The sequence below is a fragment of the Balaenoptera physalus genome (assembly GCF_965194825.1).
Source record: "Balaenoptera physalus genome assembly, chromosome: 18".
Lineage (NCBI taxonomy): Eukaryota > Metazoa > Chordata > Mammalia > Artiodactyla > Balaenopteridae > Balaenoptera > Balaenoptera physalus.
Window position 1 is genome coordinate 53,974,247 of NC_138899.1, and position 72,089 is coordinate 54,046,335.

The following is a 72,089-nucleotide window of genomic DNA, read 5'->3' on the forward strand; positions in this document are numbered from 1 at the left end:
GGGAGCATTAAATCCATTTACATTTATGGTAATTATTGATATGTATGTTCCTATTCCCACTTTCTTAAATGTTTTGGGTTTGTTATTGTAGATGTTTTCCTTCTCTTGTGTTTCTTGCCTAGAGAAGTTCCTTTAGCATTTGTTGTAAAGCTGGTTTGTTGGTGCTGAACTCTCTCAGCTTTTGCTTGTCTGTAAAGGTTTTAATTTCTCCATCAAATCTGAATGAGATCCTTGCTGGGTAGAGTAATCTTGGTTGTAGGTTTTTCTCCTTCATCACTTTATGTATATCCTGCCACTCCCTTCTGGCTTGCAGAGTTTCTGCTGAAAGATCAGATGTTAACCTTATGGGGATTCCCTTGTGTGTTATTTGTTGTTTTTCCCTTGCTGCCTTTAATATGTTTTCCTTATATTTAATTTTTGACAGTTTGATTAATATGTGTCTTGGCGTGTTTCTCCTTGGGTTTATCCTGTATGGGACTCTCTGTGCTTCCAGGACTTGATTAACTATTTCCTTTCTCATATTAGGGAACTTTTCAACTATAATCTCCTCAACTATTTTCTCAATCCCTTTCTTTTTCTCTTCTTCTTCTGGGACCCCTATAATTCGAATGTTGGTGCATTTAATTTTGTCCCAGAGGTCTCTGAGACTGTCCTCATTTCTTTTCATTCTTTTTTCTTTATCCTGCTCTGCAGTAGTTATTTCCACCATTTTATCTTCCAGGTCACTTATCCGTTCTTCTGCCTCAGTTATTCTGTTATTGATCCCATCTAGAGTATTTTTAATTTCATTTATTGTGTTTTTCATCGTTGCTTGGTTCCTCTTTAGTTCTTCTATGTCCTTGTTAAATCTTTCTTGCATTTTGTCTATTCTATTTCCAAGATTTTGGATCATCCTTACTATCATTATTCTGAATTCTTTTTCAGGTAGACTACCTATTTCCTCTTCATTTGTTAGGTCTGGTGTGTTTTGACCCTGCTCCTTCATCTGCTGTGTGTTTTTCTGTCGTCTCATTTTGCTTATCTTACTGTGTTTGGGGTCTCCTTTTCACAGGCTGCAGGTTCGTAGTTCCCGTTGTTTTTGGTGTCTGCCCCTAGTGGCTAAGGTTGGGTCATTGGGTTGTGTAGGCTTCCTGGTGGAGGGGACTAGTGCCTGTGTTCTGGTGGATGAGGCTGGATCTCATCTTTCTGGTGGGCAGGTCCACGTCTGGTGGTGTGTTTTGGGGTGTCTGCGGCCTTATTATGATTTTAGGCAGCCTCTCTGCTAATGGATGGGGCTGTGTTCCTGTCTTGCTAGTTGTGTGGCATAGGGTGTCCAGCACTGTAGCTTGCTGGTCGTTGAGTGAAGCTGGGTCTTTATGTTGAGATGGAGATCTCTGAGAGATTTTCGCCGTTTGGTATTACGTTGAGCTAGGAGGTCTCTTGTGGACCAGTGTCCTGAAGTTGGCTCACCTCAGAGGCACAGCCCTGATGCCTGGCTGGAGCACCAAGAGCTTTCATCCACACGGCTCAGAGTAAAAGGGAGAAAAAATAGAAAGAAAGAAAGAAAGAGGATAAAATATAGTGAAGTAAAATAAAGCTATTATAAAGCAAAGCTATACAGACAAAATCTCACCCAGAAGCATATACATATACACTCATAAAAAAAGGAAAAGGGGAAACATTAATATATCCTGCTCCCAAAGTCCACCTTCTGAATTTGGGATGATTCCTTGTCTATTCAGATATTCAACAGATGCAGGCACATCAAGCTGTTTGTGGAGTTTTAATCCACTGCTTCTGAGGCTGCCTGGAGAGATTTCCCTTTCTCTTCTTTTTTCACACAGCTCCCAGGATTCAGCTTTGGATTTGGACCCGCCTCTGCTTATAGGTCACCTGAGGGCGTCTGTTCCCCGCCCAGACAGAACGGGGTTAAAGGAGCAGCTGCTTCGGGGGCTCTGGCTCACTCAGTCCGGTGGGAAGGAGGGATACAGATGCGGGGGGAGCCTGCGGCGGCAGAGGCTGGCATGCCGTTGCAGCAGCCTGAGGCGCGCCATGCGTTCTCCCGGGAAAGTTGTCCCCGGATCACGGGAGCCTTGCTGTGGCGGGCTGCACCAGCTCCCGGGAGGGGCAGTGTGGAGAGTGACCTGTGCTTGCACACAGGCTTTCTGGTGGCAGCAGCAGCAGCCTTAGCATCTCATGCCCGTCTCTGGGTTCTGCGCTGATCGCCGCGGCTCGCGCCAGTCTCTGGAGTTCGTTTAGGCGGCGCTCTGAATCCCCTCTCCTCGCGCACCAGGAAACAAAGAGGCAAGAAAAAGTCTCTTGCCTCTTCGGCAACTGCAGACTTATTCCCGGACTCCCTCCCATCTAGCTGTGGTGCGCTAACCCCTTCAGGCTGTGTTCACGTTGCCAACCCCAGTCCTCTCCCTGCGATCCGACCGAAGCCCGAGCCTTAGCTCCCGGCCCCCGCCCGCCCAGGCGGGTGAGCAGACAAGCCTCTTAGGCTGGTGAGTTCTGGTCAGCACCGCTCCTCTGTGCGGGAATCTCTCCGCTTTGCCCTCCACACCTCTGTGGCTGTGCTCTTCTCCGTGGCTCTGAAGCTTCCCCCCTCCGCCACCCACAATCTCTGCCCGTGAAGGGGCTTCCTAGTGTGTGGAGACCTTTCCTCCTTCACAGCTACCTCCCACTGGTGCAGGTCCCATCCCTATTCTTTTGTCTCTTTGTTTCTTTTTTCTTTTGCCCTACCCAGGTACGTGAGGAGTTTCTTCCCTTTTGGGAGGTCTGACGTCTTCTGCCAGCGTTCAGTGGGTGTTCTGTAGGAGCAGTTCCACGTGTAGATGTATTTCTAATGTATCTGTGGGAAGGAAGGTGATCTCTGCGTCTTACTCTTCCGCCATCTTCTTCTCCCCCATCAACACTTCTTTCTGAAATATAGTTTCTTAGTGTTACTTTTATTGCTTCCATTGTATATAGTACAATAGACAGATAGATAGATAAATAGATAGATAGTAGATGATAGGTATTTGGATAAATTGGTTGTGTATTGTGTTCTCTAGAGCAGGGATCCCCAACCCCTGGGCCACAGACCAGTACCAGTCCTGACCTATTAGGAAGCGGGCTGCACAGCAGGAGGTGAGCAGCGGGCCAGCGAGCGAGCGAAGCTTCATCTGTATTTACAGCTGCTCCCCATCCCTCACATAACCGCCTGAACTCCGCCTCCTGTCAGATCAATGGGAGCATTAGATTCTCATAGGAGCACGAACCCTACTGTGAACTGTGCATATGAGGGATCTAGGTTGCTTTCTCTTTATGAGAATCTAATGCTGATGATCTGAGGTGGAGCTGAGGCGGTGATCCTAGGGCTGCGGAGTGGCTACAAATACAGATTATCAATAGCAGAGAGGTTTGACTGCACAGAGACCATAATAAATCAATTGGTAAACAAGTTCAGGGCTCCCATTGATTCTGCCTTATGATGGTATAATTATTTCATTATATATTACAATGTAATAATAATAGAAATAAAGTATACAATAAATGTAATGTGCTTGACTCATCCCAAAACCATCCCCCCTGCCCCAGTCTGTGGAAAAATTGTCTTCCATGAAACTGGTCCCTGGTGTCAAAAAGGTTGGGGACCACTGCTCTAGAGTTACCTGATCCAATATGGTAGCCACTAACCACATGTATCAAGCCACTAACCACAGGTAGTATCAAGTATCTAACCAGATGTAGTATCAAGCACATCTGAATTACAAATGTAGTAAAGGATAAAAAATATATTGGATTTCAATGAGATAATATTAAAAAGTCGTATGACATCTCATTAATAGTTTTTATTGATTGCACACTTCATTGATAACATATTATTTCACCTAATTATTTTTACTTATAAAAAAGCTACTAGAAAATTTAAAATTATTTATGGCTCACTTTATATTTCTATTGGACTGTCTTGCTCTAGAGTGTTAAAATACCCTTTAAAATTTATTGAGCACATCCTACTTCCAAAATATTAGACCATACTTATTACATATATAGGTGGACATGTATGTAAAATACCTAAATACTTTAAAGAACACATTGTTTAAAAAGCACAATGATATTATTTGTAAACATTTTATATAATATCTTTGAGTAGAATTACTTCCTATTTTATCTGGGAAGAATTTTCTGTACACAGTAAGGTTTAAATACTTTCTGAAGGTTAATGTGAACTTCTATTTTCATATCAATCACAGACATGCATCCAAGTTAAGATTCCTGCTTTTATGCCAAATGTAACACATGAAACATAAGACTAACCCAATAAATGAAAAGCAAGCACTTACCCTTTGGAATAATTAGTGTAATTTCCCTAGTCTGCTTCTGGATACTACGGTACATTTTGTGTTTTCAGTTGATAATACAAAAAACGACGACATGTATATCATCCATATCTGTGGAATTAGCTTCAAATATCAGCAGTGTTAAAGTAAGAAAACATATGTTCTTAGAATCTGAGACAGAAAGCAATTTAAAAGTTTCTAATTGTGCCCCGGTCTTCTTAAATCTTTTAGTGATCTTTTTTATACTTTTTATTATAATCAGCCTTGTTGCAAGAACACAGATTTTTGCTGTGATTACAGTTTTGAAAAGTGAAACCAAAAGAATCTCTACATTAATTCAAGATATTATGACTGTGACTACTATCTTATTAGAATGTTAAAACTAAGGGAACTTGATGTTCATGAAGTAATGTAATCCTGATTTAAAGGATGAGAAAGTGGAGGTATCTTTTTTTATGCAAATATTAAGAATTAACTATGTGCTGGGTATTCCCTTGTGGTGACAAAATATCGTCCTTGACTTCAAGGAGATTACACTTTACTGGAGAAAAAAATATAAGTTTAGCAATATAGTGCATGGTAATAAATGCTGTTACATAGGGAAGTTTAGGTTGCTACAGAAGCACGTAATAAACACTTAATAAAGGAAGTTTAAAAATTGTATTAAAAAAATAAAAGAAAAAGAAAGAAAGAAAAAAAAAAAAAAAAGGCAGCTGACTCAAGCCAGGGAGGGATGGAAAAGGACTGGATAAGCTTTCTCCTGGATAGATTATCTTAAAAGGTAGGAGTTAGTAGATATGTGTATTTGTATGAACTCATGTCTATTAACCTGGCAGAGATGTGATTCCTGAAGAAATCAGTGTTTTTTTAAAAATTTTATTGAAATATAAAATTGATTGATTTACAATGTTGTGTTAATTTCTGCTGTACAACAAAGTGACTCAGTTATAAATATATATATATTCTTTTTCATATTCTTTTCCATTATGGTTTATCACAGTATATTGAATATAGTTCACTGTGCTATACAGTAGGAAGGAAATTAGTGTTTGAGCCCTATTGACCTTGGAGGAGCTATGAGATCCTTAAAATGTGATTAGAGTTTGGAGTTTCCTTATTGTCCCAAGGCTTCTTTTTAGTGGTCACCCCAGGGCCTATATCACATGACTTAGGTAGATAGTCACAATGCAGACATAGTGATTTACACAATGCCTCCTTGGCCTTTTGTTTATTTTCCTTTCTTCATTCTTGTCACTCGCACTAAAAAGTAGGATCTGTCCTAGTCTCTAGTGTTTGTGAGTCAAAACTTGAATATGCATCCTCCATGAATCTTCCCAGGACTAATCCAAGTAAATTTGTGTTATCTTTTAACCCAGATTCCTCTCATCTTAAATGTAGACTATGTATAATAATTATAATTGACAAAGAAGAGTTATTATGTTCAAATACTATACTAGATGCTTCTTATCCTATTTTATTTATTCCTCCCAGTCATTCTATGAAATAGATACTGACAGAATCCTTATTTTACAGAGGGGAAAATTTAACAATAGGGTAATGGTCTCATGTTCATTCAGCTAGAAAGTAGTGGAAGTAGGACTGAAATATGTTTTTCCTAATACAAGCATACCTTGGAGAGATTATGGGTTTGGTTCCAGACCACTGCAATAAAATGAATAGCGCAATAAAGCTAGTTATATGAGTTTTTTCTTTCCCAGTGCATATAAAACTTATGTTTACACTATACTGTATTCTATTAAGTGCGCAATAGCATTGTGTCTAAAAAATGTACATACCTTAATTAAAAATACTTTACAGCTAAAAAATCCTAACCATCATCTGAGCCTTCAGAGAGTCATAATCTTTTTGCAATAGTAACATCAAAGATCACTACTCAAAGATCACTATAACAAATTTAATAATAATGAAAAATTTGAAGTATTGCAAGAATTACCAAAATGTGACGCAGAGACCTGAAGTGAGCAAATACTGTTAGAAAAAAATGGTGCTAATAGACTTGCTCCATGTAGGGTTGCCACAAAATTTCAATTTGTAAAAAGTGCAATATCTGTGAAGGGCAATAAAGCAAAACAATAAAACGAGGTATGCCTGAACGTCTCTTTTGGCCAGTATATTTGTGATATTATTAAATCACAAGTGGGAGATCACACGTCATTGTACTTTTTGGAGGAGAACTAAAATAAATAAACAAATAAGTGAGTAAACAAATAAATATTGCTAAAGCAGTTGACTTTTACCTATAGAGATACAATCATACACTAAATCTCAAAACTTATATGTGAAAACTCATGGCCTACATCTTGTCACCAACATCCTGCCTATGCCCACCATTTACTTTCAGTCTGCTGGTGACCAAGACTTACAATTTAAGAATATTTATCAAACTTCTAGTATATTCTATGAATATATTCTCTATGGTCTTCACTGAGATTGCAGATGAAATGTAAAAGATGAATAGATTATGAGACCTACCTGCCACTTGTAGGTTGCTGAAGAAAGAACAAATCTGCAAGTGCTTTTAACTGAATCAAAGAGATTGTTGCTCTATAGGGTTGGGAAGAAATCGAGGATGTTGACATCCCCATCATTGAGATATACAACGGATACAAATGAATTCCAGTTGCCTATGGCATCTAGCCCATATTGTTAGAACTCTACTGGTTAATAACAAGAAGTTAGAAAGGTAGAAATCATTTGAAGACAAATAAAGTCAATGTTGACTGTTCCTACTGACAGCTCAAGAAAAATGTGTCGTTAGTGATTTTGGCATAGCTGCTGTTCATTTATAATGACTAGTAATTTCCATTTTTAATCTCTGGACATTATGCTAGAAACTGTGTTCAAGTACAAGAGGAGCTCTGCCTAGTAATTTCCGATGGCTTGTGCAGAAAATGAAGCAGTAATTCCTCCTGACCTGTAGAGTCACTTTAATTTGTTTTTCAACCTCCATCTCTTCTAAGGTCAAAATGTATGTGATTTATGACACTGGCATCTTCCCATCTGAGTGCTTAAAATGTGAAGCCTGGAACTATTTCATTTTATATGATAGTCATACTAAGCCTATCAAAACATGTTCCTGGAATGGACATCCCATTCCGGCTGTGTATACAAGATTTGGCTGTTTGTACTGAGTAACTTTTGTTTTCCAATGTGAACACAGGCAGGAACTAAATCCTTATCTAAATTCACTCTACCAGAAATGTAGTTTAGAGAGGAAATGGACCTCAGTTATAATCTAGTGTGATACATTCCACCTGCAGATGAGGTAAGCAAGGCCTGGAGGTGGTAAGTAATTTTAAAGTTCTATCATGAGGTAATAACGCCTAAGTACTAGAGCAGGTCTCCCGTTTTCCAGCATAAAGTTCTTCTGATTAATCATGTATTGTTATATAGACCACACCTATTGTCAAGGCATCTCCATTTGGTCACAGGTTACTGAAGGCTCAGCCAGTGCACAAACACTTTCTGGGCCTCCAAGGGTCTTTCCTCTTTGCACTGACCTGTAACACCTGCATCCTGGCCACACAATGAATCCAATACTTGCTGTGGGGCTGAATGCTATCTCCTTGGCCATATCTATAGCAACAATTAGTGCTCCAGATACAAGTGAAAGACCAGCTAGTTAGTTTACTACATCTGGGATTTTGGGATTCTAGAAAAAGCTCCTGTAAAACCTGACACCATCACTATCACTTCCCACTTAGCCTCTTTGTCACCAAAGAGCTTGGAATCCCTTAACTAGCACCTATGCATAGAATCAGCTTTGGATATGGGAGGACACATGGGCTATCAGGAATACAGTGAGGCATCAGACAAGTCTGTGGCCAATAACTATTCCAGTTCCCTTTGGGGGCCTCATTATTTTCTCTTAGCAAATGAGAATGACTCCCCACTCCAAACCTAGCCCTGCCCTTGTGTTCTAAGTATACTTTGCTGAGCTCATAGCCTTCTCCTGTCACTTACCTGGGAACCCTGACCCAGGATATCTCTGCCTGGAAATGCAGTGCAGAGTAATCTGTATATGAATATGTATGAATGATTACACTAGTGAAGGCAGCTGAAGTCAACCCAAAGAACGGTAATAGTGACAGTAATTGTTAATAGTAATCATCAAAAATCAGCGCAATAATCACCAATTGTTTGACAATTGGAAAGTCTGTATCTAAACTATCATATTCCTTATAAAGAGCTAAGGATTAACAAAAGGCAAAGTGATATGGTAACCTAGGGTACCAGTTAGGATTAGGTTCAGCTACACACTAGGGTAAACTCAAGTTAGCAATGGCCTTAACACATAAGATTTTATTATCTCACATTATATGGTCAGATGTCAGCAATCCAGGGCTTATATGAGTTTCTTAAAGCTGTAAGAGACCCAGCTCATTACATCTTTTCACCATTCCTGACACAGTCATTTTCTGGAAGGTACAAAATAGCTGCTGGGGCTCCAGCCACTACATCCATATTCTAGACAAGAGGAAGAATGAAGGACAGAGAATGATACACAATATTTCCACTTTCCTAGAAATTAGTTCTGTGGCTAAAATCTCTGTGAGAGCACAGGGGACAAAGAGTAGGAGAAAGAACAGAAGTCAGAAGAGGCGCAAATGTGTGGCTCCTATTTACACCCTGTTAACAATAGTGTGGGAGGGCCTGGGAACGACCTTCAGGAACCAGAAAGGGTGACAATGGACGCAGAGTCCCTAGAGGACTTGGAGAGCTGAGTCCCAGGCAGCCTGGAGGCCTGTTCATGGACTCACCACCCAGGATGCTCTCTGCTATGTTGGGGAGATGCTTTGCCATTCTTTTGTATTGGTCTTCCTTGGTTTTTTCTGCCTAATTTCTGTGATTTCCAACCCACAGGATATGACAATACAGGTTTTTTTAATGAAAAAAAAAAGTCTATTGAGAATTCAAACTGCCATATAATTGACTAATAGTTGAGGGATTTAATAGGATTATAGTAGCAGAATCTGCCCTACTATCTAAAACTTTTCTGATGACAGACAGACAGGAAGTATCACAAGGCCAGACTATGGAGGTTTCAGCAAAGAGAGGTGTAAACTCTTCTCTGAAGGGAAAAAAATTCTATCATAAAGGCAGAGACCCGCCAGCATAAAAGCTGCCGACTCTATTGCTTTATTGAAGGAGTTTGCCCTTGAATCATGCAGGCAAGAAGTAGTTAAATTTCAATGAGTAATTATAGAAATTTGAAATCAGTAAATAATTACATGTGTAAGTTTTATTTTCAAGGATTCTCCTTTGCCAATCTTGGATGTATATTCATGGTTGAGACGCAAAGCTTAGGGAGGGTATAATCTCTAAACGTGAAATGTCCTTCCTCACATACTTATATTGTTTCCCTCACAGCAAGGAAGTGCTCAAACGTAGTAATACTCCATCACTACAGACATCAGTCAGCCCCACATAGAACAAAGTATGCAGGGACGGAGACAGAGGTAAGAGGCATGCAGAAAAGAGCAACAGCTTAATTTTGACTTAACAAGGAAACCAAGACCCATTCTCACTTTTCTTGAGGGGTAAGTTCCCAGAATAATGCTGTAAGCTCTTTTGTACTACTTACTCACTCACCACATTATGATCTTAGGCAGTGTTTCCAAACACGTCCAGCCTGGCTGCATCAGAAATGCTGGTGGTGTTTTTTTTTTTTTTTTTTGAATATTTGAATTTTATTTTATTTATTTTTTTATACAGCAGGTTCTTATTAGTCATCAATTTTATACACATCAGTGTATACATGCCAATCCCAATCCCCCAATTCATCACAGCACCCCCTCCACCCCCCTGCCACTTTCCCCCCTTGGTGTCCATAAGTTTGTTCTCTACATCTGTGTCTCAATTTCTGCCCTGAAAACTGGTTCATCTGTACCATTTTTCTAGGTTCCACATAAATGCGTTAATACACAATATTTGTTTTTCTCTTTCTGACTAAAATCACTCTGTATGACAGTCTCTAGATCCATCCACGTCTCAACAAATGACCCAATTTCGTTCCTTTTTATGGCAGAGTAATATTCCATTGTATACATGTACCACAACTTCTTTATCCATTTGTCTGCTGATGGGCATTTAGGTTGCTTCCATGACCTGGCTATTGTAAATAGTGCTGCAATGAACATTGGGGTGCATGTGTCTTTTTGAATTTGGTTTTCTCTGGGTATATGCCAAGTAGTGGGAATGCTGGATCATATGGTAATTCTATTTGTAGTTTTTTAAGAAACCTCCATACTGTTCTCCATAGTGGCTGTATCAACTTACATTCCCACCAACAGTGCAAGAGGGTTCCCTTTTCTCAACACCCCCTCCAGCATTTGTTGTTTGTAGATTTTCTAATGATGCCCATTCTAACTAGTGTGAGGTGACACCTCATTGTAGTTTTGATTTGCATTTCTCTAATAATTAGTGATGTTGAGCATCTTTGCATGTGCTTCTTGGCCATCTGTATGTCTTCTTTGGAGAAATGTCTATTTAGGTCTTCTGCCCATTTTTGGATTGGGCTGTTTACTTTTTTAATATTGAGCTGCATGAGCTGTTTATATATTTTGGAGATTAATCCTTTGTCTCTTGATTCGTTTGCAAATATTTTCTCCTATTCTGAGGGTTGTCTTTTCATCTTGTTTATGGTTTCCTTTGCTCTGCAAAAGCTTTGAAGTTTCATTAGGTCCCATTTGTTTATTTTTGTTTTTATTTCCATTACTCTTGGAGGTGGATCAAAAATATCTTGCTGTGATTTGTGTCAAAGAGTGTTCTTCCTATGTTTTCCTCTAAGAGTTTTATAGTGTCTGGTTTTACATTTAGGTCTCTAATCCATTTTGAGTTTATTTTTGTGTATAGTGTTAGGGAGTGTTCTAATTTCACTTTTTACATGTAGCTGTCCAGTTTTCCCAGCACCACTTATTGAAGAGAGTGTCTTTTCTCCACTGTATATCCTTGCCTCCTTTGTCATAGATTAGCTGACCATAGGTGCGAGGGTTTATCTCTGGGCTTTCTGTCTTGTTCCATTGATCTATGTTTCTGTTTTTGTGCCAGTACCATATTGTCTTGATTACTGTAGCTTTGTAGTATAGTCTGAAGTCAGGGAATCTGATACCTCCAGCTCCGTTTTTTCCCTCAAGACTGCTTTGGCTATTCAGGGTCCTTTGTGTCTCCATAAAAATTTTAAGATTTTTTCTTCTACTTCTGCAAAAAATGTCAGTGGTAGTTTGATAGGGATTGCATTGAATCTGTAGCTTGCTTTGGGTACTATATTTATTTTAACAATATTGATTCTTCCAATCCAAGAACATGGTATATCTCTCCACCTGTTGGTATCATCTTTAATTTCTTTCATCAGTGTCTTATAGGTCTCTGCATACAGGTCTTTTGTCTCCCTAGGTATTTTATTCTTTTTGTTGCAGTGGTAAATGGGAGTGTTTCCTTAATTTCTCTTTCAGATTTTTCCTTATTAGTATATAGGAATACAAGAGATTTCTGTGCATTAATTTTGTATCCTGCAACTTTACCAAATTCATTGATTAGCTCTAATAGTTTTCTGGTGGCATCTTTAGGATTCTCTATGTATAGTATCATGTCATCTGCAAACAGTGACAGCTTTACTTCTTCCTTCCAATTTGTATTCCTTTTATTTCTTTTTCTTCTCTGATTGCTGTGTCTAACACTTCCAAAACTATGTTGAATAATAGTGGTGAGAGTGGACATCCTTGTGTTGTTCCTGATCTTAGAGGAAATGCTTTCAGTTTTTCACCATTGAGAATGATGTTTGCTGTGGGTTTGTTGTATATGGCCTTTATTATGTTGAGGTAAGTTCCCTCTATGCCCACTTTCTGGAGAGTTTTTATCATAAATGGGTGTTGAATTTTGTCGAAAGCTTTTTCTGCATCTATTGAGATGATCATATGGTGTTTATTATTCAATTTTTTTATACGGTGTATCATATTGATTGATTTCGCTATATTGAAGAATCCGTGCATCTGTGGGATACATCCCACTTGATCATGGTGTATGATCCTTTTAATGTGTTGTTGGATTCTGTTTGCTAGTATTTTGTTGATGACTTTTGCATTTATATTCATCAGTGATATTGGTCTGTAATTTGCTTTTTTTGTAGTACCTTGGTCTGGTTTTGGTATCAGGGTGACGGTGGCCTCATAGAATGAGTTTGGGAGTGTTCCTTCCTCCTCAATTTTTTGGAAGAGTTTGAGAAGGATGGGTGTTAGCTCTTCTCTAACTGTTTGATCTAATTCACCTGTGAAGCCATCTGGTCATGGACTTTTGGTTGTTGGAAGATTTTTATTCACAGTTTCAATGTCATTAGTTGTGATTGGCATGTTCATATTTTCTATTTCTTCCTGGTTCAGTCTTGGAAGGTTATACCTTTCTAAAAATTTCTCTGTTTCTTCCAGGTTGTCCATTTTATTGGCATAGAGTTGCTTGTAGTAGTCTCTTAGGATGCTTTGTGTTTTTGCAGTGTCTGTTGTAATTTCTCCTTTTTCATTTTTAATTTTATTGATTTGAGTCCTCTCCCTCTTTTTCTTGATGAGTCTGGCTAATGGTTTATCCATTTTGTTTATCTTCTCAAATAAGCAACTTTTAGTTTTATTGATCTTTGCTATTGTTTTCTTTGTTTCTAATTCATTTATTTTTGCTCTGATCTTCATGATTTCTTTCCTTCTGCTAACTTTGGGTTTTGTTTGTTCTTCTTTCTCTAGTTCCTTTAGGTATAAGGTTAGATTGTTTATTTGAGATTTTTCTTATTCCTTGAGGTAGGTTTGTATAGCTATAACCTTCCCTCTTAGAACTGCTCTTGCTGCATCCCATAGGTTTTGGATCATCGTGTTTTCATTGTCATTTGTCTCTAGTTATTTTTTGATTTCCTCTTTGACTTATTCAGTGATCTCTTGGTTATTTAGTAACGAACTGTTTAGCCTCCATGTATTTGTGCATTTTTGTGTTTTTTTTTTTTTCCCTGTAATTCATTTCTAATCTCATAGCACTGTGGTCAGAAAAGATGCTTGATATGATTCCAATTTTCTGAAATTTACTGAGGCTTGATTTGTGACCCAAGGTGTGATCTATCCTGGAGAATGTTCCTTGCACACTTGAGAAGAAAGCGTAATATGCGGTTTAGGATGGAATTTCCTATAAATATCAATTAAATCCATCTGGTCTATTGTGTCATTTACAGTTTCTGTTTCCTTATTTATTTTCATTTTGGATGATCTGCCCATTGCTGTAAGTGAGTTATTAAAGTCCCCCACTATTATTGTGTTACTGTCAATTTCCTCTTTTATAGCTGTTAGCAGTTGCCTTATGTAGTGAGGTGATATTATGTTGGGTGCATATATATTTATAATTGTTTTATCTTCTTCTTGGATTTATCCCTTGATCATTATGTAGTGTCCTTCCTTGTCTCTTGTAATCTTCTTTATTTTAAAGTCTATTTTATCTGATATGAGTATTGCTACCCCAGATTTCTTTTGATTTCCATTTGCATGGAATATCTTTTTCCGTCCCCTCACTTTCAGTCTGTATGTGTCCCTAGGTCTGAAGTGGGTCTCTTGTTGACAGCATATATATGGGTCTTGTTTTCGTATCCATTCAGCAAGCCTGTGTCTTTCAGTTGGAGCATTTAATATATTCATGTTTAAGGTAATTACTGATATGTATGTTCCTATGACCATTTTCTTAATTGTGTTGGGTTTGTTTTTGTAAGTCCTTTTCTTCTCTTGTGTTTCCCACTTAGAGAATTTCTTTTAGCATTTGTTGTAGAGCTAGTTTGGTGGTGCTGAATTCTCTTAGCTTTTGCTTGTCTGTAAAACTTTTGATTTCTCCATTGAATCTGAATGAGATCTTTGCTGGGTAGAGTAATCTTGGTTGTAGGTTCTTCCTGTCCATCACTTTAAGTATATCGCGCCACTCCCTTCTGGCTTGTAGAGTTTTTGCTGAGAAATCAGCTGTTAACCTTATGGGAGTTCCCTTGTATGTTATTTGTCATTATTCCCTTGCTGCTTTCAATAATTTTTCTTTGTCTTATTTTTTGCCAATTTGATTATTATGTGTCTAGGCGTGTTTCTCCTTGGGTTTATCCTGTATGGGGCTCTCTGCACTTCCTGGACTTGAGTGGCTATTTCCTTTCTCATGTTAGGGAAGTTTTCACCTATAATCTCTTCAAATATTTTCTCAGGTACTTTCTCTCTCTCTTCTCCTTCTGGGACCCCTATAATGTGAATGTTGGTGTGTATAATGTTGTCCCAGAGGTCTCTTAGGCTGTCTTCATTTCTTTGCATTCTTTTTTCTTTATTTTGTTCTGAGGCAGTGAATTCCACCATTCTGTCTTCCAGGTCACTTATCCATTCTTCTGCCTCAGTTATTCTGCTATTGATTCCTTCTAGTGTATTTTTCATTTCAGTTATTGTATTGTTCATCTCTGTTTGTTTGTTCTTCAATTCTTCTAGGTCTCTGTTAAACATTTCTTGCATCTCCTAGATCTTTGCTTCCATTCTGTTTCCGAGGTTCTGAATCATCTTCACTATCATTATTCTGAATTGTTTTTCTGGAAGGTTGCCTATCTCCACTTCATTTAGTTGTTTTTCTGGGGTTTTATCTTGTTCCTTCATCTGGTACATAGCCCTCTGCCTTTTCATCTTGTCTTTCTTTCTGTGAATGTGGTTTTTGTTCCACAGGCTGCAGGATTGTAGTTCTTCTTGCTTCTGCTCTCTGCCCTCTGGTGGATGAGGCTGTCTAAGAGGCTTGTGCAAGTTTCCTGATGGGAGGGACTGGTGGTGGGTAGAGCTCATTAAAACTTTAATCTGCTTGACTGCTGATGGGTGGGGCTGGCTTCCCTCTCTGTTATTTGTTTGGCCTGAGGTGACCCAACACTGAAGCCTGCAGGCTCTTTGGTGGGGCTAATGGTGGACTCTGGGACAGCTTATGCCAAAGAGTACTTCCCAGAACTTCTGCTGCCAGTGTCCTTGTCCTCATGGTGAGCCACAGCCACCCCCCGCCTTTGCAGGAGACTCTCCAACACTAGCAGGTAGGTCTGGTTCAGTCTCCCCTGGGGTCACTGCTACTTCCCCTGGGACCTGATGTGCACACTATTTTGTGTGTGCCTTCCAAGAGTGGAGTCTCTCTTTCCCCCAATCCTGTCAGAATCCTACAATCAAATCCTGCTAGCCTTCAAAGTCTGATTCTCTAAGAATTCCTCCTCCTGTTGCCGGACCCACAGGTTCAGAAGCCTGACGTGGGGCTCAGAACCTTCACTCCACTGAGTGCACTTCTCTGGTATAAGTGTTCTCCAGTTTGTGAGTCACCCACCCAGCAGTTATGGGATTTGATTTTATTGTGATTGAGCCCCTCCTACCATCTCATTGTGGCTTCTCCTTTGTCTTTGGATGCAGGTTATCTTTTTTGGTGAATTCCAGTGTCTTCCTGTCAACAATTGTTCAGCAGTTAGTTGTCATTCTGGTGTTCTCACAAGAGGGAGTGAGAGCACGTCCTTCTACTGCTCCATCTTCGTTGGTGGTGCTTTTGAAAACAGATTCTTAGATCCCAAAACAGACCTACTAAACACAAATAGGTGGTAGGAGATTGAGGATCAGGTGCTTCTATTTTTTAATCTGAAAATATTGGGAGAAAAATATAACTCAAAGAACAAAAGAATGTAACTAGCAAATATCTAGATATAGCCTATGGTTCAGGATACAGCTAAATACAAATGGTAACCTGAGTGATTTGATATGATTTTCTTAATGTTGCAGCAGTGAGTAGAGAGACTAGAATAATTGGCCAGGGCATATTTCTTACTTTTTTTTTTTTTTTTGGTGAACATTTCATCAGATATTCCCTCTCCCTTTATTTTGTCATGGTGCTGGTATATCATGCCCTTAAAAACCCCCAAAAACTGCTTTTATTTATCTTTCAACCAACATATTTCTACAATTCCTCCTTGATTGTTAATCTAATATTTTATGGTGTATAGTATGATACAACATGATAGTACATTTATATTTGAGCTGGAAACAGCTTTAATAAATCATAAGGCTATATTTTGTTGGTAGTTGTATAAATTATGGAAAGTTTCTCTATATCAGAAATAAAAGCAAAATATGGAAATAAGAGAAAAATTTTTAAAAGAAAACTTAAGTGACAAATTATAATTTTTTTTTATAGAAAAAGGGACATATATTTGAGTACTCTTTACCAATAAATTAATACTTTATAAAACAATTGAAACTTAAAGGAGTTTTTTTAAAAAAGTACTCATCTAACTTCAGTTGCCCCTTTTTATCCGAGCTATTCATGCTCCTGATCACAGAGGAGAGGCACAGTGCTTTGGACATATTATTCATCAACAAATTCATCAACTCAGTCAACAAATTTCACTGAGTTCCTTTAATGAGCTGGCATTGTTTTATATTCGAAATGCCCAATATAGTTGGACATGGTTTAGTTGAATAAAAAGAAAAAAATAACTAAATATATAATCATAAAACTATTCCTGGGGTTATAATTAAGTAATAAGTAAAGTGCTGTGTGGGCAGGAAAAAAAAAAAAAAAAAAAAGATTAAACGTGCCTGAGAGCATTTAGAAAAACTAATCAGAGAATTGGAGTGTGCTTTGGAAATTCAGTTGGTGTTGATCAGATAGAGAAGAGAGCAAGGATATATAAGAGGGAATGACAGGGGCCATGGGTATATGTGGGTATATATTTATATATATATGAACATGGCATACTTAAAAAATGGGCTAGGAGTTTGTTTTGACTAGACTCTAAGCTATAAAGGAGACCTATACTTCTGGGTGGATTTACAAGGATAGAAATTATCAGCCAGACTCAAAAAATCTAAAAGACAAAATATATGGGAAAAAAATAGTTCTTAAGGCACTAAACATAAAGCAACAAAGTACACTGATGCCTGAGAGACTTAAAACAAATGCATTGAGACCCATGGTTGCCCCAGTTTGCAATATGTAATCTCAGGTTGCGGTTCAGGAAATAACAACCCAAGCAGAGCCCCACTGACTCCATGAATAGAGGGTCTGGTGAGACCAAAGAAACTGGGATAATCAGAGCAGAACACTATAGAATAAAGAGCTTCAAACATAGAGAAATCCTGAGATTTTCAGAGTTCCCTTTGAGGAGTCAACACAGCACTGATCAACACACGCATGTGAGGAAACTGTCTGAGGCTGGGGGAAAAAAATACCTTCAAAGATTAGAGGTCACAATCTCTGGCACTCACACAGGACTGGGGAATAGTGCCTATTTCTCTAATCAGAGTGGAAAATCTCATAATTCTCAGGGCAATGTGTAATCAAAATGATATAGCTTAAGGAGCAGGGAAAAGTAGTCCTAGACCAAAGCTAACAAAGGTTAAAAGCAAGACTCAAAAAGATCAAACTGTTTCCAAGTAATCTGACTGCATCCCAGGACAAAGGAATACATATATTCCTATATATTAAGGATACAAAAATGTCCACTGCACAATAAAATAAAATCAAAATTACTAACATCCAATAAAAAATTAGAAGGGATGCAAAGAAAAAAACTATCATTTATAATGAAGAGAAAAAAAATCAATTGATACTGACCCAGAATTGACATAGATGATAGGATTAGAAGACAAGGACATTAACTCTGTTATTTTAACTATTTCACTTGTTCTAGAAGTTAGAGGAAAGATTAGACATGTTAAATTGCAACATAAAAGATAAAAAAGTTCCACATCACAGACTTAGAGAACGAATTTATGGTTACCAGGAGGGGAAGGTGGGGGAGAGGGATAGTTAGGGAGTTGGGGATTGACATGTACACACTGCTATATTTAAAGTGGATAACCAGCAAGGACCTACTGTATAGCACAGGGAACTCTGCTCAATATTCTGTAACAACCTAATTTGGAGAAGAATTTGAAAAAGAATAGATATATCTATTCAACATATGTAAAAATAAATAAATAAAAATTTAAAAATAAGAGAGAAAACTTTCTAAATCTGAATATAATATCTGGGATGAAAAATATCCTAGATGAAATTTACAATCAAATAGACATGGCAAAATGAAAGATGAGTGAACTTGAAAACATATCAATAGAGCTATCCAAAATAAAATACACAGAGGGATAAAAACGAATTAATAAATCAATAGAGGTTTTAGTGAGCTATGGGACAACTTCAAAGGAGTAGGGGGAAATAGAAAATATATTTGAATAAATAATAGCTGAAAAGTTTCCAAATTAATTAAAGAACCTGTAAAATCACCAATACAAGAAACTCCATGAATCTCAATGACAAGATACTTGAAGAAAATTACATAGTTACATCACAATCAGATGGTCTTAAACCAGCAAATATATATATTAAAAAAAACACAAAAACTTAAAAGCAGCCAGAAGGAAAAAAAAAAGGACACATTATGTACAAAAGGACAAAGATGAGGATGAGAACATATTTCATATTTCTCATTCAAACCAGTGTGAGCTGGAAGGCAGTGGAGCAACATCTTTAAAGTATGGAAAGGTTAAAAAAACAAACTAACAAACAAAAATTTTTAAATCTATCAATCTAAAGATATTTTTTTTTTTTTTTGCTCAGAAGAAAAATAAATAAATAAACTTTTTCAGACATTCAAAAGCTGAAAGAACTCATCACCAGCATGCTTGCACAACAAGCAATGTAAAACAAAGTCCTTCAAACAGGAGAAAAATTATAGCAGATGTAGTTCTAGATCTACACAGAGTGATAGAGAGCACTGGAAATTGCAACAGCATTCACATATAACATTTTTTTCTTATTACTGAAATATATTTAAGAGATAGTCAACTGCTTAAAGTAAAAATGATTAAAATGTATTGTGTACTTTATAATACACATTGGAATAAACCGTGTGACAACAAGGTCACAATGGCTGGGAGGGGAAAAATCGAAGTATACTTATGTAGATAGAGTTCTTATCCCATACACAAAGTGGCATAATGTCACTTGAAGTTACACTGTGATACAGTAGCGATATGTACTATAAACTCTAAAGTAACCACTAAAATAATATAGCAAAGAGCTATAAGTAATAGGCCAACAAAGACAATAAAATGGATAAAAATGTATCCAAAAGAAGACAGAAAAAGAGAACAAAATGAACAAAGAAAAGTTACAAAAAATAGAAAACACAATTCCATTATATGTTATTGTGTACAATGGAATATATTCAGCAATAAAAGAATAAAGTTTTGGTACATGGATGAAGCTTAAAATTGTTTGCTAAAAATCATAGGCAAAATTGAGTACATAGTGTCATTTATATAAAATTCTAACTTTTTTTTTGGCCACACAACTCGGCTCGTGGGATCTTAGTGCTCCCACAAGGGACAGAACCCACGCCCTCAGCAATGAAAGTGCAGAGTCCTAACCACTAGATTGCCAGGGAATCCCCTATATAAAATTCTAGAAAAAGTCAATCTACAGTGACTGAAATTAGGTCAGTGGTTGTCTGGGGATGGAAAGGTGGAGGATAAAGAGAGGGAGAGTGGTGATGGATCTGTCTGTTATTTTGATTGTAACAATGGTTTCACAGGTGCATACATAAATCAAAAAATTATCAAATGGTATTCTTAAATTGTGTAGAGTTTATTGTATGTCATTTATACCTCAATACAGCTGCTTTTAAAAAGTTATTATGAAGGAAGGTAGTGAGGATTAACCTAAATGTATAGATTGCAGAACAATCATGTATGAGCCTTGAATACTATAGAATTTTAACTTTGTTCTTGGGGCCATGTTTTTGAAACTGGGAAGGTAAGTGGGCATGGCTGTAGGCATGCTATATGTTGTTTTATTTGGATCAGCATTGCCTTATGCATGGAGCAATAAGATTGTTTTCAATAAGAACTTCTGCAGTTACAAAAGCAGTTTTGAAAATTATTAGCTTGTTAATGGAGGCGAGCATAGCCAATATTGCTGAATGTGAGAATAGTGGTGACAATTCATTTCTCCATTTCTCTTTTTCTTCTTCTACTTACTCTATAATCCTTCAGTAAAACAGCCAAGAAAAATGAATCCCATGTCCTCTGTGACCCTAAAACACTATTTATTATACTTCTAAAGGGAATTGATCTTTTAATTTATGTATTTGATTATTATTCCTAAGATTTGGGAGGGCTTAGTTATTCCTGATGTTAATATGTTAACCTTATTTTAAAATATTTTTTCATTTTATTAACTGTAGAGACTATTTTTATACTATAATTATATCAAATACTTATTATATTAACAAATTTAGCCTTCACAACTCTCTTTTAATCTATCCCTTATTAGTCTTCCTTCAGATATAACTTGAAATTTTAAACAGTTAAATGTATTTTCCAAAGATTACAAAGTCTGAAAAATAAACTAGTTTAGGATATGAATCTACATGTATGTAATTTCTTTTTTCTTCTAGAGCAGTGTTTGCAAAACTTGGTTCCTTGAGTCATTACTAAGTAGATAATTACAATGAGTTTCATGCAATAAGGGTTACAATTTCAAATTAGTTTAGGAAAAGAAAAAGCTGAATAGTAAATTGGGGGTTTGCATATTAAAGACCGAGTTCACTCCCCAAGAAAAAGAAATCTCCTTATACTTGTTTAACTCAGCATTCCATAAACTTATTTGATAAAAGTCCTTTATAAGACATCATTTAGTATAACATGGATGAGTATTTTCTGCAACACACAGTTTGAGGAACATTGATGCTACAACATTTCAGCATATGCTATTTATAAATCACCTATATATAAACAGTTGGATACTTAATATTCCAATTGACAAGATAACTGGTATTAATTTCTTGTAGGTGAAGCTCAAAATACTAATTTTAAGAAGTACAACTTTTCAAACTTTTGACAAACATTCCCCAGTCATCACTTCTTAAACCATAAGAAAAAAGACATCACAGACAACAAGTGAGGTAATATTTCAAGTAGAAAGAAGTGATTAAGAGAGCAAACCATCACTAAGAAGTCAAAACAAGAATGAAAATGTTCTAGAGCATTTAAGATATTTCAATGGCATGACAATAATTTGAATTGAGGTTTTAGAGAAGTGAGAAATCAGAGATAGGAAGAGAAGATGATACCTGTTCCATGTCTGGAGAAGGAAAATTGGGCTAGTCCAAGGAGGCTTCTCTTTTTACAATGGAAAGATTTAAAGTTGGCTGTTAACAGAGAAAAGGTGTTCAGGAAAGACACAAAGATCAAAGTTGTAGAAGACACACACCAAAAAGCAAGCTCTAGTAAGGCTAAGAATGAGTTGAATGTAAACTTCAGGTGAAGCCATAAATGGCTGGGAGATTATACAGCAACACATTATTTTTGGAGAACTATTTAGCAATATAAAACAAGAAAATCAGTGTTAACCATACCTTTGACCCACAACACGACTTGATAATTTATCCTAAGTAAATAATTCAAAGGATGGAGACATTTATACAAATAACTTTGCTACATTGTTGTTTATAATAATGGAACATATTCTTTGATTTCCAAGTGTCTTTTTGATAAGTAGTAGAATACTCAATTCTTCTTTGTACTTTGTTAATGTGCAACTTATTAATATGAATACTGAATAATCAACATTTAGATACTTTAAATAATCAATTGTGCTCTAAATAGAAATATAATTATATTTTACTTAAAACTGATTTTTTTTTTTAACATCTTTATTGGAGTATGATTGCTTTACAATGGTGTGTTAGTTTCTGCTTTATAACAAAGTGAATCAGTTATACATATACATATGTTCCCATATCTCTTCCCTCTTGCATCTCCCTCCTTACCACCCTTCCTATCCCACCCTTCTAGGTGGTCACAAAGCACAGAGCTGATCTCCCTGTGCTATGCAGTTGCTTCCCACTAGCTATCTATTTTACGTTTGGTAGTCTATGTATGTCTATGCCACTATCTCACTTTGTCATATCTTACCCTTCCCCCTCCCCATATAATCAAGTCCATTCTCTAGTAGGTCTGTGTCTTTATTCCCGTCTTGCCACTAGGTTCTTCATGACCTTTTTTTTTTCCCCTTAGATTCCATATATATGTGTTAGCATACTGTATTTGTTTTTCTCTTTCTGACTTACTTCACTCTGTATGACACACTCTAACTCCATCCACCTCACTACAAATAACTCCATTTCATTTCATTTTATGGCTGAGTAATATTCCATTGTATATATGTGCCACATCTTCTTTATCCATTCATCCGATGATGGACACTTAGGTTGCTTCCGTGTCCTGGCTATTGTAAATAGAGCTGCAATGAACACTTTGGTAAAGACTCTTTTTGAATTATGGTTTTCTCAAGGTATATGCCCAGTAGTGGGATTGCTGGGTCGTATGGTAGTTTTATTTTTAGTTTTTAAGGAACCTCCATACTGTTCTCCATAGTGGCTGTATCAATTTACATTCCCACCAACAGTGCAAGAATGTTCCCTTTTCTCCACACCCTCTCCAGCATTTATTGTTTCTAGATTTTTTGATGATGGCCATCTGACCGGTGTGAGATGATATCTCATTGTAGTTTTGATTTGCATTTCTCTAATGATTAATGATGTTGAGCATTCTTTCAAGTGCTTATTGGCAGTCTGTATATCATCTTTGGAGAAATGTCTATTTAGGTTTTCTGCCCATTTTTGGATTGGGTTGTTTGTTTTTTTGTTATTGAGCTGCATGAGCTGCTTGTAAATCTTGGAGATTAATCCTTTGTCAGTTGCTTCATTTGCAAATATTTTCTCCCATTCTGTGGGTTGTCTTTTGGTCCTGTTTATGGTTTCCTTTGTTGTGCAAAAGCTTTTAAGTTTCATTAGGTCCCATTTGTTTATTTGTTTTTATTTCCATTTCTCTAGGAGGTGGGTCAAAAAGGATCTTGCTGTGATTTATGTTATAGAGTGTTCTGCCTATGTTTTCCTCTAAGAGTTTGATAGTGCCTGGCCTTACATTTAAGTCTTTAATCAATTTTGAGTTTATTTTTGTGTATGGTGTCAGGGAGTGTTCTAATTTCATACTTTTACATGTACCTGTCCAGTTTTCCCGGCACCACTTATTGAAGAGGTTGTCTTTTCTCCACTGTATATGATTGCCTCCTTTATCAAAGATAAAGTGACCATATGTGCGTGGGTTTATCTCTGGGCTTTCTATACTGTTCCATTGATCTATGTTTCTGTTTATGTGCCACTACCAAACTGTCTTCATTATTGTAGCTTTGTAGTATAGTCTGAAGTCAGGGAGCCTGATTCGTCCAGCTCCATTTTTCGTTCTCAAGATTGCTGTGGCTATTCAGAGTCTTTTGTGTTTCCATACAAATTGTGAAATTTTTTGTTCTAGTTCTGTGAAAAATGTTAGTGGTACTTTGATAGGGATTTCATTGAATCTGTAGATCACTTTGGGTAGTAGTCATTTTCACAATGTTGATTCTTCCAATCCAAATCATGGTATATCTCTCCATCTATTTGTATCATCTTTAATTACTTTCATCAAAGTCTTATAATTTTCTGCATACAGGTCTTTTGTCTCCTTTGGTAGGTTTCTTCCTAGATATTTTATTCGTTTTGTTGCAGTGGTAAATGGGAGTGTTTTCTTAATTTCACTTTCAGATTTTTCATCATTGGTATATAGTAATGAAAGAGATTTCTGGGCTTTAATTTGGTAATCTGCTACTTTACCAAATTCATTGATTAGCAATAGAAGTTTTCAGGCAGCATCTTTAGGATTCTCTATGTATAGTATCATGTCATCTGCAAACAGTGACAGCTTTACTTCTTCTTTTTTGATTTGGATTCTTTTTATTTCTTTTTCTTCTCTGATTGCTGTGGCTAACACTTCCAAAACTATGTTGAATAATAGTGGTGAGAGTGGGCAACCTTGTCTTGTTCCTGAACTTAGTGGAAATGCTTTCAGTTTTTCACCATTAAGGACAATGTTTGCTGTGGGTTTGTCATATATGGCCTTTATTATGTTGAGGAAAGTTCCCTCTATGCCTACTTTCTGCAGGGCTTTTATCATAAATGGGTGTTGAATTTTGTCAAAAGCTTTCTCTGCATGTACTGAGATGATCATATGGTTTTTCTCCTTCAATTTGTTAATATGATGTATCACGTTGATTGATTTGTGTATATTGAAGAATCCTTGCATTCCTGGAATAAACCCCTCTTGACCATGGTGTATGATCCTTTTAATGTGCTGTTGGATTCTGTTTGCTAATATTTTGTTGAGGATTTTTGCATCTATGTTCATCAGTGATATTGGCCTGTAGTTTTCTTTCTTTGTGACATCTTTGTCTGGTTTTGGTATCAGGGTGATGGTGGCCTCGTAGAATGAGTTGGGGAGTGTTTCTCCCTCTGCAATATTTTGGAAGAGTTTGAGAAGGATAGGTATTAGCTCTTCTCTAAATGTTTGATAGAATTTGCCTGTGAAGCCATCTGGTGCTGGGCTTTTGTTTGTTGGAAGATTTTTAATCACAGTTTCAATTTCAGTGCTTGTGATTGGTCTGTTCATATTTTCTATTTCTTCCTGGTTCAGTCGTGGCAGGTTGTGCATTTCTAAGAATCTGTCCATTTCTTCCAGGTTTTCCATTTTCTTGGCATAGAGTGGCTTGTAGTAATCTCTCATGATCGTTTGTATTTCTGCAATGTCAGTTGTTACTTCTCTTTTTTCATTTCTAATTCTATTGATTTGAGTCTTCTCCCTTTTTTTCTTGATGAGTCTGGCTAACGGTTTATCAATTTTGTTTATCTTCTCAAAGAACCAGCTTTTAGTTTTACTGATCTTTGCTACTGTTTCCTTCATTTCTTTTTCATTTATTTCTGATCTGATCTTTATGATTTATTTCCTTCTGCTAACTTTGGGGTTTTTTTGTTCTTCTTTAATTGCTTTAGGTGCAAGGTTAGGTTGTTTATTCGAGATGTTTCCTGTTTCTTGAGGTAGGCTTGTATTGCTATAAACTTCCCTCTTAGAACTGGTTTTGCTGCATCCCATAGGTTTTGGGTCATCGTGTCTCCATTGTCATTTGTTTCTAGGTATTTTTTATTTCCCCTTTGATTTCTTCAGTGATCATATCGTTATTAAGTAGTGTATTGTGTAGCCTCCATGTGTTTGTATTTTTTACAGATCTTTTCCTGTAATTGACATCTAGTCTTATAGCGTTGTGGTCGGAAAAGATACTTGATATGATTTCAGTTTTCTTAAATTTACCAAGGCTTGATTTGTGACCCAGGATATGATCTATCCTGGAGAATGTTCCATGAGCACTTGAGAAAAATGTGTATTCTGTTGTTTTGCGGTGGAATGTCCTATAAATAACAATTAAGTCCATCTTGTTTAATGTATCATTTAAAGCTTGTGTTTCCTTATTTATTTTCATTTTGCATGTTCTGTCCATTGGTGAAAGTGGGGTGTTAAAATCCCCTACTATGATTGTGTTACTGTCTATTTCCCCTATTATGGCTTTTAGTATTTGCCTTATGTATTGAGGTGCTCCTATGTTGGATGCATAAATATTTACAATTGTTATATCTTCTTCTTGAATCGATCCCTTGATCATTATATAGTGTCCTTCTTTGTCTCTTGTAATAGTCTTTATTTTAAAGTTTATTTTGTCTGATATGAGAATTGCTACTCCAGCTATCTTTTGATTTCCATTTGCATGGTATATCTTTTTCCATCTCCTCATTTTCAGTCTGTATGTGTCCCTAGATCTGAAGTGGGTCTCTTGTAGACAGCATATATACGAGTCTTGTTTTTGTATCCATTCAGCCAGTCTGTGTCTTTTGGTGGGAGCATTTAATCCATTTACATTTAAGGTAATTATCAATATATATGTTCCTATTCCCATGTTCTTAAATGTTTTGGGTTTGTTATTGTAGGTGTTTTCCTTCTCTTGTGTTTCTTGCCTAGAGAAGTTCCTTTAGCATTTGTTGTAAAGCTGGTTTGGTGGTGTTGAACTCTCTCAGCTTTTGCTTGTCTGTAAAGGTTTTAATTTCTCCATCAAATCTGAATGAGATCCTTGCTGGGTAGAGTAATCTTGGTTGTAAGTTTTTCTCCTTCATCACTTTAAATATGTCCTGCCACTCCCTTCTGGCTTGCAGAGATTCTGCTGAAAGATCAGCTGTTAACCTTATGGGGATTCCCTTGTGTGTTATTTGTTGTTTTTCCCTTGCTGCTTTAATATGTTTTCTTTATATTTATTTTTTGATAGTTTGATTAATATGTGTCTTGTCCCCTTTCTCCTTTGGTTTATCCTGTATGGGACTCTCTGTTCTTCCAGCACTTGATTAACTATTTCCTTTCCAAAATTAGGGAAGTTTTCTACTATAATATCTTCAAGTAATTTCTCATTCCCTTTCTTTTCCTCTTCTTCTGGGACCCCTATAATTCGAATGTTGGTGCATTTAATGTTGTCTCAGAAGTCTCTGAGTCTGTCCTCAGTTCTTTTCAATCTTTTTTCTTTATTCTGCTCTGCAGTAGTTATTTCCTCTATTTTATCTTCCAGGTCACTTATCCATTCTTCTGCCTCAGTTATTCTGTTATTGATCCCTTCTAGAGTATTTTTAATTTCATTTATCGTGTTTTTCATCATTGGTTGGTTCCTCTTTAGTTCTTCTAGTTCCTTGTTAAATGTTTTTTGCATTTTGTCTATTCTATTTCCATGATTTTGGATCATCTTTACTATCATTATTCTGAATTCTTTTTCAGGTAGATTGCCTATTTCCTCTTCATTTGTTAGGTCTGGTGTGTTTTACCTTGCTCCTTCATTTGCTGTGTGTTTTTCTGTCTTCTCATTTTGCTTATCTTACTGTGTTTTGGGTCTCCTTTTCGCAGGCTGCAGTTTCGTAGTTCTTGTTGTTTTTGGTGTCTCTCCCCAGTGGCTAAGGTTGGTTCATTGGGTTGTGTAGGCTTCCTGGTGGAGGGGACTAGTGCCTGTGTTCTGGTGGTTGAGGCTGGATCTTGTCTTTCTAGTGGGCAGGTCCACGTCTGGTGGTGTGTTTTGGGGTGTCTGTGGCCTTATTATGATTTTAGGCAGCCTCTCTGCTAATGGATGGGGCTGTGTTCCTGTCTTGCTAGTTGTGTGGCATAGGGTGTCCAGCACTATAGCTTGTGGGTCATTGAGTGAAACTGGGTCTTGGTGTTGAGATGGAGATCTCTGGGAGATTTTCATCATTTGATATTACATGGAGCTGGGAGGTCTCTTGTGGACCAGTGTCCTGAAGTTGGCCTTCCCACCTCAGAGGCACAGCCCTGATGCCTGGCTGGAGCACCAAGAGCCTTTCATCCACACAGCTCAGAATTAAAGGGAGGAAAAATAGAAAGAAAAAAAAAGAAAGAGGATAAAATAAATTAAAGTAAGATAAAATAAAATAAAGTTTTTAAAATAAAAAATTATTTAAAAAAAGAAAAAAAAATTTTAATTTAAAAAAAACAAAAACGGATGGACAGAACCCTAGGACAAATGGTGAAAGCAAAGCTATACAGACAAAATCTCACACAGAAGTATATACATACACACTCACAAAAAGAGGAAAAGGGGAAAAAATCATATATCTTCCTCCCAAAGTCCACCTCTCAATATGGGATGATTCCTTGTCTATTCAGGTATTCCACAGATGCAGGTACATCAAGTTGTTTGTGGAGCTTTAATCCGCTGCTCCTGAGGCTGCTGGGAGAAATTTCCCTTTCTCTTCTTTGTTCCCACAGCTCCCTGGGTTCAGCTTTGGATTTGGACCCGCCTCTGTGTGTAGGTCGCCTGAGGGCATCTGTTCTTCGCTCACACAGGACAGGGTTAAAGGAGCAGCTGCTTTGGGGGCTCTGGCTCACTCAGGCCGTGGGGAGGGAGGGGCACGGATGCAGGGCGAGCCTGCGGCGGGAGCGGCCGGTGTGACAATGCAGCAGCCTGAGGAGCGCTGTGCATTCTCCCGGGGAAGTTGTCCCTGGATCACGGGAGCCTGGCAGTGGTGGGCTGCACAAGCTACCAGGAGGGGCGGTGTGGAGAGTGACCTGTGCTCGCACACAGGCTTCTTGGTGGTGGCGGCAGCAGCCTTAGCGTTTCATGTCCATCTCTGGCGTCCGCGCTGATAGCCGCTGCTCGCGCCAGTCTCTGGAGCTCGTTTAGGCGGTGCTCTGAATCCCCTCTCCTCGTGCACCAGGAATCAAAGAGGCAAGAAAAAGTCTCTTGCCTGTTTGGCAGCTCCAGACCTTTTCCCGGACTCCCTCCCGGCTAGCTGTGGTGCGCTAACCCTTTCAGGCTGTATTCACGCCGCCAACCCCAGTCCTCTCCCTGCGATCTGACCGAAGCCCGAGCCTCAGCTCCCAGCCCCCGCCCGCCCCAGCGGGTGAGCAGACAAGCCTCTCCGGCTGGTGAGTGCTGCTCGGTGCCGAGCCTCTGTGCGGGAATCTCTCCACTTTGCCCTCCGCACCCCTGTGGCTGCACTCTCCTCAGTGGCTCCAAAGATTCCCTCCCTCCGCCACCCGCAGTCCCTGCCCGAGAAGGTGCTTCCTAGTGTGTGGAAACTTTTCCTCCTTCACAGCTCCCTCCCACTGGTGCAGGTCCCGTCCCTATTCTTTTGTCTCTGTTGTTTCTTTTTTCTTTTGCTCTACCCAGGTACATGGGGAGTTTCTTGCCTTTTAGGAGGTCTGACATCTTCTGCCAGCGTTCAGTGGGTGTTCTGTAGGAGCAGTTCTACATGTAGATGTATTTCTACTGTATCTGTGGGGAGGAAGGTGATCTCCGCGTCTTACTCTTCTGCCATCTTCTCCTCCCTGATTTTTGTTTTCATATTGAAATTAGTTTTTAAAGGATCTAACAGCCTACATTTAAATGAGATATTTTAACATTTCATTCTTATGCTAATTATAATTATTAGTAAAATGTTGATTTTGACATGTCTTTATAGATTTGTGTTAACAATGCAACAATAATTTTACTAATTTATCCTCATCCTAGGGTTCAATTAAAAGCATAACCATCTCATATCAGTCAAGGTTGTAGGATCTAAGTTATCTACCAATGTATTCTTTTTTTTTTTTCCACACTTTTTTTTAGGGATTGATTCTTCAAGGGAAGGGGTTTAGAGCATGAGGGGACCTGGTAAATGTAGTTGTTTTTATTTTTAATTAATTAAGTATTTATTTTTGGCTGTGTTGGGTCTTCATTTTCTATGCAAGGGCTTCCTCTAGTTGTGGCGAGCGGGGGCCACTCTTCATCGCAGTGTGTGAGCCTCTCACTGTCGCGGCCTCTCTTGTGGGGGAGCACAAGCTCCAGACTTGCAGGCTCAGTAGCTGTGGCTCACTGGCCTAGTTGCTCCATGGCATGGGGGATCTTCCCAGACCAGGGCTCGAATCCATGTCCCCTGCATTGGCAGGCAGACTCTCAACCACTGCGCCACCAGGGAAGCCCCTACCAATGTATTCTTTATCAGGATATAGGTCATTCCAACTGCATTTATTCATAAACTACTCTGGCTGAGTTCCTTGGCCATTAGGTCAATAGTTTTTCTTCTTACATGGGATTTGCTGCCTTGTATATAAATTTCATTTTCATATTTTGAAATTTGATGTTTTATATCATTATGTTTGGTTTTCAAGTCTTACCTGGACAAAAATACCTGATCTGTGGTTCTGCCAATATGGTATATGGGCCTTGTTTGTTGATGTAATTGGAAATCTATCTATGTCTCATCGGTATATCATTATAATTAGCAGGGTCATCTGGAGGTTTCATGGAGATGAAGGATACAGTCTGCATTGTTAGTACTTTTCATTAGGCCACTTGGCTAATTCATCATTTTTTTAAAATAAATTTATTTATTTTTGGCTGCGTTGGGTCTTTGTTGCTGTGCACAGGCTTTCTCTAGTTGTGGTGAGTGGGGGTTACTCTTCATTGGGTACACGGGCTTCTCATTGCAGTGGCTTCTCTTGTTGCAGAGCACAGGCTCTAGGCATGTGGGCTTCAGTAGTTGTGGCTCGTGGGCTCAGTAGTTGTGGCTTGTGGGCTCTAGAGTGCAGGATCAGTAGTTGTGGTGCAAGGGCTTTGTTGCTCTGCAGCATGTGGGATCTTCCCGGACCAGGGCTCAAACCCATGTCCCCTGCATTGGCAGACAGATTCTTAACCACTGCTCCACCAGGGAAACCCTAATTCATCATTTTGGGACATAGCAGTTAACCATCCTCTCCCAGGGTGATTAATGCGTGTGAATAACAATGCTACCTCCTCCACTATGCCCTCTCCCAAAAACAAAAGTTATTACCCCCTCTCCATGATTTCCATCCTAAGAAACATTTACAAATGATCTGTTAAATTTATTTCTATGCCAGTGTTATTGTGGATCTTAGCCAGTTGCTGTTTCATGTATTTTATATGATAAATATCATCTGAAGTAATGCTTAATCCCAAACTATGATACTATGGATGAAAATCTTAGGTAGAAGAAGAAAATCTTTTTGGCAGGAAGGATTTTGTACCTGAAATCAAAATATAATTTATATTTTATAATTTCTATTTTGATCATAATAATAATCACCTACTTTATGTAAATGTAATCAAAATAATAATCATTATTTATGAGAAAAAAGCAAAACAGAAAAGTATTGTATTCCAATTATAGACTTATTCTCTATTTCCTTCATTTTGAATAAAGTGTTATGTCAGGAAATTGACTGACTAGGTTTGACTTTGTTTATGTCTTAACTGAGAAATGTTGTGATTAGTTTTATAAGACCATGAATTTGTATTGTTGCGAAATGGTGTGTTTATGCAAATTCTCCAGAAGTTTTTTTTTTTCCTAATGATAATTATAGTTTTCATGCCTTAAGTACATTTTATGTTCCTGGTACTGTGGATAGACTATCTAGTCAATTTTTCAGACCACCCCAAGAGAAAAGCATTACCATCCCCACATGTGGATAAGAAAACCAAAGATAAGAGATGTTAAGTAATTTGATAAAGGTCATTCAGCTAATAAGAGTCAAAGTCAATATTTGAAGGCAGGCATGGTTGAGTCCAAAGTTGGTGTGTTCTTTCATTATATTATTCTGCCTCTGTCTGGTGGTTTAAGAGAGAGGGGAAGGAGATATGAAGAAGAGTATTTTAGCTTTGGGGGATACTTAGAGGCTAGAGTAAAACATACACACACACACACACATCACAAATATTCTTTAAATGCTGAATTTAAAATATATGTATATATTTTCGATGTATGTGTGTGTCTATGTGTATGTGTGCATGTATATGTATATATCATTAAATGTTAAGTTTTTAAAAGTTGACAAATACTTTGAAATAAAAATTAAACTATTTATAGTTGAGTCCAGATGTTTACTTGGTGATACACTGTTTTGCTTGGACAAAACTAGATTTCTCACAGTTTCTACAAGAGTGTTTAATGTTTCACTGGTCTCAAAGAAACTGATCCTTTTGGTGACAGTGTTACAAAATATGAGTACACTTTATGATCATAGATCTGTCTGATATTCAGGAACCTTTTTCAATTTTCTCACTTTCTTCTTCTGTGTAACAAGATTCCATAACAAGCATGTGGTTGCAAAGTGTTGATTGGATCAAGTTGGGTTAAATGGGTAACACCTTGGAAGACAGACCACTTTAGAAATCAAAATAACTTCAAAAAATTTGGAAGAGTAGCCGTTAACAAACAGGATAAAATGGTGTCTGCTGATAAAGAAGTAAAAACAAGAAAACAAACTCAAAATTGTATATGATTACTTGTGTCTTTCAAGCAGAAAAAAAAACAAAAAAAAAAACAAAGAAAACTCAAGGTGCTGCTAATATAAGTTGTCTGCTTTAAACACATGTGCAGACTTTTGCATATTCACCAGGGCTTTTGGGGTGGGGGTGAAGGTAGTGTCCTTGCAATCTGTTACTTTGTCTGTGCTGACCTCTTCCCAGCTCCTGGCAGTGACCGTACTGGCACCAACACAGGACTGCTCACTATACTATGCAAAATCCTGTGGGAACACGATGCAGCGGAATATCATAACTTCTCTCCATATTAGCAAAGTGGAATTTGAAATTCTTCTTCCACGATTCTAACCTTGATGGTTGAAATAAAAGCAGGGAAACAGAAAGCTCTCCTTTGCCATCATATAAGTAATAATAATCTTATTAACAATTCTAATAGTAGCTAAATATTTATTGAGTGCTTTCTAGGTCCTGTTGTCTTTTCTGCAGTTAGCTTACTTATACTCCATAACAGTACCTCATGATGTCCGCACTATTTTACAAAGGTAAAATGACCACCTCCGTAAACCTTGCCTGAGGTCTTAAAGAAATTAAATACTAATGTCATGCTGATCTGGTAGACATTAGAGTCAGGATTCAGCACAGGTGTGCTTTGGCTGCAGCGTCTACATTATAAACCTCTCCTCCTGCTACTGGCTTCTCCGGCAGCTTCTCAAATACATTATTTCTGTGGCAGCGGGATTCAAGTTATCTGGCCTTCTTCAGTTGGGATCTTTTGGACCTTGGGGCTTTCTAGTGCTCCCAAGTGATTCCTCTCCAGTGCCTTGTATGCGCCAACCCAATTCTTCCTCCAGTACATTCTGCTTTCCATCAGTGACTTCCTCTGACTGGAACACCTGAAGAGAGCTGTGCCTACCCTCCTTTGGTTGAACATTTTTACCCTCCCCTCAGAACTGAGGAGAGAAGCTATCCTTTCTGCCTCTGAGGTTTCCCTCCTTCTTACTTGTTCTCCTTTGTCTTGATGCTATTTCACCTGATATAAAAATGCTACAGATATTTTCTGTTTCTTCCTAGAATGATTTGTATTAACTGAGAAAAATTATAGGGCTAAAAAGTGAAAGAACCCAAGGATTACATGGAAAAACAAATTCTTCTTAAATCTGGGGGAAGTCAAGCACTGGATAAAATTTAAATATAATTAAATATAAGATAAATATAAATATATAAATAAAAATATAAGATCCAAAGGAAGAAATATACAAGGCAAATGAATACAAGCTAAGACTAATCAGTTTAATAAATGCTTATGCTGTACCAGCCATTTGGCTAGATGCTGGGAAGAAAAGAAAAGCCCCTGACCTCACAGAGTCTAGGAGGATCCAACATCAGTGAGGAATAATTAGAATACATGTAACAAATACTATGGTATTGCCAGCAGGAAATAATAATGGTGACTATGGGAGTAGTACCTATTTAATCCCAGGAATTACAGAGGAGAATTTCTTTGGTAAATGATGTTTGAGTCAAGTCTTTTGATGAACAACTTCAATAACCATGTAGCTGATCCACCTAGCACACTGATCTCTTAATGGTTTGACATCCTTATGACTGATGATAAAAATACAAAGCCCCCAAAACTCTCGATTTGTGATATGTAGAAGTTAGAATAAGAAATCATTACAGGGATTATCAGTAATAATAAAAACAAAAGGTTCTGAAAGTTTCAACTTTAACCCAGTATTATCTTTCTGCATGACTCAATAAATAAAAGCGACTCTAGAGCTCTATCTTTACAAAACGAAGAAATCTCATGCTATCTCTAAGGCTGCTTATCCTTTCATTAGGAAAAGAGTTTCTGAAAAACTGGAAGAATTTCTCTCTCCATATTATGCATGACACTTCCTGCCACACCCTTGATCTCATCATTACTGGAAACTTCTTTCCCCCATAGGATAAGTCTATGGTTTCCAAATTTATAACAGTAGCTCAGGCATTTTTTCAGAGCTGAAAGTCTGTAATTCCACTTGCTTTTACTACATCTAGATTATATCTCGCCCACAAACTAAGATGTTCAAAAGTGAGTTAATTATTTCTTTATCCTCAAATTTATTTGACTTGTCCCTCTTTTCAGTCCCATCAACAAGTTAAAGACAGCTATTATTTGTTTCTTTTAAACAGCTGTGCAATTTGAAATAAAATGGAGTCATTTATGTCAAGGGGTTTTAAAATGGAGCTGGGAAATGATTAAAAAGGTGACAATACTCAACCTCACCAGGTGGAACCATAAACTTTTGAATGGGGTCAGACCACAAATATTCTCAGCATCTTGTGTTCTTTTTTTAAATTTCGGTCTCAAAGGACCAATAGCCAAAGATAATTTAAAATTTCAGAGGCCACAATGGGGCTCTTTTGAAGTCCCTAAACTTAAGAAGTGCACCCTACCCTTTTTCCTCTTTGTGTACGAATGGGGAGGAATGCCTTAGGAGTGCTTATTCAAAGTCACGGAGGTAAACACTGATGCCCTAGCTATTGCAGTCAACAATCAGACCTGTAGACAGAGGTATCCCCCATGCATGAGAACTATTTCAACATCAGTCCTTACAAAATTAACTGAGGAAATAGTTATGGTCTCTCCACTCATCATCTGTTTCCCATGCAGTAGAAGCCTTGCTCAGTTCTCATCACACTAACACCTTTCTGTAAGCCGTCTTGCCTCATGTGAAACATTGTTACTAACTTTTCTTCATACAACCCTTTCCCACTGCAACAACCTCCACCCTGCAAGCCTTCTCACTTTACCTACTGACAAAATTCCTTATGACTATCTGACCCTGACTGATCAGTTATTAATACCTAGAGCTGATTTAAAAGAACACCTATTGCTAATGCTGAGATTCCATAGCTTACTATGATGGCTCTTATTTGAAAAATGGCAAAGAATAATATTGTGTTGGGCATGCTATCACTTCCTCCTTTGTAGTAATTGAGGCAGCTCCACTGCTTACCTCTACTTCAGCATAGCATGCAGAGAACTCCATTCTTTAACTTAGGCTTGTACCCTAGTGGAAGGCAAAACTGTGAATATCCATACAAACAGTCAAGATGCTTTGGGGGCAGTTCATGACTTTAGCATGCTTTGGAAACAAAGGATTTTTGACCTTGGGAAAAAACTAGATAGGAGTGGAAATTGGGTAAACAAGTTGTTGGAAACAAACCAAGTTCCATCTCTCCTAGCCATCATTCAGGTGCCTGGGCATTAAATTTAGACGAAATCAAAGGAAATAATTTGGCTGATCAGGCTGCAAGGGCAACTGCCTTATAAGCCACCCAACCTGAAACTGAAAATTTATGGCAAATTTTGACTACATTTAGAAAGAGGAGCTAATGAAAATGACCAAAGATACCCAGTCTAAGGCATCACATTGAAAAAAAAAAAAAAAAAAAAAGACTTTATTGGACAGATAACAATTGTATTTTTAGCCTGTAAAACTAATTTATGGTATGGCCCAAATAAAAGACTTGTCTTGCCATAGTCCATGAAAAGACTCCTGATGAAAATGACTTGTCGGATGACCCACTGGACAGCAGATAAACTTGGAAATTTCATGAAACGGTACTGGTTGGAAATATTTCTAAGGCTACCAAGAAGGCACAATTAACTAGTGCTCTGTGTCTTAAATACAACCCAGGGAAAACTATCCAAACTGTCCTTGGACATTTTGACTTGCCTAAAAGGGCTTTTGAGGTATGTCAAATGGATTTTATCCAGTTGTCTCCTTCCCAAGGCTATAAATTTGGTTTTGTTATGATTTGAATGTTTTCTCATTGGATTGGAGCATTCCCTTGCCAATGGGCTACAAATTTGGCTATTGTAAAAATATTCTTAGAAAAGATTATACCCACCTGGGTGTGCCCTCAGAACTGCATCATGACTGAGGAACACATTTTACTAGCCGTCTTATGAGACAGATCAGTGAGGTTTGGTATATTCTACAATATTTTCATTGTGCTTTCACCCCCAGTCCTCTGGACTGGTGGAAAGAACAAATGGCATTATTAAGACTGAACTGGCAAAATTTACAGAGACCTTGAAATTGGCTTGGCCTTAGACACTTCCTCTGGTCCTTTTGAATCTGAGAGCTATCTTCTTTGGGAGACACAAGCTGTCACAATTTGAAATTATTACTGGTTGACCTATGCAGTTGAATCTCTCTGTTCTTCAGCTAATTGAAAAAGACATGCTTCAGTATTGCAAAGGACTAATCAGAGCCTTACATAAAAAATATACCTTGGTAGAACTATCTTTCCACAGTGTGCTCCTGAGAGATGAAGACAACAAACATCACAATCTACAACCAGGTGATTCTGTCTTTTAAAAGATTTTGTACACCGTGGATGGAAAGGATCATATCAGGTACTCTTAACTAATCCTTGTGCTGCAAAGGTTAAAGGTGCTTATTCTTGGATTCATGTTTCTCATTTAAAGAAGGCTCCAACACCTGACTGGACTTCTGAAACAATTGGAGGATTAAAATTAAAATTAAAATTAAAATTAACTGGGAAGTGAAGCAGATCACATCTTGATTCTGACAGTTTTCGCAAAATTCAGGCCGAGGCCAGTGTATACATACACACTATTCTAACCTCATTACTGATCCATTTCATAATAGATCTGCTCTATCACACAGATGAATTTACTGAGTTTATTGATACTAATTCAACATTCTTGTTAAGAAAGGCCCATTGAGTTGGCTGGTGGTTTCAGAATATCATTTAATGACTTCCTTTATTAAGTCCAAGATGGTGACTAGTCAGCATTTTGTTGGAATCTGTTTAATATTAGCTGAAGTTTTTACCTTCCTTGAGGGTACTACTTTTGGCAAATGGGAGATAATATTCCAGTGAACTATTCCCAAACTATAACAACTGGGGAAAATCTCTCCAAGTGCTGAGTATGTCTCCAAAGACCACAATCATTCAAATATAAGGACCTCCTAGTTATACCCATCACAAAGTTTTCCTTGGTCCCCAATGCTATGGGAAACTTTAAGCATTCAGCCCTTAAAACTGCCTGTAGAGTAAAACTGTTTGATCTGGTATCTCCACCTTGTTTTTGGGGTTGACACTGCCACAAAATATTTCTCCAAAACCCTACTCCTCCAACATTCCAACCCTCCCGCTTTTTCTTTTGCTTCTAGCATCAAGCAAATGGCTGACCAAAATTTGTAAGAAATGTGATTTCATCCATCTATGTCAAACCTTTGTCATACTAGGGACAAAGGGTTGTCAGCTGGCCCCTTAATGAGCTGTAATGGCCACACTGATCTTTGGCTAGAACGTATTCTGAAGTTCATACCTGTCAATGAAAACATAAATAACAACATGCTTGACCATGTAGTATGTGCCCTTCCAGATGTACATTTGTATGTGGTTACAAAGGGGAACCATGGGCTAGACAGCAGGCACATGACAGGGCAGTGCCTTTCGGGATACCATAGCATATCATCTGAAGTTCTTGTTAAAGGAAAAAAATCCAGCCAGTATCTTATAGCCCTAGCTGAGACTTGGCAGCCCTCTTTTTATACCTTATCTACTCTCCATTGATTATCATTGCCAAAGTATTTGTTCCTTGGATTGGTTCAGTCCATAATGACCTGTTGATAAAGTATATATTCCTAACCATAACTAAATAAACAGATCTACTACTCGAGCCTTGGCTCAACAAAAAGTATCCCTTGATGCCCTAGCAAGGATTGTATTAGGTAATCAAATAGTTCTGGATTATATCCTTGTAGAACAGGGTGGCATCTGTGCTGTAGCCAACATGGCCTGCTGTACAGGGATCTGTACTTCTGATGAAGTTGAATTAGAGCTCAAAAAATTAGAACAGTAACACAAACCTCTCTGGTCCAATGTCTTTTAATGGCACCCTCTGGTTCCCTATCGATATTTTCCATTGCCTTCCTTCTGGTGTAGGTGTTTGGATAAGATCAGGCCTTCAAATATTGTTTACAATTTTTATTGAATTTTGCTATATGTCCTCGTATTTAAACTCTTATGTTACTCCTCACTCAGTTCTACTCCAAAACTTTTATGAACACCAAGATTATGTTTGCTCAGTGGATTGAAATGACAGATAATTCTTATTGACCTGAACTTTCAGGTAATTTGATGAAACCCTGAATGAGGAAACTGCCCAAGAGTCATTTCCTAAATGCCTCCCTTGGCTCAAATGTGGCCAAACCCTTATGACACTGACTCCTTGAAATTACCATCAGAGATTTAAAAATGCCCCTGATATGGGACATAACTTTCTAGGACAGGTCATTTCCAGCAACATGAGACAAAACAAATCTGTAAGTTCATCAGCAATGCTTTCCAAGAAAAATCTTGATCAAGAGGGAGAAACACGAAATAAAATTGTCACTCAGATCCAAGTGCTTTGAAAGGGAGCTGGGATGCCATTAAAAAGGTGAACATTATGTGCATCCTCACTGGGTGGGACCATGAACTTTGGACCTAAGGGCAAAACACAAAAATTCCAAGCATTCTACAAGAATACCTGCAACTTGTCACAGTAATGCACTTTTCCATCCCTCTAGTGATAGCCTTAGCTTGTTTAACCAAGACTGTCTTCTGCCTTCTACTCTAATTAAAATTCTTTGTAATGCAAACTTCCTTTCTTTGCCTTTAAAAGGCCCTGGATTTTACTTCCTTGCAGACCCTGTTTGGGTTGCTATCCAAATTTGTGTGCCTTAAATTATAATTCTTTAATCCCAAATAAACACTTTCACTTGATTATTACCTACTAGGTTTATTTAGGTTGACACAGTTATTGATTCTGTCTACTTCACCCCTTCTCCACTCCATGGCCCACACCTTTGTCTAGATCACTAGTCCTATCAATAACAGTTTGCTAATGGTTCTCATTTTTCCCATAGTTAAAGAAAACTCATTGGAAAAATGAAACTTGACCAAGTAAATTTCCCTTCTTAAACAACTTTATTGACTTCTCATTGTTTTTAGGTTAAAGTAAATGTATATATATAATGAACCACAACTTTTGTGGATACATTTCTATATCATCTTTGACTTTATCTTGTCTCACAGTCCATTCTGCTCCCCACCCACCCCCACCACCGGTTTCATTGGTCTTCTTTCAAGTTCTTTAACACATGGTTTTTAAATTATTTTCTTTTACAGACTCCTCAAACATGATTTCCTCTGAAACTTTTTTTTTTTCCATCCCACTCCTTTCATTTTCAAATTTCTATTCAATGCCCAGGTTTCAATTTAGATGTCACTTCCCCCAAGAAGGTCTTCAGTGATACTCATAGCTTGTACTGTGATTGCATTTCTATCCATTCATTTAAAAATATTTATTAACTGTCACCTATGTTCTAGGTGTTGTTGATTTTTTTAATAACTGTCATAAGAATAGCAACCAAATGAGGAAAGGTCACAGAAACTAGAAGAATACCTTAACCATAATATATGCCAAATAAGTATTTGCAGGATGGATATTTGGGTTACCAAAAGTTAGCCAAGCCAAGAAGGGAAATGAAAGCATTTAAGGTAGAGATAGCAGTGTTAGTGAATCACAAACATACACGTAATTGAAGATGAAGAAGTGACTATGTGGTTAAATATGAGAGTAGTATGGGGTCTTCGGTAGATAAAGAAGTGCATAGAGCAAACACATCACATACTTATAAAGTACATCAGTTAAAAAGAGGAAACTGGGGTAGTATCTACAAGTTATCTGAAAATAAGGAGTGGTACGTTTGTTTAATTTTTTCCTCAAAATTTTGAGAGATATTTAATTTGACGGGAAATATCAAGCAGAGAGCTATAAGTTAAACACAAGAAGAGGAGGATTTACTTCATGGAGAGGATCACAACTGTGGGAGGAAAATATGGAAACTAGAGCCTGGCTAGGACTCCTGGGACAGAAACAAAAGAAGGAAATCTTTTTTCATGAAACTGAAGGGAAATTAAGGATTTTGTTATTTCTATTGATTGGTTGGAAATAAAGAAACAGAACATGTGTTTTTGAGAAAATGTATATCTTTATGAAGAAAACATTGTTGTCTGCTGAAAGTAAGGAGGGAAAACATAAGGAGAATGATAAAGGTCTGGAATAGCCAAGGAAGAAAATAGAACAGGGAACTGACAAGAAACAAAAGGAAAGCAATGGTGGAGCAGCACTGAATATTGGGTTGAGGTTGGCAGTCAAATTAAAGTGTTAGAGAGAACTAAGAAAATAGACAATTATGAACAATTCTCCTATTATCATTTTTTGTTATCAGCAGGTTTTTTACAGTCTTCTGTGATCTATTTTAGTCATCTGTGTGAATGGAACTATACAACTACTTTCATAGAGGTGTGAGCTAAATTAAAATTAACAAATGCATGATTGAAAGGGAGAAATGATGTGAAAAGTATAAAGTAGAATCCATCTATTTTCATTTGTAAAAAGTAGAAGAAAGTACTATATGATAACACATCTAAGGTCAGAACTCTATTAGTCCATTAAATGTGAGTCATAGTTTTCTTTCAGCACATCTTAATTTTCAACATAAATATTTTCTGAAAGCTGAGTATGTGTTTTAAAGAAAATGAAGTTTGTCTTATTCATGGTTGGGAGATTTGCTTGTGCTATATGATTGACACAGAAAGAAATATTATTTTGAACAATTTTATGGCAGACATGCCCAAGGCAATTCAGATGAGAGAATTAATAATAGAATAATAAATGGAAGTATAATTCATTAAGGATTATATCATTATAAAACTCCATCATGACAATGGGGACTTCTATGGCCTTGCTTAGTAAATTTTACATGACTTTCATGTTCTGAAATTGTGTATAAAGTTAAAATTATTTGTGTCCTCACGTGTTAGATATTTTATGGAGCACCAAAACAACTAGGAAAAAGTTTATAACCATATTGAATTCCTCAGGCATTTAAACATTTTATAGAGAAAATAAAATAAAATCGTATTCAAAGTTCCTTACAAAGCCTTTTTTTGTTGATAAAACCAATGTATTTACATTAGTTTTTGGAAATTTGGAAAATAAATACAACACCTTGATTTTAATTGTAGTTTCTCATATATCTCACCATGTATGTTTTTCCATAGTTGACATCTTACTAAATGTAGTAAATATGAATTTTACATTACAAACTCATGTGAAACACTTCTATATGATTGTATTTCTTTTAATAGACTTTCACTCTAACGCTAACCTCTATTCTGCCTGATGATAGAAAATTTGATGTAGTTATTTCAGGTTTATACTTGGTCTCTTTTAAGTTTTTGCTTTCTTGGTAGGTTAGCATCTAAGTTCCTTTGGCCCTCCAGACTATTCAGACATTGGTGGGAGTGTGTGAGCATGTCCATGACCTCTCTTGAAAATTGTTAAGACATAACCCATTCTATTTCAGGTCAAGTTTCACCAGAGAAGAGAAAGCTTTTAAGTTTGCAATATCTCAGAGTCACACCCATGTCATTTTAAACTGAATGAGGAAAAAATCTCATGCTTCTCAGTTCTAATTTAAGCAACTTTCCATGAGATGGTCCCAGATACATACAACGTGGTTCTCTAGTAAACCCGGTCTACAATATTCTGCCTTGTTATGGTAATATGGAGATGTTGCTAGTAATCGATGCCCTCTTTTTTTTTTTTTTTTTTGACACATTGTCTTATTTTATTCAAATACCAGTCTGCCCACACATGGCCCAAGAACACCCAAATAATACAGCAAATAATCACATGTTAAAGATTGGTCTTCAGGCATCATAGCCAATGATGCCACACTTGCCGATGATCTCCCAACATAAAACCATATCTACACCTCAGTGGTCACAAACCATTCAGTAGAGCTTCCTTAACTGTGAGGTGTTTGAAGCACTATGGACAGTTTGAGCACTATTGACAATTTTTTTCAATCTCTGAATAGCTGTAGGGATCTCAGCAGGGGGGGAAAGAACCAGCTCAAACTTGGCATAGTGCCAAAATGTGACCAGTTGAGGCTTCAAGTAAGTCACAACAGCATTGACCAGGACCAGGGCAACTCTCCATGGAACATGCTACATATAGACAGTATCCTCAGGTACACTGCCCCCTAGTGTTCTTTACTGAATAGCCAGCATATCTTTGCTTCCTTCTGCCACTCCAGCGCTCCTTCTCCCCCGATCAGAAAACATTGATCAAGCCTGAAACGAGGAACATGAGTTTTTTCAATAGTTATTGTTGATTGCATAAAATTTACATTTGGCTTCCTCCAAATGTTAGCCATTTTCGTTTTCAAAATACTCTTGGTAGCATTCAAAAACTTCAGTTTTCAAAAATTGTGACCTTGCTATGTCCTTAAGGGTTATTTTACATTATCTTTTGAGGCATCGAATGCTTTTAATTCAATGAAAGCATAAGTCTCCATTGTCTGAGTCAAGGATCTAATAGGAAAAAAAATAGATCCCTAAGGTCTAGGATAGAAATATTTGAAAGTTGAGCCTGAGAGTCAGGAGCTCCAAAAGTCATCTGAATCTTCCAGAGCAGTGGAAGCAGTACTCTTCACCTTGAGTGAGCAGAGTAGCCACCCTTCTCCCAAAGACTTGACCTCATGGGAAGTTTTTGTTCTCAGACTCTGCCTTTCTACGCCTTACCTGGTAACCAGGTAAGGTAAGGTCTTTGCAGAACCAGAACTCTGAGAGAAAATAGATTCCATGCTGAAGGAGTTTCAGGACCTAGACAATATGTATTGTCAGAAACACTGAATATATATGGGAATGGATCCTGAGAATGTTATAGCAAGAGACAAAGAATTTACTGCTCAATGGGAGAAATTTTACAAATGTGTGAGCACACAAACATGATTCACCATTTAAAGTTCTAGCATAGGGTAGTAAATTGGCCTCAATATTTCATTGGATGGCTCTCTGAAACCTGAGAGGAAACCACCTACAGAGAATTAAGAGAGAGATCCAAATATTTTTGACAAACTATAGGATGTATAAGAAGTCTCAAAAAGATGAGAGTACTAGAATTGACGTCTTATGAAAGAACCAAAAGTATGAACCACAGAAGTATGTTCTCTGTGAGGTTTCAAACTATAATTTCTTGAGAAATTAACGTGGAGCGCTCTAAAGGAGGGAGTGGTGGAACTGGAATTTTTAAGACGCTTAGTGGTAACTGACCTTTGTAAACTAGATTTGCCTACAGTAGATGCTGAAAAAAAAAAAAAAAAAAAAACTCCCTATCATCCTTATCACTTAATCATCAGAAACGATGTGGATATAATTTCTATAATAGGCGTTAAGGCCACAATGGCAATTAGTATTTTTATTCACAGGGATCTGTGTCAGTAGCTAATAAATTATGTTATTACTAGGGTCAAGAAGAACAGCCAAATAAGCTGGTACTCAACTTGCCTAATAAAAAAACAACTGAAATTTGGTGAGTAGAGACTGATCTCAACATCTGCAATGAACAATTGAAACCCCTGATTCAGTTCTCAAATCTAAGTTAGTATACTGTCCCAGTGTCCTTGAATAAAAAAGCTGTAATTCAGTAAGTAATCTGAGGCTTAGAGTATGGTCAGGGTAAGGTTTCATCAGGTAAAAGAAAATGTGCAGTTTATTTCATAACAGAAACAGGTCTGATCTGACACTGGAACCAGGCAGCCGACATACCATCACGTTCCTTCATTTAGATTGAGGGGCTTAGTAGGTCAGGCAATACACTGAGTATTGCCCTAAATTTAAATACTCTACAGTTATTTCCTTACTCCCTAATTATATAATTAGGCCAGACATGGCCTAGTTAAACCTTCACATTATTTCCCTGCCCTAAAGAGCAAGGTTGTGATCATAGGAAGAGCCAAGTGTATGCCCTTGAAATTGCAAAATCTTACCAAGATATTCATTTAGAATAAACACCATATATTTGGAGGAATTACAGGGATTAATACCACTCTTAAAGATTTAAGGAGTGGTACTAAGTATACCCTTGTTAATTTTTTCTGTTTTACACCTGTAAAAACTAGTTGGATATTAGTGGATGGTGATGAACTATTGTGAGCTGAACCAGGTGGCAACACCAATAATAGCTGTCCTTATGTATTAAGTATATTTACTGGTTAAACAACATATTGGAATATATCTATTGAATTGGTAAAGATGTTCTTTTCAATCCCTAACAGTGGGAGGGTAAAAGAAAAAAAGTTCACCTTCACAAAGCAGGAACAGAAGTACACCTTCAATATTTGCTTCCAGAGCTATGTCATCTCTTCTATCAGATATAATCTAGTCAGCTGAAACCTTGACTGTCTCGACATTCCACCAATGTCAAGCTGTTCTATTATACTAATTGTAATGTGCTAATTTAATCTGGTAAGCATGAAATGTCAAATATACTAGATGCCCTGGTAGGACACATGCCTGCCAGAGAGCTGGAAACAAGCCCCATGAGTTAGGGGTCTGTGACCTGGGTGAAGGTTCTATTCGGACAAAGAGTCTGAGATATACTGGGACATTCTATTTAAAGTAAATGAAAAGTCATTACACCTTGTGCCTCCCAACATTAAAAAGAAGCCTCAAGATTTGGGAGGATATAATATACTTGGGGATATTTCTCCAAACAATTGATCAGTGGCTTAGAACAGCTGTCCCAGAGACTGGTTTCATGGAAGACAATTTTTCTATGGACCAGGGGCAGAGGGAATGGTTTTGGGATGATTCAAGTGCATTACATTTATTGTGTACTTTATTTCTATTATCATTACTTTGTAATATATAATGAAATAATTATACAACTCACCATAATGCAGAATCAGTGGGAGCCCTGAGATTGTTTTCATGCAACTAGATGGTCCCATCTGGGGGTGATGGGATACAGTGACACCTGAAGTGTGTTGTTTATGTCGGGTATACTCCATAATCTCCTTTTGGTTGCTGTCACTGCAGAAAACCCTGCTTCACAAAGATAAGATGCTGGAAATGCAAGCAGGCTTTTCAGTGTTTTTGTGGCAATCTCAGGATAGTCCACCTTGACTTTACTGCAGAACGTATGGAGATTTGCAGTTGTCTCAAACATACTTTTAAGTCCACCGTCATTTGCGGTCTCAAGCATTTGATCCTCTTCTAGCACAGACAAAGTCGATTCACCTGACTTATTCACAAATGGGTCGAGGATCCATTCCTTCTCAGTTCGGGGGATTTTTGTGGTTGTGAAGTAATGCTCAAACTCTTTTGAAAGCTGAGATAGGTGATCATGAAGCAGCTGGGAGAAAGAAGGCCCTAGCTCAGTCTCTTTCAAAATCCCTGCTAATGTTTGAAATATGTCAAAAATCCTAATGTTTACTCATTACCCCCATAATTCCAGTTTGGCTTTCAATGTAGCCACTTTATCTGCCAACTTGAACACAGTGTCATTCTCCCCTGAAGTGACAGATAGAGTTCGCTGAGCAGGTTGAATATGTCACACAAGTAAGCAAGCTTTGTGACCCATTCTGTGTCACTGAAATGTGCTGCCAGTGGTGACTGTTTTTCTAAAAGAAATCTCTGGAGTGGCTCTCGTAACTCAAAAACTGTGGCCAGAAATCCACGTTTAGAAAGCCATCTCACTACTGTGTATAAGAGAAGAATTGTGTGCTCTGCATCCACCTCCTCACAGAGCTGTGTGAATAGACGTGAGTTAAGGGCATATACTTTAATATGGTTGATAATTTTAATCACATCTTGCAAAATGTTGTTAACTTCAGGTGACACTTTTTGGCTAGCCAGCATTTCTCTGTGGATGACTCAGCGTGCAGACTCATATTCAGAAGCAACCTCTTTGACCCTAGTAGTGAAACCAGAAAGCTGTCCATTCATGGCAGCCACTCCATCTGTTGATAAACTGATACAAAATGACCAATTCATTTTTCCTGATATATAATCATTAAAAGGCTTGAATAGTTCTGCAGCTGTGGTGTTGTAGAAAAAAGTGCAAATAACACACAGACAGCAGAAGCAAGGAGAACTACAATTCTGCAGCCTGTGGAAGGAAAACCACATTCACAGAAAGATAGACAAAATGAAAAGATAGAGGACTATGTACCAGATGGAGGAACAAGATAAAACCCCAGAAAAATAATTAAATGAAATGGAGATAGGCAACCTTCCAGAAAAAGAATTCAGAATAATGACAGTGAAGATGATCCAGGACCTTGGAAAAAGAATGGAGGCAAAGATCGAGAAGATGCAAGAAATGTTCAGCAAAGACCTAGAAGAATTCAAGAACAAACAAACAGAGGTGAACAATACAGTAACTGAAATGAAAAATACACTAGAAGGTATCAATAGCAGAATAACTGAGGCAGAAAAATGGATAAGTGACCTGGAAGACAGAATGGTGGAACTCACTGCCACAGAAAGAATAAAGAAAAAAGAATGAAAAGAAATGAAGACAGCCTAAGAGACCTCTGGGACAATATTAAACGTACCAACATTCACATTATAGGGGTGGCAGAAGGAGAAAAGAGAGAGAGAGGATCCAAGAAAATACTTGAAAAAATTATAGTCAAAAACTTCTCTAATATGGGAAAGGAAATAGTCAATCAAGTCCAAGAAGAGCAGAGATTCCGAGGCAGGATAAACCCAAGGAGAAACATGCCGAGGCACATAGTAATAAAACTGACAAAAATTAAAGACAAAGAAAAATTATTAAAAGCAACAAGGAAAAAACAACAAATAATATAAAAGGGAACTCCCATAGGGTTAAAAGCTGATTTCTCAGCAGAAATTCTACAAGCAAGAAGCAAGTGGCATGATATATTTAAAGTAATAAAAGGGAAGAAATTATAACCAAGATTACTCTACCAAGCAAGAATCTCATTCAGATTTGATGGAGAAATCAAAAGCTTTACAGACAAGCAAAAGCTAAGAGAATTCAGCAGCACCAAGCCAGTTCTACAACAAATGCTAAAAGAAATTATCTAAGTGGGAAACACATGACAAAAAAAGGACCTACAAAAACAAACCCAAAACAATTAAGAAAATGGTAATAGGAACATACATATTGATTATTACCTTAAATGTGGATAGTTTAAATGCTCCAGCCAAAAGACACAGGCTCACTGAATGGATACAAAAACAAGAGGCATATATATGCTGTCTACAAGAGACCCACTTCAGACCTAGCGACACATACAGACTGTAAGTGAGGGGATGGAAAAAGATATTAGATGCAAATGGAAATCAAAAGAAAGCTGGAGTAGCAGTACTCATAGCAGGTAAAATAGACTTTAAAATAAAGACTGTTACAAGAGACAAGGAAGGACACTACATAATGATCAAGGGATCAATTCAAGAAGAAGACATAACAATTATAAATATATATGCACCCAACATAGGAGCACCTCAATACGTAAGGCAAATGCTAACAGCTATAAAAGAGGAAATTGACAGTAACACAATAATAGTGGGGGAGTTTAACACCCCACTTCCACCAATGGACAGATCATCCAGACAGAAAATTAATAAGGAAACCCAAACTTTAAATGACACAATACACCAGATAGATTTAATTGATATTTATAGGACATTCTATCCAAAACCAGCAGATTACACTTTCTTCTCGAGTACACATGTAACATTCTCCAGGATAGATCACATCTTGGGTCACAAATCAAGCCTTGGTAAATTTAAGAAAATTTAACTCATATCAAGCATCTTTTCTGACCACAATGCTATAAGGTTAAAAATCAATTACAGGGCTTCCCTGGTGGCGCAGTGGTTGAGAATCTGCCTGCCAGTGCAGGGGACATGGGTTCGAGCCCTGGTCTGGGAAGATCCCACATGCCACAGAGCAACTGGGCCCGTGAGCCACAGTTACTGAGCCTGCGCGTCTGGAGGCTCCACAACAAGAGAGGCCACGATGGTGAGAGGCCCGTGCACCGCGATGAAGAGTGGTCCCCACTTGCCACAACTAGAGAAAGTCCTCGCACAGAGACGAAGACACAACACAGTCATAAATAAATAAATAAATAAATAAATGACTGTGAATTTCAAAAAAAAAATTTATTAAAAAAAAAAAAAGAAAGAAATCAATTACAAGGGGGGGGGGGAAGAACACAAACACATGGATGCTAAACAATATGTTACTAAATAACCCAGAGATCACTGAAGAAATCAAAGAGGAAATCAAAAAATACATAGAGAAAAATGCCAGTGAAAACATGATGACCCAAAACCTATGGGATACAGCAAAAGAAGTTCTAAGAGGGAAGTTGATAGCAATACAATCTTTCCTCAAGGAACAAGAAAAATCTCAAATAAACAATGTAATATTATACCTAAAGGAACTAGAGAAAGAAGAACAAACAAAACCTAAAGTCAATAGAAGGAAAGAAATCATAAAAATCAGAACAGAAATAAATGAAATAGAAACAAAGAAAACAATAGCAAAGATCAATAAAACTAAAAGCTAGTTCTTTGAGAAGATAAAGTTGAGAAACCTTTAGCCAGACTCATCAAGAAAAAGAGGGAGAGGACTGAAATCAATAAAATTAAAAATGAAAAGGAAGTTACAACAGACACCACAGAAATACAAAGCATCATAAGAGACTATTGCAAGCAACTCTATGCCAATAAAATGGACAACCTGGAAGAAATGGACAAATTCTTAGAAAGGTATAACCTTCTAAGGATTAATCTCCAAAATATATAAATAGCTCATGCAGCTCAATATTAAAAAAACAAACAACCCAAGCAAAAAATGGGCAGAAGACCTAAATAGACATCTTTCTCCAAAGAAGACATACAGATGGCCAAGGGGCACATAAAAAGCTGCTCAGCATCACTAATTATTAGAGAAATGCAAATCAAAACTACAACGAGGTATCACCTCACACCAGTTAGAATGGGCATCATCAGAAAATCTACAAACAACAAATGCTGGAGAGGGTGTGGAGCAAAAGGAACCCTCTTACACTGTTGGTGGGAATGTAAATTGATACAGTCACTATGGAGAACAGTATGCAGATTCTTTAAAAAACTAAAAATAGAATTACCATATGACCCAGCAATCCCACTACTGGGCATATACCCAGAGAAAACCATAATTCAAAAAGACACATGCACCCCAGGGTTCACTGAAGCACTATTTACAATAGACACGTCATGGTAGCAACATAAATGCCCATTGACAGATGAATGGATAAAGAAGAGGTTGTACATATATACAGTGGAATATTACTCAGCCATAAAAAAGAACAAAATTGGGTCATTTGCAGAGACATGGATGGACCTAGAGTCTGTCATACACAGTGAAGTAAGTCAGAAAGAGAAAAACAAATAGTGTATAATAACACATACATATGGAATCTAGAAAAATGGTACAGATGAACCAGTTTGTAAGGCAGAAATAGAGACACAGATGTAGAGAACAAATGTATGGACACCAAGGTGGGAAATGTGGGGGTGGTTGTGGTGGTGGTGGTGGGATGAATTGGGAGATTGGAATTGACATATATACAGTAATATGTATATAATAGATAACTAATAAGAAACTGTGTATAATAAATAAATTAATTAAATTAAATTTAAAAACAGTCCACATAACATATCCTGGTGCACATCCTCCTGAAAAACATAATGCACAAAAACAAGCATTGTTGCCTTGTTGTCAACATTGGTAGACCCGTCAACCTGGATTGTGTGCCATGGTGACTCTTTAATCCTCTCTAACACTTGTACCTCAATATCCTCTGCTATTTCATCAATTCATCTAATTATGGTGCTAGCAGAAAGAAGAACATGTGCTACCTTTCGAACTGCAGCTTCTCCTAAAATTTCACTACAAATGTCCTTAGCAGCAGGCAGGATCAACTCTTCACCAATAGTAAAGGGCTTCTTAGCTTTAGCAATGTGGTTAGCCACTAAGAATGATGCTCTCAGTGCAGACACATTTGATGAAGAGGTGGCCTTCAATAATTGCATCTGTTCTTCATGTTCACGTTTTTTTTCTTTTGAAAAACTCCAAAGGCTTGTCTTTTAATGCAAGGTGTTTCGTCTCCACGTGGTGAAGCAGTTTTGATGGTTTCATGGCTTCGTTGGGTAGCCAGTTGCCACATATCATACAAAGCAGCCTTGGAGAATGTGAATCATCTGTTGCAACGAACCCATAATTTAAGTAGGACTCTTGGTTTTTTCCTTTAAATGCAGCTTTCTTTTTGTTGGCAGTCTTAGAGTCTTCTGCTGTCTCATCATTGGTTCTTTCCCCATTTTCAAAGAAGCTCTCCAATGACATTTGTTTTTTACTCATTATGGCTAGGGTTAGCTTGTGGGCTTACCAAAACTGTGACTGAGACAAGAGTGTGGTGTGGGAAAGAGGCACGGATAGAAGTGGTAAATAAAATAATGGGCAGGCCACACATGGACTAAAATAAATGTCGGACTCTGACTTAAAACTTGCCACCAGATGCAGCTGTACAATTGAAGTACATCCACTCACTTGCCACTGTAAAGTCCACCACCAGATGCAGCTTGTCATTTGCCACTCACTGATAGGGTTTTGATATGAGTCTGCAAGCAATTGATTTATTATGGTCTCTGTGCAGGCAAACCTCTCTGCTAATGATAATCTGTATTTGCAGCCACTCCCCAGCTCTAGCATCACCACCTCAGCTCCACCTCAAATCATCAGTCATTAGATTCTCATAAGGAGTGAGCAACCTAGGTCCCTCGCATGCACAGTTCACGCTGTGAGGGTTTGTGCTCCTATGAGAATCTAATGCCGCTGCTGATTTGACAGGAGGTGGAGCTCAGGAGGTTATGTGAGCAACGGGGAGTGGCTACAAATGCAGATGAAGCTTCACTCGCTCGCCTGCCACTCACCGCCTGCTGTGCGACCTGGTTCCTAACAGGCCACGGACGGGTACTGGTCCATGGCCCAGGGGTTGGGAATGCCTGGCTTAGAAGACTGGTCATTTCAAATGACAGCAAATGAGAGTTTTATAATAAGTTCAGGATGCAAGACAAGCTCCTATCACATAGGTCTTATGATTCAGTTTATGACCTTCTAACACCCAAAGATGTTTAAGGTATCAGTAGTTAATAAATGTACAATGTGCAGTTTCTTCCTAGCAAGTCCTAACAAGGGAGGTGCAGTGCAGACCCATCTAGAGTTCTAGAATAAGTTTGTGTTTTCTGTGGAATACACTTATTTTCCATTTGAAAAATTACTTATTTCAACCTCTGCTGAACCATGTATTGAATTTTTCATTTCAGTAACTGTACATTTAAACTTTAGAATTTCTATTTTTTTTAGTTTCTCATTTTCTATTGAGGTGAACTATTTCCTGATTCATCATTTATTCTTTAATTCCTTAAACAGACTTTAAGTTGGGAGGGGGGAATATTTATAATAGATGATTTGAAGCTTTTGTCTGCTAAGTCCAACATCTGGACCTACTTAGAATCAGTTCCTATCATCCACTTTTTATTTTTTTCTTTAATGAGTATGGATGACATATAGTTATTTCATTTTTTTTTATCTTTTGATATCTTGTTAAAAATGTAATATAGCAATTCTGGATTCTGAATTTCCCCTTTAGGATTTTGTAACTGTTATTTCATCGTTTGTAATTTGCCTGGATTTTAATTGTAAAATTTTTCTTCGCTGTAGTGTACAGCTGGTGTTGATTTTGCTTGGAATTTTTAAGTTATTCTCTTCTTTTTAAAAAATTAATTAAAGATTTTTTTTTTTTAATTTAAGGTTGGCTTCCTAGTGGTTGTCATAGTTTCCACATGACTTAGTGATTAGCCAATGATTTGGACATTAGATATGCTCAAATTCCTCATGTCTTCAACCCTCTGCTGATTGGGCAAAAGTGCTGCAGACCCCAGCTACACTTACCTGAATATTTTTTATGAATAAACATTTCACAATTTGATGTTTCTCTTATGTCAGTTTCTAGAACCCCAAAATGGTTGTTTCAGACAATTTTTTCCAGTTTTATTCTTGATTTTTTGGGAGAAGATTTACAAATATCTGAATTCTGCCATAGCCAGAAATCACAACTCTTCATTGACTTTTACTCTTCACCATGTGCAGGAATCAAGAGATCTTAACCATTAAATGGAAAGAAATGAATTTATTTCTTGATTAAAACACAGGTTTTTGAGATTCTTAAACATAATGTGAATAGAAAAGATACAAGCAAATAAATATCATTTCAACTCACTGATTGCTTTATTTCATTTGCATTACTGGATTTTACTGATCCCTACACAAATCTGCTTACTAAGTTTCCTCTAAAACAATTTGCTAATCTTGAACCCATTACATGCTCAACAATGAGACTGTTGGGACATCAGCATTCTAGACTACTAATGGTTCCAATTCACAGAAGAAATAGGGTGAAAACAAAAATGTAGGGTGAGGTCTATGGAATCAGATCAATTCTGGTGATTGCTATAATCATGGTGAAGGAAGTGGTCAACTGAAATGTAAAAAGGCAGAAGTTATGTATAAAATAGAAGAAAGGTAGGAAAGACATAGTGATAAAAATGCAGGAAAAAGTGAATTGTTAAGATCTATGTTTACAGAAACTTGCTTCTGGGAATGCTGCTTAGTTAGGTGAGGCAAATTAAGTTCCCACAGTTTTTTTGTTTGTTTTTTTCAGGTATATTTTATTATCTTTAACTTTACAAACGCCGCAGAAGATGGATGGTCCTAATTTTATTTAAAAAAATTTTTTATATATATATTTTTTAATTTTATTTATTTATTTTTGGCTGTGTTGGGTCTTTGTTGCGGCACGCCAGCTTTCTCTAGTTGCGGTGAGCAGGGGCTACTCTTCGTTGCGGTACACAGGCTTATTGTGGTGGCTTCTCTTGCTGCAAAGCACAGGCTCTAGGAGTGCAGGCTTCAGTAGTTGTGGCACGTGGGCTCAGTAGTTGTGGTTTGCGGGCTCTAGAGTGCAGGTTCAGTAGTTGTGGCACATGGGCTTAGTTGCTCCGCGGCATGCCCACAGTTTTAATTGGCCTTAAAGTCAGAGTCTTTTGGACTTTTGCAACCATAATCGTAGACTATGCTAGGCACATTTGTGAAACATTGGAGTATGCATTTTCCAGAAAATCTAGCTAAAAGTCAAAAAACAGCCAATTTATCTTTTAAAGTTGCCTTGGTACTTGGTAAAATATCTGTTTACATTTAATACATATACACAACTGTAACTTGTCCCTTATCACTTCAAAATTTTAATATTACATATAAAGTACTAAAGTATAGAAGCCATAACTACCAGTTAATTTGAACTCATAAGAGGTATCTGAAGGGTAACCCACTTATATAAAAATTGCCCAATTTAATACAGTATTACATGTATCACAATGAAATCAGTTGTATTCTATAGTATAAGTAAAAGCACAAGCATCAAGCAAACTTTGTTCCATACAGGGCATAAAATGATTCATATTTTATTAATACCAGGTAAATCCAGGTGATATAGACTGACAAAATTTCAAATGTAAAATGTTATAATAATTATGTGAGAAACTTCTATAATTGTTAATGAAGTTTTAAGATTACCTATGTAAAAAGCACGGTTGTCATTATCTTGGTTTCCAGGGACACAGCACAGAACTTGACAGAGATTCTCTACTGTTTTTATCAGTCTGAGCACATTTATGCATTTATGACCTCCTACTCTATTTTTTTTTTTTTTTTTAGTTGATTAGTTTCCTGTGAGTTAGACTCCAAGGGGCTAGAGTACAGTTAATCCCCTTTATATTGTCAATCAACTACCAATTTGATGTCTTCATAAGTGTTAAGTGCTTAAGGAAATCACTTAAAGGTCAAAAACAATGCCATTCTAAAATGCAATTAAAAGTGTGTGTTTCCTATTCCCTTCTTTAAAATGGCCTCTCTGTGAGACTTGTTTTCTACTGCGACTACAAAATCACTCAATTCAAAAGATGACCTTAAATTTTTACAATATTCCTTTTCCTTTAACAGCAACATTTAGAAAGGTTTCTTTTTTAGGAATAAATGAAGCACACATTTGGTAAAGGTAACATCAAACTGGCTCATGTGGCAATGAAGAAGCAGCAGGGCATAAGAAATCAATGTGTATTTAGCTTCCATCTTTATGTTCCTCACTCCTTGCCTTTTTTCTTTTTTTTTGATAGAGGCTAAGTAAATAAATAAGTAAATATAGTAATCACTCAGAGTCACTTATGACAAGGACTCTAGAAACACAGAGAAAAACATACACATTTAATGGATCTTTTTGTCTGTTTATGTCACTTTTTGTGCCAGTGTTTTGATAATCCTTTCACTCTTTTGACTAAGATGACTTTACAAAGTAAGAAAAAAGATTTATTTCCCCAAATGGCAGGATCTTCCTGTATTTTAAAACGTTAAAGCTTGCAAATACGAAATTCACTGTATATAAATTGCTTATACAGAAACCACTTGACCTCTGAGATTGTCTCAAGGTGTAGTATTTCCTCAGGGGAAAATTTGCTCTGGTAAGTCCTAGTCGCTAAAATAGTGAGTTTATGGTGGGAAACAATTATATTTACTGTAAGTACTACAAGCATCTATCATGGTAGTTTGCCTGTAATAACTGCTCAGTGAATGAATAAATAATTGAATAGTTGGTTTCTTATATGGTTAATAATTCAATTATTATGAATTATTTTCCCTCACAAAATGCCACAAAATAAATAAAAAATGATTTGAAAGATTTCAAACCTTCAAGAATTATAAGAATGAGAAATAACATAAATGATTTAGAGGTATCTACAAAATACCAGAAGCTAAGGAAAGCAGACGGTTAAGTGATAACTAGCAGAGGGAAAGTTTGAGCCTTAAACTTGGGGTATGAGGTGGGACAGAAAATTTAATACTGATCAGGCTGTTTCACATCACAGAGCACTGGAGAGATGGGATGAAAGGGTGGACCCAAAAGCTGGAAAATAATATTTGAATGTTTGTGAAAAAACAATTATGTATATGTTTATAATCTTACTATGCTTTGGCCAGTGAGATTTACAAGCAAAGGGCATGTATGGCTGCTGGGTTATGCCATTAAAGATAACGTGCATGACCTCCACTTCCCCTTTTCTTTAACATTGTCAGGAATGCAAGCATGGTGGTGAAACACCTTAATCCATGAAGCCACCAAACCAACATAGCAAGAGAAGAAAATAAATGTTTATATTTTATATATTTTAGTTCTCTATCACTGCAGTGAAGCCTATACCTTAATTAATATAACCATGAAAAAATAACTGGATATAGAATTTATACAGAATATTCAAGGATTGTGAAAAATATTATTTTAAAGACTAGATCATATAATTTATATTGGAGAGTAATGGAAAACCAGATTGTCCAGGTAGCTGGAGGTGAGATTCAATTTCTTAAAACCCAAACAAATATGCAGACAATGTAGTAAAGAAGCAGGAGCAACGTTCTTAGTAGCGATAAAATTAAAATGATATATAAGGAGGAATATGCTATTTTTTAATATATTATGGGAAGAGAAGAGAGTTTTAAATATGAAAGCTTAGAGGATCTTGAAATTACAGAGACCTGAATAGTAGCAAGAACACTAATAAAATGTTGAGAGTGGAATTAACAATTTAGCATTTTTAGTTCTTCTAATTGCTATTGCAGACATTTGGGAGAGAGATGGTGGTGTCTTGCACCACGGAGTGGTAGGAATAAAATCTAATATATAGTTTGGAACCAAATTCGAAAGAACTTACTGTTGAATTAGATATGAGGTATGAGGGAAGGGCAAAATAAAAGATGGTCTGATGGGCAAAGGGTGATGCCATTTATTGAAATTTGAAAGGTCAGGTGATAGAAGATGGGACATGGTAGAGGGGAAATAAGAGCCATTAGTTCTCCTTACATCTTATTAAGTCTTAAATGCATAGCCAAAACAGCTGTGTCTTAGTCCATTAAGGATGCTGTGACAAAAACTGCAGACTGGGTGACTTAACTACAACAGAAATTTATTTCTTACAGTTCTAGAGGCTGGAAGTCAGAGATCAGGGGGCCAGCACAGTCAAATGAGGGCTCTCTTCCAGGTCACAGATTTTTCCTTGTGTTCTCGCATAGCAGAAGGGGGCAAGGAACCTATCTTAGGCCTCTTCTTATAGAAGGGGGCTCTACTCCCATTCATGAGGTCTCTACCCTCATGACCCAATCATCTCCAAAAGGCCTCACCTCCTAATGCCATGACATTGGGCATTAGGTTTAATGTTAATATGATTAAGATTAATGTTTAATGTTAATATGAATTTTGGGGTGACACAAAAATTCAGACTATAGCAAACCAGAAATATTAAAATGATAAGACTAAGCTATGGGGAATAATATAAATGATTAGTAAAAATGGAGTAAATTAGTAAAAAGAAAAAAAAAAAAAAAGTCATGATTAACTTGGAGCAGAGAGAGCTGTCCCTAAACCAATTGCATTTTGCTCAGAAAATATTATCAGTGAAGCTCTGACCTGAAAGTCCCAAAGATATGGAACATAATATAAGTGGAGAAACCAGATAATAAGGTTACGAACCAGGCTCTATACAAACCAATGCTCCAAGAAATTGAATAACTCCCTTTGGTCCTAGAGAAATGCTGATAAATTATTAGAGGAGTTTGAAGGATATTTAGTGTATTCACTATTGTTATAGAAAACCTTGGTGAATTTCCCAAGCCAACATCCTGAAATAATTGTAGAGATGAATAAAAGATTGGCAAAAATATTATACAGATTTATATCTGAAATGGAAGATCAGAAGCCATAATTCCACCTTTGTAGAATATGGATAATAGTAGTATTTTATTTTTTTAATTTATTTACTTTTTTTTTTTGGAAACTTTTTTTTTTTTTTGGCCATGCTGTATGGCATTCAGGATCTTAGTTCCCCAACCAAGAATCAAACCTGTGCGCCCTGCTGTGGAAGCATGGAGTCTTAACCACTGGACTGCCAGGGAAGTCCCAACAGTGATATTTTAAAAATCAAATAATAAAAACCAACCAGAAATATCCTCTAATAGCCTCCAAAAATATTTATAGAGATTAATCATAGAAATGTAGAATTGATACGCTTCCATCATCTCTGGAAATGTATCATGTAATTAAAATTGATTTCAACATATTTAATTCAGACAATAGCTTATATAGCAAGGAAATAAAAAGAGACATGCTATCTTAATTGATAGAATTAAGCTAAAGGATATTTTGAACTCTAAAACTGTAAGTAATTCCAAGTCAGAGTGCTCTATAATAAGAATATGCTGTTGATACCCACTTGTATATGCCTTTTGTTGGCTTTTTGAGGTGTTTCTCTTGAATAAAAATTGCCAACTTATTTATTTATAACTTTTTCAGGTGAATCACAGATTTTTACAGAATATGATGTCCTATGAGGTTTGCTGTTTTTAAGTGCATGTAGATTAAAAATGCTAAGCAAATCCATCATGGACTACAATAGAGAATTGCATTCACAGTACACGAGGCCTTAAGGTCAAAAGCCAGATGATACCGTGAGAAATTTCAGAGAGAAGAGGAGCTTTTTCTGTTTATGTTAAAGCTCTTGCTTATCATTTTGGATTTCCTAGAATTTTTAATAAAGTTGGTGTGTGAGTTACTGAAGTAAACATTTTTTTTTTAATGATTTGATACGATGATCTTTCTTACTGTGTATCTGTGTTTACCATTTTTATGCCATTATGACTCTATATATCCTTTATTTCGTCATTCCCTTGGTGCTGCAGCTTATTTTTCAAGTTAAATAAAAGCACTAGCAAAGAAACAAAGAAAGTGTTGTAATCTTCTGACCCTCATGCTGACAGTTACATATATTTTGAAGTAAATAAAGATATGGAATCGGGATTATGAAACAAGAATGCACTTCAGAGAAAGGTTTCATAAATTTATTGCTTGACTGTGTAGTGCAACTGCCATAGTTTTTGATGGACAAGGACATATATCTAGAAAATGAAACAGATAGTGGCTCACTGTAATTCAAAGATAATAACTACTAGAAGATACAACTGTTCAGCAAACGTGAGATTATTGGTTTCCTAGGGATTTATTAATTTGATGTATTTTAATCCTTGTCTGCTCTAAAAGAAGAATATTGTCACTCAGAAGATGGGGTCTCACTCATTTTGTAAAGTGTTCAGATCATCTTTTTCATTTATATCTGAAATTCATCCAGCAGTTGGAAAAAGACCCCTGCTGCACAGCAGTCAGTCACATACAATGAATGTGAGAGCCCATGTCCAGGCTTCAAATGTCACCACATTGCCATCTTACTGTGAATGACTGAAATTTATTTCCCGTTAGTGGTGCTGAAAATTGTCACAGGTTTCTACCGTTTATAATGTATTGTCTAAACTGAAAACATTTCCCAGATTGAATTGACCTTTTAGAAAACAGCACTTTCATCCTCAAAATGCAGGACTGTTGCAATATTTTATTTAAAAGGTTATTTAGTTATAAAACTTGGAGAAAGGGTAAGGAATTAGAACTAAGTCTATCTCTCCATATAATGCACTGCTGTCAAAAAATACAAAACAAAGAAAACTGATTGCAAAGACAACCCAAATGCTACTGAGAATAGTGCACTGAGGAAACCACATCTTTCCTGTCTCAATAGAAAGGAGCAACACAAGGAGTGAAGGCCTTTTTTATCCTGTACTTTTAATTAGTCTGTCATTTTGTTCATTTTGTTATCAAAGAGGAGGGGAACATTGTGAAGTCTGTTGGATTTCTCTAAAGAAAATACAAGTCTTAGAAAATGTATCCACAATGTTGTGTTAGTTTAAAAAAAAAAAAGAAAGAAAAGAAAAGAAAATGTATCCACAGAGCAGAGTACTTACTCTTCATCCTAATGTGTGTGTGTGTGTGGCGGGGAGGGGGGAGATAAAAGGCATAATAAAAAACACATAGGAAGAAATATTAAGAATGTATCAAAAAAAAATTATTTCACTAGGTGAACAAATAAGTAAAGGAAAACAAAATTTGAATAACCCAAGTAACTTAAATGAATTTGACTTTATGTGGTTTTACCACAAATACGGTTTGAGGCTAGAAGAAAAAATACAACAAATCATCCAAAATCATAGAGAGACTACTTGATAAAATATAGTCAAATTGAAAATCTTCTCCTATTTTCTCTTTTTTTCCCTTTCTTTTCTCCAAACACTTGGTTGTTGACCATGGTGAGAGAATGGAGTATGTCCTGAGTCAAATATTTTGAATAACAAAATCTCAAAGAAATTTTTAAAATATTTTAAATGTACTGAATACTAAAGCTAAGTTAAATTTTTTAAAAATGTCCTTTAATATTCAGAAGACACTTGAGAACTTCTTAGTATTTTAGGATAATTTTTTATAAACATAATTACCATTGGATCATCATAGAACTAAAGTCCATTGCATTTCACTGGAATTTCCGTTTTATCCTTCCTGAAAGAAAGAAAATACTCCTTTTCCTGAGCCTTTGTATTGCATTTCCTTCAGTCCTGTGCCCTACAGTTTCATGAATGCATTTGTGTCACTATTAGAGCTCTGGTTGTTATCCCTTTAGAGGCAGAAATATATCTCCCTGTTTGGTTTGATTCCAAAAGCACAGAGCAAAAATGTGACTCAGATAAAAATTGATAATGGTGAACTTGATGACAATAATTGTGATTTCAGTAAAAATTTCATAAAAGAACTTCTTAAAGATCAATATAATATTGATACTTTAGGTAAATTAGATAATAAATAACTACTGTCATAATTGCATGTACACTAAAGAACAGTATCAATTAACATCAAGCTAATATTACATGCAGTCATTTAAAGTTTTTTGGAACTAGCTTTTAATCACATATAAAACTAGCCACGTATATGACTGATATAATTTTTAGGGAACTCAGGGGCCATGTAGGTTAGTTTCTATAAAAATCTCTGTTTATTTGGTCAGTGTCTTCAAAACTTTACTAGAGATAAGAAATAATCTTCTATATGAGAAAGCAGATTATTAAACAGCTCTAACTCATGTGATAAATAACATGTTTTGAATACCCACTTCCTGCTTAAACACTGTATTAGGTACTTTTATACAAGCCTTCATTGTATTCACATTAAGCATTTTAAAACCATGGAGAAATTTATTTTAAGATCTTGCCTGTATACTGTATTAAGTTTATTTCATGGGGGGGGTCATCTTTTTTAATATTTCCACTTGTTATTTAGTTTTCTCTTTATTTACTCATTTATGTTAAATATTTGAAGGTGTTAAAACTGTATACTTAGACTTGGTAAGAAAGCTGTATTGAAGAGGAATTTTACTGAAGTAAATGAAGCAAAATTTTAAAATTGCTAAATAAAAATATGAGTAATAATAATTTAATGGCAACATAATGAACATAGTTAAGATGATTTTAACAATCTAAAACAAAAAAATGAATTAATCATGCAGGATATGATGCAAAAAAGAGTAAAAAATATGGAAATTATGTTTAAAGCAGAGTCAATTCATAGATTGATAGGACTTATAGAAGCATAAAAATAATGCAGAGGAGATGAAATTGAGAAGCAACTAATGACAAGGAAATTATAGAAGAAAGTTTCCTATATTTGACATGGTTCATGAGGCTTCATTATGGAACGGCTGCTCTGAATGTTAAGTAGATGAATGTAAAAGACATACCCAGATTGCAATACAAAATAGATCCCAAAGCAAATCAAGAATGAAGCTCATTTTTTTTTTGAAAGGAAAAAAACGTGAAAATGTGGAGATTCTCATATGCAATGCTTGATTCTAGAAAACAATGCAGCAGTATCACTGAAGGTATAAAGTAAAAAAGATACTGAACACAGTTTTCTGTACTCAGCCAAACTAGGGTCAGTGTTTAAGAGTAAAAACAAAATTAACCTAATGACTTTCCCTAGGAGACTTACACCAATTTTCCCTACAGCAAAATCTAAAAAAAAAAAAAAAATCAAGATAAAAATTGTGAACTATAAGAAATAATATTACCGACAGATAGCAAGAATATATTGAGTTAATTCTAAATCAATATTGACTCATAATGCAAAGTAATTGATGACAATCTAGGTATAAAAGTCAAGATGCTTGCAACAAGGGGGGAGAACAGAACATTCTTGTCCTTTTGTGGGGAGGATACAGGCCATGACTAATAACATATTTTGATAGAAAAAAATGAAGTTTTCAAGTGTGTTTAGATAGATAAGAGTAAAAACATCAGTGACACAATAGGGGAGTATTAACACAAAATAAAATAAGAATATAAATTTTGAAAACAAAATTTTTAAATACATTTCTTAGAGTATCTTTAATGAAGATTTGTTGGTGATAATCTCAGTCGGTGGTGAAGGAATTTTTGGTTATCTAAAAGCCCCTACATTTTACCTTTTTTTTTTTTTTCATGAAGCAGCAGCAATGTTTACTCAACACAGGATAGATAGTGATGGAATTTGGCCTTGTTCCCTTCTCCCCTGGGATGGTTCATATTGATGAGTACTCTAGAAATCTTTTAAACTCTGGTAAGTTCAGAAAAACCACTCCCTTCACCTTGTCCTAGCAGCGTGCAGTCTGAGACCTGTTGGCTTGGGGTGTTCTCTGATGGAAGCATGAAAAATTACAGTCTAAAGCCAGCACAGAGCTTTCAGGCTCACAGTGTATCCAGAGTTGCCTAGGTCACTTGGCTTTTTGCCTTGGGTAATTGTCTCTTGGTAGAAGGTCCAGACCTTAGGGGGGTGGCTCAATTAATCCTCAGGAAGGTTCAGTTCCTGCTCTGCAGTTGGCCCATTTTGCCAGGTTTCTAGGCTGTTCTGCCTGAATCTTAGAGATGGATTTGGAGTCTTCACCAAAGCCTTTAGACTTTGGTGAAGAATAAGATACTCTGTCTCTTGCTGTTTGGAGCAAGGAATGACCTCCAGATGCAGGGAATACAGCAACACCTGGACCAGGGACATGACTTCCAGAGACCAGCTGTTCTGTAATAGAGATGGGCTGGCTGGTTTGGCAGGGAGCTTGCTCTCTTTTCTGAGGACCCAGAGTAGTGTGGGGCTACAGACCATGGCAAGGTTGTGCAGGGACATCTTGTTCACCATTTCATTTTCTGCCACTCTTTTCAGGTGGTCCAGAAGGAAGTGGCTTCTGGCTTTGGGAATGACAGTAGCAAGTTAAGCATGTAGCTCTCCTTTGCAGCTGGGCTGGAAAGAGGGATGCCCTTGGCTAATTTGGGGTTGAACTTGTTGGTGAAGATGGGCTCAGGCAGCTAGTGGACGTAGAACTTCAGCATCCCAGGGATGGTGTTGACTTCCTTCTCCTTCATCTTCATTGACACATCCTTGTTATTGCCATCAAAGGACACCTTCAGGGCCTGAATGTGGATGACCACTCTGGACATGCAATAGATGCCCACTTCCTTCATGCCCTGGTTCTCAGTCTCCACCATGCACTGGCTCATGATGTAGGGCACCCTGAGCCTCTACCTCTTCGTGACAACAGTGACCATGGCAACCTTGACTCTGAGCACTCACTGCTGTTTCAGGAATGAATTCTCTTGGAGCTCAACTCCTCGCTGGTGAACTTGAGGGAGAATTTCACTTTAATCCCACTCATGGTGATGATGGTCAGCTGCCACTTTCTGTCCTTCAAGCCCTGGGGAATGCAGCTGGAGCTAACCCTACCCCATGATCCTGTCTGAACTCTCACTGACCTCCTTGGTGATTTTTGTTTTGTTGTAACACTTTTTGTAACACGCTACCCTCAGGGCCTGGGAGCTTTCCAGCTCAATCTCAAACTTTTTGTTCCAGGTTGGTTAAGCTGTGTCCTTGTAGAGGCACATCTCTGCTTTATTCACAACATTATCTAAAAGATAGATAGATGAAGATAGGTAGATAGATAGACAGATAGATAGATAGATAGGGTATTTAAATTGATATTTCTCTCAAGATTTTGAAGATACTGTTCTATTGTATCTAATTTTTAACGTTGCTGTAAAGTAGCAGTTTGTTTTCATTATTCTGTAGGTTACCAATCTTTCCCCCCCCCCCCCCCCCGCCCCCGGCTTACCTTAAGGTCTCTGTTTTTTTTTTTTGGGGGTTGTTTTTATCCACTATAGTTTCACTAGAATATTTTCGCATGAAGTTATTCTTGTTCAGTAATCCTGCTTGAACTAATTTGTTTTCTTAACCTGAGACTTGCATCAAGTCTGAAAAATTCTTAGCCACTATCTTCTCAAATATTACCTACCTCAATTCTTTCACTAGCTCTCTTTGATCCCTTTGAAGAAGGCAGACATTTGCCTTTTCATTCTATTCTTTATGTCTTTTAATTACTATTCCATATCCTCTATTTTTCTTTTTTTTGCCTCCTGTTCTGCATTTGTATAGCTTCTTAAGATCTAACTTTCATTTTATGAATTTCCTATAGAGTTTTTAAAATATTCACTGAGTTTTAAGTTCAATAATTATATTTTAAAACGTAGAAGCTCTACTTTGTACTTATTCAGATATTTCTGGTTAGTTTTTATTTTAATTTATAAATCATCCAATGTGAAATATTTCATACATACATGCAACAAAATGACTATTGACACTTCACTTTGTACACCAAAATAAATTCCAGATGGATTTCAGATAAAAATATGAAAAATAAAAAGAATAAACCTTTTAGAAGAAAACAAGAGAATATCTAGTAACCTTGTAGTATGTAAAGAATCTTGAACAGGTCAAAAATTCTACTCTTGGAAGTCAAATAATTGGATGATGTTAAAATTAGAACACTACTCATAAAATAGCAGAGTGGGAAAAGATCCTACAACAAATTAATACAAATCAATGAAAAAGATGCAGCACAATAGAAAAGACAAACAAGTATTTCGCTAAAGTGTATACCCAAATGATCTATAAACCTGTACTCAACTTTGTTATTCCTCAGGAAGATATGTCTGTCTGTCTATCTATCTATCTATCTATCTATCTATCTATCTATCTATCTATCATCTATCTATATATTTAAGGAAGAATTTTATTTCTAAGTTGGACAGAGTAGTCCATTGCTAGCTAACGGTCCCACAGAGAATAGCCAGAAATGCTAGATAATCACAGAAATTATATTTTTGAAGACATCAGAAAACTATGAAAAAATGGAAGACAAGGAATTAAAATTCCAACGAGGACAGAATCATTTAGAATTGAACTGAAAATTTCCACTTTTTTTTATACATATTTTTATCTTTTTCACATTATTTTCCATTATAATTTTTCACAAGATATTGAATATAGTTCTCTATGCTCTACAGTAGGTCCTCTTTGGTTGTCTATTTTACATACAGTAGTGTGTATCTGTTAATCCCAAATTCCTAATTTATCCTTCCCCCTACCTTTCCCCTTTTGTAGCCATAAGTTTGTTTTCTATGTCTGTGAGTTTATTTCTGTTTTGTAAATAAGTTCCTTTGTATTATTTTTTTAGATTCCACATGTCAGTGATCTCATATGATATTTGTCTTTCTCTTTCTGACTTACCTCGCTTAGTATGATAATCTCTAGGTCCATCTATGTTGCTGCAATGGCATTATTTTTATGGCTGAGTAGTATTCCATTGTGTATGTATATATCACACCTTCTTTATCTATTCATCTATTGATGGACAGTTAGGTTGCTTCCATGTCTTAGCAGCTATTGTAAATAGTGCTGTTATGTCCTATTGGGGTGCATGTATTTTTTCCAGATATGTGCCCAGAAGTGGGATTGCAGGATCATATGGTAACTCTACTTTTCGTTTTTTAAGGAAACTCCATACTGTTCTCCATAGTGGCTGCACCAATTTACATTCCAACAGTGTAGGAGGGTTCCCTTTTCTCCACACCCTTTCTAGCATTTATTATCTGTAGATTTTTTGATGATGACCATTCTGACTGGTATGTGTTATTTTCTTTTCCACTAATGTTTTTGGTCGTAATATTGGATTTCCTTAACTTCAGTTTTCTGGATGAATTTGTGTAGAATCAGAATTACTTCTTTCTAAATAATTGGTAGAATTCACAAGTCAAACTATCTGGGCATAGAGTCTTTTACGTGGGAAGTTTTTAAATGACAAGTTCTGTTCCTTTAGTAGATATATTGTTTTTCACATTAAATATTACATTTTAAGTGAGCTTTGATAGTTTCTGTCTTTGAAGGAATTTGTCCATTTTATCTAACATCAAATTTATTCATATTCTTTACTTATTATTCTTTTTACATCATGGAATTTCTAGTGATGTCATTTCCCTCATTCTTGGTATCAGTAATCTGTTGTTTTTTTTTTTTTTTTTTCCCCTAGTAAGTCTGGTTATAGGTTGATCTTCTTGAGGAAGCATTTTTTGGTTTCTTTGATTTTCTATACGGTTTTTCTGTTTCTAATGTATTGAGTCATTGATATACACACTGATCTTTATTATTTCCTTTCTTCTCACATAGGTTGTTTTTTTTAAACATCTTTATTAGAGTATAATTGCTTTACAATTTTGTGTTAGTTTCTGCTGTATAACAAAGTGAATCAGCTATATGTATACTTGCCTTTTAATAAGGGAAATTTACCAATTCTATGCCAATTTTATGTGTAGGTAGGAGGCAGAATATCTGAGTGGGTCCCAGGCAGAAGGCAAAACTGGATCAGAAAAAAATCAGCAGTGCTTTAGGTAGCTACATGAACATATAACCAGTATGATCCTCAAGACGTTTGGCAAATATCATAGTGTTTTTGGGAAGAATGCTGGAGCTAAGCTAACAACCTGTTAAAAGGAGGGTAGAGTGCATGAGTACTAAGGAACTGAAAAGTTAGCAATTTCAAGCTGTGAAAGTCTGAGCCCTAGAAGCAGGAGAGTGCCAAAAGTCAACTAAAGCTTATCAAAATTTAAAATCAACCTTAAACTACTTTAGTTCTTGATTGGGTTAAAGTGATCAACTCCTCATTCTATCTGCCTAATAAAGGAAAGGGTAGACCCACTCTGAAGAAAAATCACTGGACTCTCTATGATCCATTTAATCATAATGTCTATCATTCATTATAAGCTTAGTAGTCATTTGAATGTACAGGATCTAATAACCAATATTCAAGAGGGAGAAAAGGTAGGTAGAATCCGTAGGAGCAGAAATTTTACAAGTAGCAACAAAGGATTTTACAATATCTATAATTAATAGGTCTAAAAAATAAATAAAAGTATGGTGACTATTAATGAAAATATAGACTATTTCAACTAAAACTTTAAATGACAGTTGAAAGAACTGAATCTGATAAAATGCATACAGTCAGATCTTGGTGGTAGGAGAGTTGTCTATTCAGATACATGGTTACTCAGACACACAAGATAGGTTATCATATATCATGGTGGAGAGTTGTACAAATTTTACTCCATGATAAACACACACTCCTGACTCTTGCCTTACATTTCACAATGGTGCACACATGTTGTAACAGTGTTTTAAGTTGCATACTTCTGTGTGTTGAGACAAGCAAAAACCTAAATCAAAATTGAAAAAAAAATCTGAGTCAGAACAGAGTGACAGATTCAATAGCCAATGAGAAGCAACAAGAAGTTACATCATCTTATGGCAAAGGTGAAGGTATTTTGCAGGTGTAATTAAAGTCCCTGATTAGTTGACTTTAAGTCAATCAAAGGGAGATTATCCTTGCTGGGCCTGACTTAATCAGGTGAAATCTTTTAAAGAGGGTCAAGAGATGAGAGAAAGAAATCAGATTCTCTTGTTGGTCTTGAAGAAAAGAGCAACCATGAGACATACAGCAGCAAGGACTGGACTCCGCTAACAAGCACACGGGCTTGGAAGAGGATCTTGAGCCTGAGATGAGATCCTAACCCCAACAGCATCTTGAATATTCTCAAGAGCAGAGGACCCAGTCAAGCCAGGCCTATACTTCTGACCTATAGAAGTTGTACAATCATAAAAGTGCACTGTTTAAACTGCTAATGTTATCCAGCAATAGGGAAAATATATATAAATTGATATTGATATTGAATAAAAATATCAAGATATAGACTAATGCCAAAAAAGTGCTTCATTTTTTTTTAATGAAGTATAGTTGATTCACAATATTGTGTTAGTTTCAGGTGTATAGCAATGTGATTTGGTTATACATATATATATTATTTTTTCAGATTATTTTCCATTATGGGTTATTACAAGTTATTGAATATTGTTCCCTGTACTATACAGTAAATCCCTGTTGCTTATCAGTTTTCTATAACTAGTGTGTATCTGTTGATCCCATACTCCTAATTTATCCCCTTGCCACTCTCTTTCTCCTTTGGTAACCATAAGTTCGTTTTCTGTATCTGTGAGCCTGTTTCTGTTTTGTAAATAAATTCATTTGTATTAGTTTTTAGGTTCCACATATAAGTGATATCATATAATATTTGTCTTTCTCTGTCTGACTTACTTCACTTAGTATGGTATTCTCTAGGTCCACCCATGTTTCTGCAAATGACAATATTTCATTTTTTATGGCTGAGTAATATTCCACTGTGTATATTTATATAGAACACATCTTCGTCCGTTAATCTGTCAGTGAATACTTCGGTTGCTTCCATGTCTTGGCTATTGTGAGTAGTGCTACTATGAACATTGGGGTGCATGTATCTTTGAGAATTAGAGTTTTCAACTTTTCTCAATATATGCCCAGGAGTGTGATTGCTGGATCATATGGTAGCTCTACTTTTAGTTTTTTAAGGAACCTCTATACTGTTCTCCATGATGGCTGTACCAATTTACAGTCCCACCAACAGTGTTGGAGGGCTCCCTTTTCTCCACACTCTTTCCAGCATTTATTATTTGTAGACATTTTGATGACAGCCATTCTAACAAGTGTGAGGTGATACGTCATTGTGGTTTTGATTTGCATTTCTCTAATAATTATCGATGTTGGACACCTTTTCATTTGTCTGTTGGCCATTTGTGTGTCTTCTTTGGAGAAATGTCTGTTTAGGTCTTCTGCCCAATTTTTGATTAGGTTTTTTTTTTGATATTGAATTGTATGAGCAGTTTGTATATTTTGGAGAAAAAAGTGCTTCATTTTGGTAAAAAGTATAATAGTATATGTTTATGGGTATATCAATATAAATATAGTATAATAATCCCAGAATATATTGCTAGAAGTGAAGAATAAAAAATTCAAATTTATAGAATAAGGAATTACATTGTTAAACGATTATTCAAGTGACCAGAAACCAGAATAAGCCTCCTTTGAAGAACAATAGACAATCTCGATTATATTATATTTAATTCATATTATTAAGGAATGCTTTTTATAGGGTTTTAATAAAAGTAATATTTGATTACAGCTTACTCTGTCTTTGTATTCTTATAAATTCTCTTTTTTACATATCTTTTTCTCTGTCTCTCTCTCACATACACACTCACACTCATTTAATCTTCATACAAGAAAGTGTGAGATAGTTGTTTTTATTATTATTATTTCCATTTATTTATTTATTTATTTATTTGGCTGCAACAGGTCTTAGTTGCGGCATGAGGGATCTTTTAGTTTTTTAGTCACAAAGCAGAGTCACAGGTATTTAGGAAAACTGCCCAAGATCACAGAACATGGCATAGCTATGATTTACAACCAGTCTGACTCCAAAGTAAAACAAGTCCTTATGTTTAGTATAATACTATCATTGCCTTCTGAATAAACTTTTAAAGTGTTAAAGAATTTCAAAATTATCTGTGTTTCAATGCATTTAACAAGGTAGGTGATCAAGATGAATAAAATTATTTTAGTCTAAAATTACATGTAACTCTAAAAAAACTGATTTTTAAAAATTCCCTTTTCAATTCACACTAAATGCAAAAGATAACTGCTATTCTTGCTCAGTGTGGTCTCTTTTTGATATAAGAAACACAGAACTAAATATTTGACTCCAAGGAGAAAAGAACAGAAAACAGATCCATTGTTGGCATAACACTTGATCTATATTTAATTTTCTGGGTGAAATAAAATTTTAAAAACATTTTTTAATGTCCCTCAAAAATTTGTTTCTCCAAAGAGTAGCCCTCTTGGTAAATGTTTTTCAACAGAATTTAGTGTTCACTGAAAGCCAGTGAAAGGAAGCATTAAAACCACCTTGTGCTTCTCAAATAAAATGCTATTCTTTTAGCCTTTTCCCTACATTGGGGGGTCATTTGAAACAAAACAACATAAAATACCAAATGTAGTGCTGAATGCAGAGAGAGAGAGATTAAAATGCTCTCTCACAAGATCATTTGAAAGATCTTGTGTGACCACGAACAAAAGATCATATGTCTCTTGTTATAGAAGAGATGAGAGAGACAAAAACTGTTCTCTTCAATTCTCCCTCATTCTATTTTATTCCAGTGCTTATATTCTAAAGTCTGTCCATATTTCTGGATACAATTGAAGGGATTTCAGGACACAATTTTCACAGAGGATATGATAGGTTTTTGAAATTTTCTTGATTGTCTTCATTATGTCTTCTGTGCTTAATCATGGCCTTTCTTGTATCAGTATTTTTCCCTTTCATACATGTCTGCTTAAATAAATTTTAAGCATGAGTCCTCTCAAACTATTTCCTAAATGAATAAAATCATATAGTGAGACATAATTAAATCCAAACAACACTTTAGGAATAGGAAAGCACATCAGAGAACAGGATTAATTAACTCTTTCAAGCCATTAGTTACCCTGTCACTGTTGAATTGTTCCAAATAGCATAATCATCTACTCATTTTTCCTTTAGGGACTTGAAAACAAGACAAGTCTTAGTAAATTGAAAGGAAAACAAGTGGATGATGATGAAGTACAGCACTAAAAAATGATGGAGAGTGTTAAATATCTAGAAGACAGCTTTTGTTTCATTCCACTAAAAAAAAAAAAAAAAAAAAAAAAAGGAATTTAAAGTGAAAATTCTAAGTGTTTAGAATTACATTTGACATCCTTTTTGTTTCAGAAGATGCTACCGTAAGCTATATGCTTTCACTGTTCATATGCAAAAATCTATTTTATATGTCTTTTAAATACATATTTGATATTTATACTGTTTTGGATTTTAATTCTATATGAGTATCATTTCCCTGAACAATTTTAAAGCTTTCTAAGGGCAGGGAGAATGGTCTGTGCATCTGTGATTGTCCTCAGCACCCTGGACAGTGCTTTGTACATCAGGAAGCTCAATCGTTGACTGTGGATGTGCTATTTGCTTGTTTGACCTGATCCACTACATCTATTTGACCTTTCATAGGCTCAAAGTCTCATAATTGACTTACCTCCTTTATGTTTCATTAAATTTCAGTTCTCTATACACTGTTTCATAAACAGAGGATGAAAAAGCCTTTGCATATGCTAGAAGAATGTATGAACACTTTAATCCTCCCACTCCACACTCTTCCAGAGAAACACTTCTTATCTAAGCTTCTCCAGCAAAGGTGAGGACTTAGGTCCAACACTAGGGATATATGCTCATCTAGACTATAATGCTTTGTAGTTGCCATGAACTTAATTCAAGGCCAGATAACTGTTACTATTGCAGATAAAAAGAGGCTCATCTTACCTTATAAAAAGCTTCTTAGTATAGATAACATGTTTATAATACTGACAAAAAGTAATTTTCATCAAAAGTTACATCTTTTTTAATATTTTTAAAATACTTTGTTTCAAAATTAAAAATAAGAGAATAAGTACTTTTGAATAATTACAAAGTTAGAAAAAAATTTAAATATTATCTTTCTCTAATTTCAGTCTCCTTTTAAGTTAGGATTACTATAGGCTTTAAAGGGAGGTCTGCAAGGTGAATATCATGATGTCATTCTAGAACTCGATGCAAATCTCTAAACAATAATATTAAAAAGAAAGTTATTTTATAAAAAGTTTCTTTGGACATACCAAAGTAACATTTCATCTTCTAAAATTGTAAGGATAAATGTGACAAATTTTTGTTTCATAAAAATGACAAGAAAATGCAGGACCTTCAGTTGTTTTTTATTCTTCCCACTTTACCCTGAGAAAGGCTGGTACTTTATTTAGTTAGTTAGTTAGTATTTTAGTTTTTTCAGAACAGAGAGATAGTATGAACAAAAATTAAAAGAAAAAACAGCAGTCAATAAATTTTATTGTAAAGAAGAATTATTTCTGTTGTCTAGTGCTTTCAAGAAAAGTTATTTAAGAGGCATCCTTTGGCATCCATGGAAGATTGACTCAGGACCCCCCATAGAAATCAAAATCCATGTATGTTCAAGTCTCATATAAAATGGAGTAATCTCATATAAGCTATTCGTAACCTCCCATATATTTAAATTATCTTTAGATTACTTATAATGCCTAATACAATGTAAATACTATGTAAATGTGCCAGCATGCAACAAATTCAAGTTTTGCTTTTTGGAAATTTCTAGAATTTTTAAAAAAATATTTTAGATCCAAGGTGGATTAAATCCATGGATGTGGAACCTGAGGATATGGAAGGCCAACTGTATTTACAAAGCAGTAGTTTAATGAATTATAGATAACAAGATACTTGCAAACTAAATGAAAAAGACTTTATCAGCTCAAGAGGAACAAGTTCTAGATGAAGCCTCATCATAGATCAGATAAATAAACCCAAATGTTTAAAGATTTTCTTCATTCCTTAAAAATTTTTTTTTATACTGCAATTACTTTCTGAACTAAGTTCCAGCCAATCTCTTCTCTTGTGTAACTCTAATAAATTTACTCATTGCTAATGTTACTTCCATCAAATTAAAAACCTTCTAACCTTCCTTCTTGCTTCAAAGACCATTAAGGCATCTGCATTAGATTTAAAAAAACCTAAGTTATGCTGCTCAAATTTTTGCCAAATTCTTATTTTTCCCTTATTGGAATTGTAAACTCGATGATGCTAAGGAGAAGAAAAATAATGTTATTCATAATATTTTGACAGACCAACATTACTAGGACATATTATTATAATTTTACTACTTGGACCAAACTGTTTGTCAATCT